At 43.8% G+C, this 71,487-nt stretch overlaps 1 protein-coding gene and 1 long non-coding RNA gene across 3 annotated transcripts; one reads left to right on the top strand and one right to left on the bottom strand.

Moving 5' to 3' along the window:
• Positions 1-10,585: 10,585 nt before the first annotated feature.
• Positions 10,586-60,413, bottom strand: LOC130254357 (uncharacterized). The gene is made up of 3 exons (XR_008840689.1): positions 60,336-60,413; positions 49,820-49,931; positions 10,586-10,818 (listed from the first exon to the last, which is right to left on the bottom strand). It is a non-coding gene; the product is annotated as an uncharacterized LOC130254357 (long non-coding RNA).
• Positions 19,831-60,342, top strand: ESRRB (estrogen related receptor beta). Of its 2 annotated transcripts, XM_056493792.1 has the most exons (7): positions 20,008-20,181; positions 20,266-20,672; positions 29,536-29,652; positions 43,575-43,685; positions 44,302-44,463; positions 50,297-50,566; positions 56,607-60,342. In XM_056493792.1, the coding sequence occupies exons 2-7, from the start codon at positions 20,279-20,281 to the stop codon at positions 56,849-56,851; spliced, it is 1,299 nt and encodes a 432-aa protein (XP_056349767.1). In that variant the 5' UTR covers positions 20,008-20,181; positions 20,266-20,278; the 3' UTR covers positions 56,852-60,342. The 2 variants fall into 2 exon arrangements, with proteins under 2 accessions (XP_056349766.1, XP_056349767.1); XM_056493791.1 differs by having other exon boundaries at positions 19,831-20,672.
• Positions 60,414-71,487: the final 11,074 nt, after the last annotated feature.

The raw sequence follows: 71,487 nt of genomic DNA on the forward strand, positions 1-71,487 counted from the left end.
AGCCAATATTGATGGTTTAATTACTTCCCAGGTCAGTAAAGAGAGCAAAGCTACTACTTAGGTTTATCCAGTTCTGCAGTATCATCCTTTACTTGCCAAATTTAGGATCCCTATGACCAAAGGCTCTTTTAAAAAGAAGTTCTAATACGGAAACTTTCCTTGCTACCAGCACCAGAGGAGGTGGCCAGTGGATGACTGACACTGGAAGTCTGTACTGTGAGGCTTCAACAAATCTCTGTTCACTTCTATTTGCCTGATGTGCCCTGCAGCCCTGTGGCTCTGCTCAAACCCAAGCAACGTGTAATGCTCTCCACAACAGAAATGTTACTTCCTAGTTCTTTCCTTCCCCACCTAATGGCTGTGATTTAAGCACTAACCTTGCATCTTCACCTGCCTGGAGACTGCTGCCTCTGCAGCACTTACCTTCTTGTGACAGGGTGCTGTTCAGCAGCCTTCCCTCAATTTCCCAGGGAAATGGGAGCACACATCACTGACCCTGAAGTGCAGCAATGAGAGTATGATGCTTGTTTGGGATTGCAGGAGATCCTTTTCCTCATGTTTTCAGTTCAGTTTCTTTCTGTCCTAAAATATTCACTGGAGCTAAAATGTGACAGACTGTTTCTTTAATGAGAGGGGAAGAAATTGCTCTTAAAGAACTGAGACATCACTAAACGTGTCAGATACGAGAATTCTTCTTGTGCAGAAATCTAGGTGTCCTCAACTTGTCTTTCCTGCAGCCAGAAGTTCTTCCCCCCACCTCCCAAAAAAAAAAAAGAAAAAAAAAGAGATATCCAAAGACTGTCATCTTGTGTAATGTTAGGCTCCAGACTGATCTCCAGGTGAAGTAGGTATTACTGGATGTCATATAGAATGTGCATAGACCTACATTGGTAAAAATAATTAATTTTTTTCAAAATGTATTTCCATATGCGTGTTCTGTCTCCTGCACTGTTTTCTCTGCCTTTGAATACTGAGGTACTGTGGGAGGTTTATGCTGTTCCATGAGGTCTACACACAAAGCAAGAAAAGCTCCCCATGTAAGGTGCACATGGACAAGGCATCTCAAAGCTCCTGAGACCTGCTGGTCTGCAGTTCTGTCCTTTCTTTGTTTTCCAATGAGTGAGTGTACAAAATGGAACTAGAGCTTCATGTAGGACATGAAGCCAAGTCCTGAATATATCCTTCCTATATGTTTATCATACTAGAACATTATAAAATACATTGGGTATCTGGAAAAAAATACAGCAACTATTTGTAAAAACTGAGGGAGGTGTATGAAAAGAATTATTGTTTTTTTTCTTAATGCAAATTTTTTCCCTCAGGATAAGAAGGAAGTTTGTTATCACCATTTGAGAGCATGAAACAGACATAGAAGACTTTTTTTTTTAATTTGCAGAATTTTCTGAGTTTAATGCTATTTTAATAATTTTAAGGGTATAATTTAGATTCTAATATTTTTGGTGCTTAAATTTGGTGACACCCCTGTGGCAGGTTTGAAATTAATGAAGTATGGTGAGCTGGGCACTGCAGGGTAAATCTCAATAGACAAAGTCATGTAAATGTGGATCTGATCTGTAGTTCACTGGAACTCCAAGACTGAAATGTCCATGGGCTGTGTTGGCAGGATGGCTGGATGTGGGACTCAAAGGTACCCATTTCTCTCTCCCTCCCTCCACATGTGGTGTGTTTTTGTGGCTGTATCCCATAAAAACCTGGTTTTGCATCCCACCCCTTTTCTCCCCTCAGCACTTGTCAAAGTTCAACAGCCAGAAAGGAAGGAAGGGACTCCCAGGGGTCAGCCCTTAGGGTACAGCAGTGTCACCCACCCTTGGGAGCACTGTTATGCCTGCCTTTTACCAGGTGGAGAAAAAAACCAGCAAAAAGCAAAAAAAGCAAAAAAGCTTGAGGCTCCATGCCAGACCTGGTTCCAAGTCACAAGGTAGTAGCAGCCCTAGAGTGGTCCCTGTGTTTTCCCATCTGAGGAGCTTTCCTCTTCCTCCCAGTTGTGCTTCTGCTGCCCAGGGTGTGTTCCTGGAAGAACTGCCTGTGACACAGCAGATCAATGGGCACAGACCCAAGCCCCTGCTCCCAAGGATCAATATGATGTTGGAGTACAGCTCTGGGGCTGGCATTGCCTACTCCTTTCAGGTCTGGCATCAATTAGCTGCAGCCTGCAAATAGAAGTGGAGCAGTAACACTCTGCAACCTTGATAACCTGTCCTGAGGAGCCTGCCAGAGTCAAGGGGCTCCTTGCTGCCACTGCAGCCAACAGACACATTTCATTAGGCTGGAAAGGTTAATTGCATTGAAAACTGCTGTCATCCTCAGCACATGATCATTGTAGAACTCCACAGTGGTGTGAGTCCTGAAGCTGTCTCAGGGAAGCCCCTCTGAGCTCTGAGAAAATTTTCTCAGCAAGGCTTCTCTGCAGAGAAGTCAGACCCCTGTCTGTCACAGTTCTCTTGCTGAGGTCCCTTTACTTTGCTTAGAGAAAGCAGATGCATTTCAGTTTTTGCAGTGATTTTTTTTTAAATACAGATTTCATTAACTTAGCAAGCATCCTCTTGTCCTTTTGTTAGAAACAGCATCCTAGAAAGCAAGTAAAGACTAATGTTGGGGTCTAAGATTTGGCTTTCTAATTTGTTTGAAATGTTTCAAGGTATTTTTACTGAAAATATTAAAACAAAGCAGAAGATTATTCCATTATCTGACACAAAAAGCCTGGCATAACCAGAGTATTCAGAAATACCCTTATTCTCTGGTTATTGGTGACTGAGCAATAGCTGGTCTATTAAATATTTAGTTGCAGCTTCTTTTACAAACCCTTCTGTCTCCCTTTCATCATCACCTTCTGTGGACCATCTTATGCAACATTATTTTTCATGTCAGAATATTGGTTTCAGAGAAGGAAGCCTGCTGCCATAGATGAGAGCTTCCACTGCCAAACAGAGAGAGGAGGACAGAAAGATGTGAAGATGCTGAGCATGTAGAGCAGCTGCTCTCTGAAAGGAGTCCCTTAGCATACTCTGAGTCACATCTTTCTCAGGGTGTGGCTGTTGTGGCATCCCAGGTGTGCATGCCCAGCCTGGCATCTTGTGTATAACTGCAGGGCACCTGTGTTGAAGTAGGAACTCTCCTTGAATCTGGTCAGCTGACTTTTCACCTTGCCCATTTCTTATAAATTCTTGTGACAGGCCTAAAAGGGTTCATGTGTTCTCATTATGTGTAATTCTTGACATCTCTCATGGCTCTGTAGCTCCCCTGTCTCATCTGCCCTCTGTGCAGGGACCTTCTGCAGCCATTTGTCAGGAAGTGAATGAAAGAAGGGATTTAAAGGCCTGAAGTAGGAAGGGGAGAGGATGTGAGGGAACATATCAGATTTGGGAGAGCTGTTTTGTATTTTGAGGTGCTCTTCCAATGTGCACAGGGTTCTGGGTGGGAAGGGCACAGTGGAGAGCTTTCTCTTTAATACAGTGTGTGCTTTATCTCCGCAGACTTCTTGCAGACTTAGTTTAAAGATCTTAGCTCAATACCATTAGTGTATCTCTGCTGAAGGCCCTTTATAAAATTGATTAGAAAGTGGGCTTTTGCATGTGTGTGTGTGGGCTCTAATCTGATTTGAGTCCGAGATGGTATCTTTAATTCAGTGCATCGCGGCAACTAACTCACGAACTTCACCGAGAGTCAGAGCCCCTAATTTGGTTTGAGAATACATTAGCCAAACGAGCTCAGAAGGCCCCTTTTGGGGGAGAGGAGGAGGGGGTGTCTTGAGGGGGGCTTTGGGGGAGGATTGGGAGAATTGGCTTGACAGAGAGGAGTCGTGGATTTAAACAAGATCCTGGGCGTGATATTCCTGCAGTGGGTCCCAGGAAAAAAAAAAAAAAAAAAAAAAAAAGGAGGAAAGAGAGAAGATTGATTGATTGATGGCCTTGCACAAACCATGGAGAACAAAGTGAACCTCAAAGCAGGCTTAACCCCTTCTTCCCATGTAAACAGATAGAACTTGATATGCTCTTTATCCAGAACTGTCTTTTCCTCTTCTCATTCCTTCATCCTGCTCTGTGGGCTGCTGCTTTAAGCTGCTGCTTAAAACACTGCAGAAGTAATACTGTACTTTTGCTCTGGCAGATGATCCACACTGTCAAAACTTTTCAGAACTGATCCAACTTGAAGTAAATATTAAACCACACTTCTTCCTTCCTCCTTACTTCCTGAAATAGAGAAAAAAAAGGTTAGAAGGAAATAAATAGACCAGCACAGCTGGTCTTTGCAGTGGGACAGGGAAAGTGGTGCTTTGCTCCAGGTGATATGTAAAAGCCAGCCTTGGGAATTGTTAGACTAAGTGGAGTAGATATGTACATTCACTTACAGTTTTATATCTAACCTTCATTCTTCAAATCCCATATTCCTGTATGATATGTAGTGGGGGTTGTGGAGCAACTAGTTGGAGGGAGGATAGGGAAGAGAAGAAACTCTCCATATTCTCCACAACCCTTTTAAAATAAAGAATTATTTTAATTTAAGAAGTTGTTAAAATAAATGGAGGAGTAACTCATCCTAGATTCTGTTGGGTGCTATAGAAATACTCAAGATATGAGTAAATATTTAATTTGAAAATGTAATTAGTAAGATGTTAAACACTAAATGTTTGCTGTGTTAATTTGGTTTTATGGCTGAAATCTTGCACACACAGATGTCAGAAAACTCCCAAGTTCTGTCTCCTTTGGTAGCAGAATTGTAATCCTCCTGCACCTGGATCTTATTTCTTCTTGCCAGGGTTATAGTGTTCCAGGAGTTACTGCCTTAAGATTTTTAACTGGTACAATTTCATTTATTGCAAGGGAGCTTTACTGGGTTATACCTAGTCTGGCCATTGATATCATGTCTGCCTTATAATTTCAGTGGAGGCTCTTAAATTGTGTTTGCACAGCATTTACAAGATGTCCATTTGATTGCATGGGCAAGGCACTCCTGGGCATAAATGACTAATATACTTGCACCTATGTGCTTGTGAGTGGAGTTGACTGAGCCATTGTTTTTGCAGTAAAAGTGTGTGTTTTGTAGTAAGAATTCAGCATTTGTGTTTGTGACCCTCTCTGTGCAATAGCATGTTAAGGTTGGTTTAGGCAGAGTAACACCAGATCTCCTGATTTCAGTATATGGCAAAATGTTCAGTAGAGAGGTCCTTTGTGATTCATGTTTAAATTGCATTGCTTGAGTATAAAATCAGCCTCAACCACAGCTACACAGAGGACACAACATTCTCAGAGATGGTTTGAGACCCTTCCTCTAGAGAAGTGCATTTTTGGAGAGGGATCTGACAGTGCTTTCAGGAATGAGGAATCACAAACCAGGTACCCCAGAAATGGAAGACTTTGGCAGTAGATCTTGCTGCTCTTTTTTGGGTGTACAACTGGATTGATTCAATGCCTGAGCTCAGCTGTTGAGCTACCTTGAAGTAATTATTTTAGCCAGTCTTCATGCTCTATAGATAGTTTACCATATGCATATTTGAGATCCCTTTTTCCACCTTCTTTGATGAACTGCTGAGGTCAGCAATTTTATTTCAGTAGCATGCTCTGATGAACTTTATTTCTATACCAGCCTTCCCATCCAGACAACACTGCAGCAAAATAATCCAATTTTACTTGATTATTAATAATTACTCTCAGCTACTGTTTTTTCAGTTGATTGATTAGAATAAACACTGCTCTGGTGGGAAATACCAGAATCCATAACTCCTCTTCCTTTTTTACTGCTACTTTAGCTCAGGCTTCTTCAGGCACAATGTGAAGCAGGGGATTGTAATGCAAAGTGGCATTTTAAAATGTGCCTTCTTGCTGTTTTTTAACTAGGTGTGACAAAAATTCATTTATCTGGATTGGTGGAAGATTACAGGCCCTTAATAATGACTCTGGTTTGCAAGCCAGTGCTTTTGCTAAACACGTTTTCTCCTGTTCAGTGTTGAAGGTGGACAAAACAACAACTATTTCTGTTTTACCCTTTTAAACTGATCAAAGACTATAGGTTTGCAGGAATGTGCTTCCTGCTTATGATCTGGTCCCTTATCCAACTGGTTGTGTATCCCTCCAGGAAGGTTTCAGGCCATGAGTCTCTTTGGAGGGATCTCACCTTGTAGTTGAGTGAGGTTTTTGACGGTTTATCATTGTTTTTTATTTGAAAGGAGCATTTTACAAGGCACTCTCTCAGCAACTCATGGCTTGAAACCCTATCCAGCAGTTCTGCAGGGACGGAGGAACTTAAAAGTGTGTGCAGATTTGTCAGGAACTTAAACACCTCAGCTAAATTATGCACAAAAAATAGGAAGACTAACATTGAGGTTCATGTTTTCACCAGCTTAGTGCACAGTCAGGAACAACTTCTCCTAGCACTGCAATCCAGTCTCTGTAGCTCCCTTGCTGATTCAGCCTGTTTTGTACCATATGCTGTGAATGCCAAGGGGTGAACAGCACTGCAGCCAGTACCTCAGAAAGTCAGAACAGCAGCTCAGGTGTAGCTAGGAGCAGTGACTTTCTTACAGAGTAACTGCTGTTAACCCTGTGGACTGGCATTTTCTCTGTGAAGGTGGTTGGTACAGCAGGGGAGACAGTTTAGCTACTTGTAGCTGTTTTGATTTGCATCTTGGGTTCCTTAAATTCATTGTGGTTTGAGAATAGTGCTATTTCCAGGTTGGGAAACTGGGAAGTGAGAAGTTTGCTTTAACATGAGCAGAATGCTCATGCAGAATTGCTCTTTGCAAGCAGGAAAGTTTTCAGAGGCATTTTAGAGTATTAGATGTTTTTAAGAAGCATGTTGTTGTTGAATTTCCTCTCTGAGTGAACTGAACAGAGTGGAGAAGCCTGTTAGAGCTGGCAGCACATGACTTCCAAGAGATGCTCAGGCCAATGGCTGTCACCTGGAGATGGAGATGTATGAATGGATGCACTGTACCCTGTGATTTGTAATGTGTGGGCAGGGCCATCAATCTGTGCAGTGTGACTGGCAGGAGAAGAGTGTTTGTTAGTGTAAGTGGGAATTTCTGAGAAAGTCCTCTACTGGGAAAAGTTTGCCTTCCTTTCCTTTTCAGGAACCTTTGAAATAAAAGTGTGTTTGGAGAAGGAGTAGTTAAACACTGGAAGACAAGTCTCCAGAAATCCAGCAGAGGTCATGGGGTAGCTGCAGTGTTTGACATTCAGGTGATCTTTCAGATCCTGAGGTCCAGTCTGTGTTCAGATGAATAGGAATCACAGTTTTATTTCGATAGGAGTTGGGGCAAGGCTTAAATGAAGAGCCAGGATACTGTAATAACTACTGATTTATTTCCCCTGTAGCTAGAAAATTCTGGGTAAGGTTTAGGTGTCAGGTAAGATGCTTATACTCAATTCCAACATTTTTTTCCTTAGTGAGATGTAAAATAAAGCATTTTTTGTGGGTCACAGAGATGCTAAGAAGTAGCACTCCTTACCATGAGTGAATGAGAAAGAAGTTTCATTCAGACTCTCATCGAAGTGGATAGAATGTCCAGGTCAATTTTTGTAAACTGATAGGCAGCCAGGGTTTCAGAGTTTCTGATCACATGCCAGCAGTGATTTCATTGTGATGCAGAAGGAATGGGGTAACACTTAAATGGCACCAGATGGAAAAGTGGAACTGTGTTTCTCCAACAGCACTCAGCTTTCAAATCAAGGGGACTGATTTTTGGCTGCAGGATGCTCCTTGACACACGGTTAATCTCTGAGTAATATAGGATAACCATTTTGTATGAATTGAATGGCACAGATTCTGTAGTATTCTTGAATTTCCAGAACTTTTATGAAGAATTCCACCTTTTCAGATGATTTAGATGCAGTTCATTTCCCAGTCCCAATCTCCCTATATTGCCTGGCTGAAGAAGATAGCATGAAGTGTCAAAACATTTCTGTGTACATTAGGACACAGACATTTATTAATGCATATGAGTAAAGAGACCTACTGAGTGAAGCACAAACAGGACTGTGTAGAAAACAGGGAGGGGAGCTGCAAGGAAATTAAAATCTTGGTTCACAGAACATTTGTTGTTTGATGGTGTTATTTCATTGCAAATCTGGCTGCAACCTGAAATTTTAGGCAAAGTTGAAATTCCAATAAAATTCATTTTGAAGAAAGTTCCAATATTTTGTTTCATTTAGTTCTTGAAGTAGTGTGTGATTAGTTCACCAAATAACATGAGGCACCACATGAGAGGCTAAACACAGTGCTAGGAGCAAAGCAAAGTTAAACATCTAATTTTTTAAGGTTGTTTTCAAAATTCTACAGTAAAAAAATATTGCCAAAATTGACTTAGTTCTGTAATGAAACAGAATAGCATTTTTAAACAAAAATGAATTTTTGATTAAAAGTTTATAGCGAATTGCAAAGGAGAATAGAAAAATGGGTTGTATGGAGGTGTGATCAGGAGGCAGCTGGTGTGTGAAATAGCATGTGGGGAGATGGAGATAGGATTAGGCAGTATTAGAGATTAGGTTATTGTGCAGACTGGGTCACAGGGGACTGGGCTCAAAGTACAGTGAGGTGTAGGAGGAGGTCAGAATTGGTGTGTATTACTGAAACAGATTTGCAAAGCCAGTGTTTTCTCTCTCTGGCTAGCTTGCTTGCAGGAAAACACTAGCTACTCATACAACTTACACAGGCAAACTGGAGAGTGCTGCAGAAAGAGGTTCAAATTCTGCTGAAGATCAGGAGCTGAGGACATCATGTGAGCATAGAATCTGTCTGCCCATCATTCCTTTTGTGACCACCATGTGTGGTTACCACACTCACCTGCACGCTCCAGTCTTCCAGTCATAGTTGCTGTTTGACTCTCAGGGTGTTCCTGAGAGGCAGATCCTTGAGGACCACGTCAGCACAGGGAAGCAGTGTCCTGGAGAGCTGCAGTGGCTTGCTGAAGTCTTTAAGAAGATCGCATTGAGGTTGGAATTGGACTTTGAGATATTTTGGCTGCATTTTAAGGGCTGAGTACACTGTACTTCACTGCCCCACGTTGTCAGCACAGAGCCAGTGACTAAGAGTCACAACATGTACAGGGGTCCTTGGGCTGGGTTTGGGGCACGGTTACCTAGTGTGATCAACACAGAATGATTCCCACAACTCTGCTCCTAAGTGGGCACAGAGAAAGGCTGGGCACAGAGGCAGATCTGGGAGGTAAGATCTGCAGTATAGACTGGTTAGAGAGAGAGGGGTGTGGGACACTGACTTAGCTTGCCAAGGGCAGAGGGAACTGGAAGGCTGGGCACACAGAGCAGATGAAGTGTGAGTGTGTGGAGTTATAGATCCTGTCTTTATGCATCACATTGATTTCATTCAGTGTGTTATACTTAGCATTTCGTTTATATAATCTCAGGGTGTTACAGAGGTTTGTCTATTTTTAACTCTTGGACGACTGGAAGTTTCAGTCTGAAATCTGTCTCTTTATAAATGGGAGAAATTTGTCCAGGCCTGGCAAAAGATCTTTGCCAAACGCTTTCTAGAAATAGAAATAAATCATTTACTTGACTTACATTATCTTGTCAACTGGGAGCAAAATCCAGATAGTCAATTTGTGCATGGGGTGGTGAAAACACTGACCACTATTTGCATGCAATGGTAAATGATTGTGTCACTTTGTTATATTTCCTTTAGGAGTTTAGGAAAGAGGAGTCAAGTGCAAAACCAGCCACTTGGTGAAGTATGCCATGTGGCTAGAAGAGTTTGGGACTAGAAACTGTCTCATAACCACGTGGTCATGCCTGGCCTCACGTCTGGTGGCTGCTCATTGACAGTATTTGTGTTGTATTTCTTATTGTAGACAGGAATTGAGTGAAACCAGTCTGTGGATTCCCTGATGTAAACAGAGTGCTGAATTAATAGAGATCAACACCTACCAGAGATTTTAGCAACACCTCTGGATGCCCCTTTCTTCCTGTATCACCACCAGATTCTCCAGAGGCAGTCATATTTCCCAGAAGAATCCAGCAAGGATTAATAGGGTTTCTGCCCTGCAGGTTTAGATACAGAATGCTGTGTGTATCTTTAGGGCCTACTGAACCCTGGTGGAGCTGGGCTTCAGAACTCGCTTTAGAATTGACCCTGTTTGCCCTGATGGGTTGCAGTGCTCACTGCTGGCTTGTCACCAGACATTGATTTCTATTTCCCATTGCTCTGAACTCTTGCATGGCTCACACAGAGAGCTCAGTCTGTCTGCTATGAGCTGTTGGGGTTGTTCACTGGGGGGAAAGTCTTTGGCTTTCAAGATCTCTCACCATTAAAACATCTGGTAAAGCTGTCTTGCTGCCTCTCCCTGCCCCTTGTCCAGGTTGCTCACACCTTCTGTCCTGCACGCCTGTTCCCCTTCGGCCCACTGCTGCCTGTCCATGCTCCTCTCTCCGTGTATCTAATGGAGGTTGGTAATCCCGTTAGGTGCTCGCAGCGGGTGCTGCCGGATTTGCTTGCACACGCCTGTGCCAGGTCGAGTGTCATTGCCAGCAGCACTCTTGGCGGGATGAAGGTTGCATTAGCGAACAGTAATTGAAATGCAAAATAACATTTTGATCGAGCGAGCAGGCTGTTTATTTATCAGATCAATAGCCAAAATGCCCCATCTGGAGAAGTCAGCGTGATAACAAGTGATAGCATTCCAAGGGCAAAGGGAACAAGCACAGCAGGGAGGACATGCCGGCAGGGTGGGCTGGTTTCACTTGGGTCACACCAGGCCGTCAGCTGCTGAAATCTGCTCCTTTTTGGGTCCTTACTTTGAAGAGGGTGAGTCCCCTGCTTGTTGCATCAGCAAAGGTTTCCAAACCTCTGGAGGGAGAACAAGCTTAAATATGGGCTAGGACAGATTGCAGACATATGTAAAACCATGTGAGGTCTTCTTCCTCCCATGCTCTGAGAGAGACAGGAGTGCGCCCCAAGGTGCAGGCTGTGGATGATGTGGCTCAGTTATGCAGTGGGTTTTGATTGTTTCTGCTTTACTGCATTATGTTTGCTATAAAGGTCTGACCACTCACAGTGATGATCAGGAAGTATGAAGTCATAGTTTGGCTCCTATAGCAAAGCTACTGGCATCTAGGTGCATGCACATGATGAGGAAAGGAGAGATGTGAGAGAAGGGGGTTGTGTGTATTGGCACAATAAATTTATGCCTACAGAGAAACCCTACAGAATGAAGCTATGTAACATTTAGAGCTATCTCAGAAAGGAACCATATGAAAGTGTAGAATCAGGTGTATAGCTTCTTTGCTGGTGTCTACTGTCTGTCTGCTTTGCTATGTCTGTCAGCTTCTGCTTAGCTATTGGCAGGGATGCTAAAGAATGGAAGAGGAAGAGAAACTGAGGTTAAAGAGCTTACATGCTTGCATTCCTTTCTTTCATATCCAGAAACAGTAACAGAGAAAAATTAAAACTTCATGGGATAAGAAAATAATCTATTCATGATGACGAAAGGATTATTTTTGTGGGATTTTTATAATCACATTTAAACTTTCCTAGAGTGATGCCAATTTGTGAGGAAAATCGCAGTAATTAAAAAGTATTTTGCTTCAGAATTTGTTTTTGTCTGAACTGAGATTTTTAGGGGGGTTTTGTTTGGTTGGGGTGGGTTTTTTTTAAATCTAGAGAAAGGAACATGCAAGTTTTGCACAGTATTGGGGGAAAATATGAGTTTGTTCTGCTATACAGTTTCTGTCTAATGTTGATCTCATCTCTTGGTTCAGGCAAGTAAGAATACAGGATACTGTGGGACCTCAAGTAATGTTGAACTTGAGTGGACAGGAAGTTGCTTTGTCAGTCAAAGGAAAATAGGGGCAGTCAGAAAGATGGATGAATGAAATGGATTTACAATAAGTTAGGGGGGTTAGAAGCTGGAATTTGGGTCAGATACAGCTGCCTGCTTAATATATGCTGTGTGTGCTAAGAGATCTGCTAAATACTTATCAAAGGTGGGAGTTAGGAGACTCAGCAAAACTGAACCTTGAGGTTATTCTGAATAGATAGCTAAAGATAATCCTGTATGTTACAGCAGTGTAAGGTGTGCAGAAGAAAACCACTGTTTCCATATATGACCTATTCTCCTTTACACCTGTGGTGTTCATTAGCAGAAAAGGAGCCTGGTCTACAGTTACTCACAGTCACTTTGCTTTGTCACTGTATCATCTTAGAAATCTTTTCTGGAGAGTCAGGGTTTTAAAAAAAAAATCAAATTAAAAAGCACTAATTGCCTTTTATTATTTCCCCCGCTGTAATTTATGTGGAACTAATTTCAGTCAGTTTTTCAAGATCTGTCAGGTTTTGAGCAATGTTCTAATGATGAAGCATTTAGTTATAGATTTCTCTAAGAGCTACAGGTGGAATCTAGGCAAAGCCCATCTAATCTGTCTGGATTGTCTTGGCCAGGGTGGGAGAAGGAGACAGAATCCCACTACAGCTGTGTTGTTGAAGCATAAGAAACAGAAACCTTCTCAAAAAGTATTACCGGGTCAAACCCAGAGAATTTCTAAATGCATCCAGGTTGAATAACATCCAATTTCGTATTTCATCTCAATATACCTGAAGTCCTCCTTTTCAGTAAGCAAGAATTCCTACAGAAATGTCAGTTATCAAGTCGCTTTGCACATTGTTTCTAGGGTGATGTCTTTGATATGTATCTCCCATCCTAACTCCTTCCTCAAACGCTTAGAAAAATTAATCAATACCTCTGTGTCTCTCTTTTTTCATGCCACTGTTCACCAGGAATTGTAGGCAAGATTGAAGGGGGATGTCTTCAATGAAATGCAAGGAAGTGTGGGCTGAATAATTTGTACTGGTGGCAGTTTTCTCTCAGAAATGCTGAGAGGAAACTGAGTCAAAGGTCTCTGAGAGATGAGATGTTGAATCAGGCTGCCATGCAAAAGTAAATGTGATATGAATGGCAGTGCTAGAAGTTCTCCTTTCCTTGCTCATCTGAGAAGGTGGAAGCAAAATTCTGATGTGTAAGTGTTTGAAATGTGCTCTCCTGATCCTCCTGTGCATGGGTCTCATTCACAAGTGTCTGAAGGACACTGAAGGTGCTTAGAGAGATATAGATTATAAGTGCTCTAGATAGGCAGAGTATAAAGAAAGACACTCAAGAAGAAATGAAGGTCTGGCTGAGCATTTCAACAGGGATTGAGTTGCAGCTTTGCTGTGTGCAGGCAAAGTTGTTGAACTGCTGTGAATGTAGAAGTAGTGGAGTAAGTGAAACACAGAATGATAATGTTGGGGGGAAAGGGGGGTGGTAGAACTTGGATAAATAGTGAACAGCAAGTCAGCCCTGTCCTTGTTTTGCTGTGGTATCAACAATAAGTATAAGCAAGAGGCATTAGCTCAAGTGCTAAAGCAATTCACTCTGGAGGAAGTGTCATTTGGTACACCAGAGGGCAAGGTACCTTCAAAAGGCAGTGTGTTAATAAGAGAGTGAACTGATAATGTGTGTCACACCCCCAGATTAATTGTCACTTCATCTGTGTAATACTTTTTACCATTTACTAACAAGACCATTGTCGTAAGGGTGAAGAGAAATTATAGTAATGAGGAGAGGGATAAAGGCTAGTAGGAAATCCATAATGTCTTCTGCCCATGAGAGACTTTTTTATTTATTAAGTAACCTCCAGACAGTTTGCTGTGGCAGCTTTTTTCAGCATGAGCTAACTTGGGCTAGAGAAGATCTACTGATATGCAGCTGGGCTCTGGTTATGCAATGGGTCAAAGGGATAAAATATCTGCTGGGCATTAGACAAGCAAGTACTGTTTGTGTAAGAGCCAGAATGTGAGCACTAGCTTGTCCAAAGACAAGTGTGTAGTACTGGGGAGGGGAGGGGGGTATAGTATAGACAAATGCCTTGAAAACTGGCTGCCTGGGGTTTGCCACACTCTACAGAATAGGAGCACAACCCATGCAAGCCAGAGGGAGCCATCACTAGGAAACACGACAAAACTCTGAGAAATCAGATCTGCACTCCAGAGAAAAATAGTTATATCAAGCTGAGTTCTGACTCCTGTGCTTTATAGCAATGCAAATTACTGTGATTGAAACAAAAAGTCTCTAAAGCCCATGCACTGCTGTGTTTATATTTATGATCATGCCCATCATGCTGGTACTACCCAAACTCTTGCCTATTCTCAGAAAGAAATTAAGTTTGTCCTGGGAACAGAATGTGTTCCTGTATGATAGAATAAGCCCAGAAAAGATTCCTGATATGACTGAGTTACCCACAGTTGTCCACTGTACAGGAATAAAGTGGCACTTGGCAGATCCCATTATTCTTGGACTGTTGAATGGAGAAAAGCTGTCAGTGTAGATAAAGTCTCTAAATGATGGCTCTCTCATCTGAAGTCCATATGGGGTAGAGGAGCATGAGAAACCAGTGTGGGTGCTGATCCTTTTCCTCCCTGCTAGCACTTTAGTGGATGTTCTGGGTGGGGCAAGGGTGGGAGTGTGTTTGTGAGCTGTCCATGGTAAAGGCAGGTCGACCAACAGGTGTGGCTCAGCTCTATGACATTAACTCTTTGCATAAGCGACCTAAAATTACACTGGCTGTTACTGCAGCTGTCACATCTAGCCTGACACTTGGAAAACATTATTTCTGTCTTCTGTATCTAAAAAAAAACCTGACAGAATTGGCCTGTTGGAGTTGCAGCCAGTGTTTGAGAAGCTGACCTACATTGTTTGTCAGTCCACTGTGGACTGCAGAGCTCTCTCCTGTGGCCCACAAAAGACACAGAATCTATGTTGCCTATGATGTGCACATCCCATTTACACATGCAGTGCAAGTTTGTACCATATGGACTGACAAATACTGATAGCAGAAATAGGTGTGTAACACAGAAGAGAATGGATGTTTTATCTCTCTTACCATTGATGTTTCTGCAGATTGAAGCAACATTCATCGTCCATGATTGGTTTAAAATTTTCTGTGTAATCCAAACTGTGCTTTTGTCACCAGCTGGTGCCTGAAGTGAGCAGCTTCATACTGGCAGACTTCTCAGGTTTTGTCAGTATAACTTAAATCTACTGTGAGGACTTCAGGACTGAAGTGCAGTTGGTGACTTTATGACTAAACCAGAAAATACTGGTGAAGTAACTGAACTACATGGCAGAAGGTATGCTTATTCCTTACCTTTCTTCAGGAAACTGGGGTATAGAACTGATCTATCCTTGCATTTCTTATTGAAGATGAGGTTTCAGCCACTAAGGAGGTTCAGCAGTGTTGTCACTAAACTTTTTTTTGGTCCAGTTTTGGAATAGCAAGTGCCACTTGGAGAGTGTAGAAGGTCAAATACTTAGGTTTGCATGAGCACTTCAGTGCTCAGAAGGTATTAAGTTACTGAATTGTGTATACCTTTAGCTGATAAAAAGTTCCTCTGGGGGGAGAAGTTACCTTCTGGCTGTCCTGCTAAGCAGATGTGAGTGGTGGACATTTTTTTTCTCACTTATACATAAAGACTACTGAATTATTGTAAAGAGTTGAATGTAGCTAGAAATTACAGTTTCAGGCAAAAATAATCCTGAAGGATGTGCAATAAAATAGCCTCACCTTCCTCAGTCCCAAAGTAGTAATCCTTGATATGTAAATGAATGAAAATCGGAGGCACTACTGCCTTAAATTTCTGTTCCTCCCCACCTAGCAGTCTTTCGCTCTCTTACTATTGCAGTTGTTCTCAAAAGATCATTAATCTCATAAGCCTTTAATGGCTAAATACCAGCCATTGCAGAGAAATAGCAAAAGATGTAAGGCTGGAGAAGAATTGAGGAAACTTGTAACATTAACCAACATTGCTGCCCAAAGGAGAGAACACTTATGGATAAAAACCTAAAGCACAGTCTTGACTTGGTCTAAACCTGTGTATTTACATCCAGTGTCACTGAGGTCAGAGCACGCTTGTCTGGGAGCAGTTACAAGCACATAAAGGCTAACAACATTGTTAGTGATAAACAGCAGTGGGTTTATGAAACAGGAGCACAGCAGACAATAACCTTTCTTGATGCAATTAGATAATTAGTGGGCAAAAGGAATGCAGTGAATAGACTGACTCTGGACCATGCATGGGCTTTTGACACAAAGCTGTGCAAAATCTTATTAGGGAAATTAGATCAAATTGGTTTTGATACAAATCCTGTGAAATGAATCATGGATTAAATGGCAGAGTAGAAACAGAATGGCTAGAGATATTCTTGATCCTTCTGCAAAGATGGTGTCCAAAAGGACAGTGCTTTGACTGTAGGTACTTATTAGTGACCTGGAAGAAACGTAAAAGTGATCACTCAAATTTACAGTTGACAGAACCAAAAGATACTAAAAAAATATCAGCGTTGAAAAAAGAAGAGCTAGGCTGAAAAAATGAGCATTGTGAACAGGCTTTGGTAAAACAAGCAATAATGAGCACTGTGTAGTTCAAAGATGATACTGGATCTACTTTGGAACAAGGAGAATCTCGAAATTTCATGTTGTGCAGAGCACGGTGGCAAAAGCAGCTTATGTTCAGAGAGGTCCCAAAGAGACAGGCTATCAAATTGTGTGAGCTGATGTGCAGTCTGATGTCTGGCAAAGCTGCCCAGTTGGTCCATATGTCCTCCTGGCTGTGTGCTTTCCAGAGTGACTCTCCCCTGTAGTGCTGCAGCATTGCACTGTGCAGTTCAGGGCACCTTGCTGCAACAGAGACCCAGAGGAGTTGGAACAAGTCCAGAGAAGGACCACAAAGATGCTAAAGGGATTAGAAGGAATGACCTATGATGAGGAAAGGTGAAAAGAACGAAATGTTTAGAACCTCTAAGCCTGTTACATGGGCACAGAAATAGTAACGGAGTTTCCTGTGCCAGCACGGAGGAGAGTTGGATCAAGTCTCTCTCCTTTTACATTCCTATTAAGGTAACTGGAGCCAAGCAAAATGGCTGTTCATCACTTTGAACTCCTTGCAAAAAACATTTAGCTGTTCTTCTTAAAGTTCAAGATGTTGTATCTCATTGCCAGGGGACACTCTGACTGTTTAAAAATCAGCACGGGATCTCCATGAGACTTGCAGAAAGTCAGAGGCCAGAAAAGAAAAGCTCTTGCTCTGGAATGGCTGGAGTCACCTTGGCTGTAATCTTTGATCCATCTTGGTGTTCAGGGCTTTTACTCTCAAGCATGCATTCACATCCAACCAGAACTCACTATGTGCTGCTGCCTGCTGGAAGGGAGCAGGAGAGTCCTCAGCTGTAAGGATGTAGGGGGCTTGTTTCTTGATTCACCATCAAACATTCACTGTTTGCATGCCTTGGGGAAGGAAGGCTCCTTATTTCCCCAGGCTCTTTCATTTTCCTTTATTCCTCCTTTGTAAACTTTTTTTTCATTATTATTTTGGTTTTTATTTTTTGTTTTTATCTTTTGTTTTTATTTTTTGTGTTCTCTCCACTGAAGGAAAGCTCTCTTGAGGTCATCCATGAATGCTGGGTTATTCAAGAAACAGAAGCTGAGGTTTGGGCTCCACTGACAGAATCTGCCAGTACAGCTCATTTCCCTGTCATTCCTGTTTCATAGTGTTTTCCTCTGTCTGCCTTGAAAATTAGAGCTCCAGCTGCCTTACTATGGAGTTCCACAGTGCAGAACAGTGTTTTATGGTGGTTTTGCCTTCCATTTGAATCTTAATCTCAGGTTGCTGTATCCAGTGATCTTCATTTCTTTACCACAGATGCACTTCTCAGGTAGGGAGAGGTTCCAGAGCCCACACAGCAGGTTTCAGCTTTGCTGTGAGATGCTAAGATCTAGTCTTAGCTAGGAAAGTTTCATCTTCCTTCACACAGTCAGCTGTCATTGCACCAGATCTGCAATATGTCTAAGTGCCCTGTGGGAATAGAGATGAATGCACCTGCAGCAATTTCTGAAACTGCTCCATGACCTCTAGTTCATTGTGGCCCTCCGGGCAAAGCATGGGCATTTATCAACTCATCACACTGTCTCTGAGAGGGCCCAAACCCTGGATTCCTCTCAGGTAACACCAGGCAAAGCAGCTGAGGAACGTGAGATGCCTGCCCATATTCTCAAGGTCAACAGTCTTGCCAAAAAACAAACTTGGCTGATCGATCCCAGAGATAGGAGATGAGGTCAAACTTTGAGGATGAAACAGAGAAGGGAAAATTAGGAGATACGTAGGTCAAATGAGATCATACGGATGCAGGACTGTGAATTTGCTGCATATCAAACATCTATATTCCTATCAACACACACACAGATGTGATATATAAAAGTGTGTGCTCCAGCCTTGCTGATTCACAGAATGTTTTGTCCTGTCCCCTGGCAGATTTGACCTCTTGGCAGAAGGAGCTGCCACAAATACCAGGTAAATAGGCTGAAACTGAAATAGAAATAGAAATTGCCCACATGACCATGGTGTGGTAACTTTAAACAGGCAGAGCTTCCAAGAGGAAAAGTCAAGCATCTCCAGTCAGTCAGAATTCTTTGGCCATGTCATCAGGAAAATGCATGTTTAGTTTTTCGTAAAACCTTTGACAAATTGTCTTGCTGAAGGGAAAACTTAACCTCTCAGGTTAATACTATTATCAATTAAAAGGTGTCAGAGACCCTACTCAGAAAAGAAAGAGAAGTCAATTTTCAGCATGATAAAGGTTAACATGCATCACCCACAAAGATCGGTATTGTGGAGTTTGATCCATGTGTTAATGATCTGGGAAGTGGGTGAACAATGAGACTGCAGGTGAAATCAAATTACCAAGGAAGGCTGAAGAGCTCCAGAGGATCCTAATAAAGCTGGGTGTGTGGACTGCACAGCGTAGTGGCAGATGAAATACACTGTTGACTATTTCAAAATATTGCACACCAGAAGGATTAATTTGATTTTTCATACATCTTAATGGATTCTAAATTAACTGTGGCAACTCAGGAATAAGATCAAGTGTTGCAGTAAGTAACTTCTGATACTGTTTGTTGAAGAAATGTTAACAATTTAGATTTTCGTTTAAAGAGGGAAAAAAAAGCAAACAGTGTAAGGAGTTATATAATACGGAGACTGAAAATAATATTGAAAATATTGTAACGTCACTAGGTAATTGATGTTGTGCCTTTGTCTTGACTACTGTCCAGACCTTCAGCTGGAGAAGTGATGGAGCAGTGCCAGCTTCATGCTGCTGAGGAGCTGGCTCAGTGAACTCTGTTCTGGACTGAACAGAAATAGCCAGACTAGAGGAAGTTCAGAGATGGATGATGAAGCAGATAAGAGATCTGCAAAAACTTCTATATGAATTATCTATATTGATAATGAAAAGCTGAATGAGGAGAACATGGCAAAACTACATTTCCTGAGAAGGAGAGTGAGGAGATGTTCAGGGAGCCTGGCAGGCTGCAAATACATTATAGGCAAATAAAACTGGGATTTGTTTGTTCATACACTGCACAAGTAATCCCATTGCTGTAAATATCATAAAATAAACATAAGTGAGTAAACTCATTGCTGCAAATATCATAAAATTTAGCAGTCTTCCAAAAAAGGACTGAACACTTTTATAAGGAATAAGATTATCTGTGACTAAAATAAATATGAAGAGCTTGAAAAGCTGGTAAATATTCTTTCCATAAATTTGAGAGTGTAACCTCTCTTTAAGAAATGGGAATCTGTGTGTCCATGCAAAAGCTCAGTACTAGTAAATTGAAGAAATATTAAGGTTTAAGATTGAGACAAAATAAACTTTTGATCAGATAATTTTCCTTCTGTTTCTAAGCTCATCTTTCAGTGATGATAGTGCAGCGGGGTGAGGTAAAGGGTGAGGTGGGGTAAGAGAAGGAGGCAAACTTGAAAATTAATCAAAAACTTCTGTATTACAAATGAAAAAATGAAAATCCAATTTGTGCAGGTCCTTTCTGCAGAGTCTGCTACTGAACCTTTTGCATAAAGCCAGGACAGCCCGTTCTTTATTAACCAAACATCTTTTTCACCTGGTCTGCCACGGGCAAGCTTGTTTCTGTCTGCTGTCTTGGGGTAGATGGTGCCCTGGGTAGATTGAGATTCAAACAGCCCAAAGTTATGATCTACACGAAGAGCTTTGTCTTTACTCTAGCGTGAGTCTGTGGGGAGCAGGTGGGCTGGTCTTGGTGAAGATATTCCAGAAGAAGAAACTGCACGAGTTGAACTGCCCGAGCCCACTGGGGTTGGACAGAGGTGGCAAAAGGAGGGCTCCCTTCTGACTAAAGCTGTTCCCTGTTTGCCCGGCGGTGTCTGAGTGCCTGTGCTCTGTCCCTGCAGGCTGCTCGGCAGAATGGCCACGGAGGAGCGGCACCTCTCCTCCAGCTGCGGCTCCTTCATCAAGACCGAGCCCTCCAGCCCGTCCTCCGGCATCGACGCCATCAGCCACCACAGCCCGAGCGGCTCCTCCGACGCCAGCGGCGGCTACGGCATGGCCATGGGCGGCCACGCCAACGGCCTGGACTCGCCGCCCATGTTCAACGGCGCGGGCCTCGGCGGCTCCTGCCGCAAGCGCTACGACGACTGCGCCAGCGCCATCATGGAGGACTCGCCCACCAAGTGCGAGTACATGCTCAACGCCATCCCCAAGCGGCTGTGCCTCGTCTGTGGGGACATTGCTTCTGGCTACCACTACGGCGTGGCTTCCTGTGAGGCCTGCAAAGCCTTCTTCAAGAGGACTATTCAAGGTATGGTGGGAGGGATGGAAACTGAGGCATTCGCTCCGTAGAAATAAAGGGACGAGGCCCCAGACATCGCTGAGACTGCGGTGTCATATGAAAGGGGGAAAGGGAGAATGGATGTAAAGCACCTAACTCTCCATCCTTTTGTATGTTTCCTCTCTCCTCCTGCCCAGTTCTGGTCCTTCCAAATCAACATGGACATGGAGTTAGGCTATGTGATGGTAGCCACCTTTGCCAAATTCCTTGCCTGACTGGCTACCAGATCTGGGTATCTGGACTAGTGGGTCTTCCTGCCTCTGCTAGTGGCACTGATACTGTAAGAATGTGGCAGCTAGTGGTGTAAGGCCTGGAAGGGAAATGCTTTGCCTTCTAATGGTGTTTTAAGGCCCATTTGAAGAGTAGATGCTTCTGCCAGGAGATGGAATTTACGTAGACATATCTGCACCTTGAGGTGAAAGCTCCAGCCTTATGGGAGTAGAGAAATTCTTTGTCCTACCCGTCCCTGATATGTAGCCATGAACTCCAAACCTCAGCACAAATCTGGACAGAGAACTTTTGTGAAAGTCAGTCTTTTTCTCCTTTTCCCGTTTCACCAACCTTTTTCATTAAGGTGCAGATTCTTTGAAGATAAAAAAACTAGGCACCAAAGATGATGAAGTTTTTGTCAGCCTCACTAAGGATGAGCAATTCCTTAGGCTGTTTTGAAAGCCTCAGTGCATGCATGTGTAGGTGAATTGCAGTGTGTTGCTCCTTCATGTACAATTCATATATGAGGAGTATGCTGTGTCCTGCCTGCCAGAAATGTACTTGCAGATGTGCACATGTTCAGCTACAATGTGATCAAAAGCAGCAGTGCATCCAAACAATCTCCAGTATGCATGGATGTTTGGGTATACTTATATACACATGCCCCATGTGAGCAAACATGCCTGGACGTACAGATATTCCCATATTTCCTCCACTAACTGGAAGGACAGGATCTTTCATCTTCCAGTGAAGGTGTAGTGGGTTTGCCCGAGTGTGGTGTGCTGACTGAAGGCAGGTCTACAGTCCAGGCAGCTGGGCATGGACTTGGCTGCTGGCTGGGGTTAGTCCACCACATCAGTACTTCCTTGCTTCCTGTGAAATGAAAGAAATGCATGTGTGGAGAGACCACTCACTTTGTTAATTGGATGGATCTGATTACACTCTGGCTGGGGATGTTCAACTCCTGAACAGTACAGGGTGCAGTTTATCCCAGCTCTCTGCAGAAGTCATTATATCTATCTTATTTTCATAGATTTTAGATATCTCTCCTTAATGTGGAAATACAGCTGTGGAAATAATTACTCTCCTCCACTGATACTTCCTTCTTTATTATGCCATGGCCATCTCTGGGGCATTGGCCTGATCCCTGGCAGGGTTTCTGTGAGTTGTCATTGCTGAATCTCTGTGATTGAATGTGAACTTTTACTTGCACTTCTGTCAGCACTGACTACATCCCTTCTCCAGCCCTTGGACCCTTCCTAGTGTTTCTTTTAGGCACATTCAGGTGCTAAAACAGGGACAGGGCAGCACTCTGAAGCAAAGTTCTGGAGTCTCCTAATAGAGGAAGGGACCAGATAATTAACTCTTCTTGGGAATGATTCTGAGAGATCTCTGTGGCAGAGCAGAAGAGACCTCAAGAAGGAGAAAAAGACATAGGAACTTTTGAAAAGTTTTCAGAGAGAATCAAAATAGAATCATGCACATGTAGCCCTACATGGAACCTGTATCAGCCAGGTGATATGTCAGCTGACTGAATCCCAAGAGGGGAGAGTTTTTCCCTCCACCTTCCTTTCCCTGGCTCAGCCATATTCTTTCTCCCTGTGGTTCCCTAATTGATTGCCTGTTAACATGCAACAGACGAGGGGAAAGGAGTAAGTGGAAATTTCTCTCACCCTGTCATCAGCTTGGGCTGGCAACTGAGGTACCAAAATGCTTTTATTCTTAAGAGTCGAGTGTGCTGTGCCTGAGGGAGAGCAATTTCAGCTATGCAGCTAAAGGCTGAACCCAGGGGAGCAGGCAGCAAATAAGTCTGCAGAGTTTGGTTGAGTCAAGAAAATGCACTGCTCCTAGGGCTCTGCTGCTGTGGGTGTGAATCTGAGTACAGCCCTGGGTGTGCAGGGGAAAAGGATTTAAGGATCTCATAAAAGAGAAGACGAGTGGCAAGAGCATTTCCAAAAGGTGTTTATCCTCTGTTATATTCAATAGCTGTTTTAAGCATCTAACAGACAAAGTGAAAACATCTTCATCCAGGTTACCCAACATCTAAGTAGGCTTTGCAGAAAGCATACAGATGTGTATGCTACATAACTGCTTTCCTGGCATCCTAGTACCAAAATGATTTGTACTAGGATATTAGTACCTTGCCATGATTCAGGTGTGGGAACGGCATTGACTCAGTGGTTTGAGCACCGAGATGGAGCAATAACCCCAGGATTTCCCAGATGCTCAAGAGATGAAATAGATACATTCATCATCAGGCTTTTGTGGTCTTGGACAAGCCACTTTTTGACACTTATTGACAGGTGAAAAAATAATGAATACTATGACAGTATTTACTCTGCTGGCCTTACATGTGCATGCTGCCATAAAATGGGTCTAAATCTGTGCTGAGTTACTAAACTACTGCAGTCCTATCTAGATACCCCTGGTCATGCATTAGAACTTCACATGAAGTCCCCCTTCCAACTAGCCTCCCCTCCCCTGCTACAAATTATCCTGTGCCTATTAGGGGCTTTTAGCTGCATTAACTCACGTGAATCCTGCGTATCTTGAGGCAAGAGTATCTTGCAACAGCCTTTTGATTCACTCTGCTGCTGTAGCAGCAGCAGGAGGAATGGACATCCAAGGTGCAGATCTTCTTTAAGCACTTTTTTGCAGCTCACTTTCTCACTTGGCCAGGTGAGGCCAGGCTGTCATGGACAATGTAAGGGCTGCTGCTTTTCAAGTGATGGGGAGAAGATAGACTGAGAGCCAGCATGGACATGACTGATTATCTCTGAGGTCACTAATATTGCTGTGTGGGAGTTCTCTTGTCAGTAGGATTTTTCCAAAGAAAAGTAGAATTTTTACCAAGTCAGATTTCCCCAAGAAAAATGTTGATGATAGGAGAAAAAAAAAAGAAGGCAGGAAAATGTAAACAGTTGATTCCCTTCTAGCTGAAGTGGAGTGTTTTGTTTTGCTGAACTAGGACAGGAAGACAGGATCACCCAACACACCTTAACCTGTCCCACAGGTTATGGGGGAGTGTCACACCTCTGTCCTTTCTTTTGCTGTGTTACATGGCCCAAGGATCAAGGCCTGGAAAGCTGTGTGTCATTTCCACTTTGCAGTGTTGGCAGTGCTTGAGACAGAAAAGTGAAAACCTGAGGTGAGATGAGAGAACACATTCTGGGCTGCAGGTCTTTCTCTCTGAACGTGATATTTTGAACCCCAGCATTGGACTTCCCAAGCTTTGAGGCAGTCAGAAATCCTAAACTGACCTGAAACATTTTCAGTCAGCTAGGTTGTCTGACAAAATTTTAATCCTGTTTCTCTGTCATTGTACTGTTTCATGGGATTATATTCTAGTGGCAGTTTACATTTACCTCACCTGACTGTGAATGTTGTGGAATGTGCAGTCTAGTGCAGATAGGAGAGAATCTGAATTTCAGACACACTTAAATGTGCTATTGGTGCTCAGGAGAGGTCTTATTTTTAACAAATGATTTCATATTAGCTGAATGTAAAGGAATGGGTCTGTTACATAAAAGATAGTTGGGTATGTTTATAAATAAAAGCTCTTTTAATTTCTGTTCCATGGAAAACCAAACTAATCCTTTCATTCAAATTTAGACAAAGGCAAATACTGGACTTTTCACAGGATAGAAATTCTCAGTCAAAGTCTATTCCTTCTCTTAATAGTTTGCTCAGTAGGTAGAGCACTATGTATCAGTCAAATACATATTTTCTTTTGTTCATTAATTGTTGCAACTGGTAGGTAGTTTTGCCTACTTTGAATATTAACTAATAACAGTGCTGTGTAACGATATGAGTCCTTTGTTATTCGATATACTCATGACTATGAGTACCTTGCATCTATTTTTCATCTTCAAACAGTGAAAATAAAGGCTATTTCTAAATTAACCCATTATTATAAAGTAAAAGCTAAAAGCTCAGTAAAACATTGGAGATTCAGAGAAAAGAGACACATTTGCCATCATCTTCTGGATAGGAAAGTTGTGTGTTATGCAAAGTGCCTGCGTCTGTGGATTCCCAGCTTGAGTCTTGCAAGCTTCAAACTCGGTCAGTGTAGCACCAGAACTGCTGTGTTGGGATGCCTTTGCACCAATAAGGGGCTTAAAAGCTGGATAATGCAGCTCAGAAGACTTGTAGGGATTTGTAACAGGCTTGTGATAAAGTCTTCTAGGGCTTTCTGGTTGTTGTGGTGCTTAGGGAGGCTCCCAGGAAGAGGAATGGTTGACAGAGTTTTTCCCGAGCAGAAGAGTGTTACAATCCACAGGCACACAGAAGGTTTTGTGTCCCTACAGCTGCAGCCACATCAGCTGGGCACTGTCCCATCCTTCTGTCCTCCTCAGAAAAATGCCTGCTAATTTTCAGGTGGGAGTTCACAACCTTCCAAAAGCTTCTAAAGCTTACCCAGGGAAAGCGCAGTATTTAATGATCTAGTGCTTGACTGCTGCTTACCATTCACAGATCTATCACTTGAATTTAAAAACCCATCTTCAGTGCAACCTCAGCTCTATTAGTCTAGGTATTTTGTTTGCCTCAGTACATCAGTACAGTGAGCTCTGTGTAGAAGGATCTTTTCTGTGGAAGTTCTGTAAAATATTTAGACAAACTTGCTGCCAACAGGGAGCCCCAGAACCCCTATCCTGCATGCTTGTGCAAACAGGAGGCTGATTTGAGTGAGGTTTTGTGAAATGTCCAAGCCCTCTTTTGTGAACAGGAGCCAGATGTGCCACCCTGAGGAGGCAAACAATGCTGGTGTTACAGCTATGTGTATCCTATTTTCCTCGTAGCATCATTTGAATCCTTTTCTTTGAAAGCTGAGGCTTAAAAAATAACCCTTCTTACCTCATGCAGATCACTGAGAGATTTTCCTCTGATTTTCATGAAGTACCTCTCCTCACACCAGGAGTTGAACTATGATGCCTTGGTTAGAAGGACTAATTAAAGTGAGTAGCAATGAAGAAGAAATGAGAAAAAGCAAGATGGACTTTTTTAGCAATCAGAAGCTGAAAATTATTTAAGGACTTTCTTAGCTATTTTTACATAGCCTTTCCTGAGTTTCCTTGCAGAAAGGCTTTCTAGGAAGGTAGAATCAGTAATCAGAGAGTAGCCTGTGTCCTCAGTGCTGTACTGATTTCAAGCTCAGCTTCGCTGAGGACTCTATCCCTAATTTAAGCAGGAGATGGGTGGGACTTTACTGTGCTCCCCAAGCTCAGGGAGGCATTCTTGTCTTCCCAGTCCATCCTGTTCCAGAGAGGTTGGGTGAATATAGGGTCTCTTGAATGACCAAGTTTTGATGTACAATTTTCAGGTGCTGCTATTATATGTGCACTAGAAATTAAGTTCCAAATTGTTTAATGGTCAGAGGTCTAATTTTGCAGAAAATAGGGTAGTTTTGCAGTTCTCCAGCATAAACAACCATGATCTGTCACTTTAATAGTCCTCTGCTATTTTGTAGCATGTCTCATCTAAAGGCTTTAAAGTACAGTCACACCCTAATGAATAAAGATTCCCAGTCTCTCCAGAAGGTAGGTTTGGTGCTCATTTCATTTTGCAGATGAGCAAACTAGGACATGGAGAGGAAGTGATTTGCTCTCCAAGGTGATATATGAAGGCTTAGGAGAAATCCAAACTCTGATCTGTTCACCTACCACTTGATTTTTGAAGCAGTTTTTTAGGAAATCTTGTGCCACGGCATCGGTGAGGTTCTACCATTTTTTTTCAGCTCAAATGTAAATATTTTCTTAGTAAAGGAAATCTCTCTAATAAGCAACAGCTCAAAGCAAGGCCTTGTCTTTTGAACTATCCCTTTTTTTGCCTCTTCCATTGGGAGCACATAATCTACAGTTTGTGACACACAGAGACTTCACTCACATTCTGTTGTTGCATGCAGAGGTGTGTGCACCTTTGTGTGCTAACACTCTTCTGCAGGACTTTGCAGCATCCCCAGCTGCTGCAGTGAAGGGAAGCTCTCTCCAAGGCCCCTGTGCTGGCAGCTGGGCTGGTGGTGTGACTGCCAGCCACTGGGAGGCTGTTGGAATTTCGATGAGTTAATCTCATCACTTTATCACAGGGCACTTACAGAAATTACAGGGAGCTGTGAGCAACTCACTGTGCTGGCAGGCAGCCCCAGGGCCCATAAAAGAAATTGAGACGCAGACACACATAAAAAAAAAAAAAAATCTGAGAACTCTGGTAAACTTTTGGAAACAACATTTTTTTCTGGTCAAGTTCTGCTCGGGTAATGCTGATTGTGCCTTCCCTGGTGATGCCCCTGCTTTCTGCAGTAATGGCAGGCATTGCCCCCAGCTGTGGCTCTCAATCTCTGCAGTGCACAGCATGAGTTTGGGCCTCTTATAAAGAACTGATATAAGGGGCCTGACAGAGAACTGCTTATTCAAGCTGCACACAGAGTGTGTATGCAGTAACTGGTACCTTCACATACTCTGACACTCTCCCATTTAGTTCTGCTGTAGGTTTTGTAGACTCTTTCCAGTACTACGCTTGTCAAAGGATCCAGGGAGCAGAGGCATGGGGAAGCCTGGGGATCTGCTTGATGCTGTGGAGGGACCTTGATCTTCCAGATCAGAGCTGTCACTTCCTCCCACAGCTGTAAAGGCTCAGTGCCCTTACTGTAGTGTCTCTGTGTTAGGGGACAAATTTTTGGGTTTTGGACCATAAAACAAGAAATCTTGCATTTCTCCAGAGCTCTGATCCTGGCGTTGGTGAGACAGGTTGGCATTCAAACAAAGACAAAACCTCCCAAAGTGAGACTGTGTCTGAGTTTTTTCCTAGGTTTGCTCTTGCTCTGTTCCTTCCTGTGTGGGGCACAAGAAGTATCTGATCATGAGATCAGGGCCACCATACTCACGGGTCTGTGATGTGCTGGAGCCCTGTGTCTAGAACAGGAATTGCTTTATTACCTTGAGATCTAGCTTGAATCTCAATTTCCAACTCTCTGAGAATGTTGATACATGACTTGCTATTGAAATTCAGATGTTGCACAATGACGAAATACATCCTGAATGGAAGCAACTTGTGCAGCACACTCTGCTCTTGCTGACAAACTGTATTTAGGGGCAGATGAGCAATGGGGAGAGGAATGGAGTGGCTGGGCTGAAGCTTAGGGGGAAGTTGCAAGTTTTGTGACAAAACAAGAAGCAAGAGGTGGAATGTTTATAGCTAGTGGGCTGACCACCTTTAGGCTTTGGGGGTTGTGTGTTCCTGGGGTTTCACTCAGCATGGACCAAGAATAATGAGATGAATCAAGTGGTGCTTTCTTTCTTTTGATTCTGTGCTCTGTTTTTCCACTCAGAGATCCAGTAGCTTTGCAATAGCTTAGTGAACCCCAAGGTCTACTTACCACCTCAGAGACTGATATGTATCAGATTGTTTATCTTTATTTAGAGGAGGGAATGGTCTTGCAAAAAACACAAAAATCCATTACAAAAGTAGGAATAAAAATCAATTCCTTTCCCAGCATTTCTAAACTGTAAACTCTACTTCTAATCTGATGCTATAGAAAGTCCGTACTGTGTGTTCTCTCAGTTCTTACCTACACTTCTCCCTACAGCTCTCATTGAACACTCAAACCTCAGTTTCCTACTCTAAACCATTAAACCAGCCTTTTCATTGTTCCACAGACTGTAGAGCTTAGGTAACTTTTTCAGTGCTGCCTGATTTACCAGTAACTAGACTGCCTTAAATGTATTGTCATTGTCAATGCATCAGTGCCAAGCTTCGATTTCCAGCCCAGCTCCAGAGCAAACATTGAATAGCCCTCTTCAGAAACATCAGCTCAAAGTGAATGGCAGGATGGAGACAGCTATTTCTGTCTCCTTTCTTCTAGTACCTAAAACTGTGATCCAGCATAATTCCACTTACATTCTCTTATCAGACACTTGCATCCATGTTTTGGTTATATTCTTGACTTATAATAAAATGTGATTAGAAATAAATTTAGGATGCTTCCTTCTCTTTTTATCTTATAGACAGTGTTGAGGTGTGATCATAAATAAAAGAGAATGAGGAAAGAAAAGATAATTCTCCGTGCAGAGGATGAGAGCAGGTGCACGAGGACTAATAAAGTAAAAATGTAAAGATTTGCCCAGAGAACCCATGTTCATTTTACAGGGCATCTTACCCACCTTTTTCAATGCAGATGTATTGCTTCCCTGCTACCTGTAGTATGCCAGGCAGGAGGAAACAAAGGAGGAAATGCTGTCTGAGCTCCCTGGTTCCCCAAGCAGGACAAGAAAAGGCAGGTGACATCCACCCCACAGACATGGAGCAAGACTGGCAGCAAAGGAAATTCTAGTAATGTGTGAACTGCTCCCACTCTCATCCCTGGACCTCAGGGAACAGGACAAGTTGCAAGGGGTGCAGCACAAGGGATGCTGACATGCCTGGAGGACACGTGCCTGGAAGCCCAGCACTGCAGTCATCCCCTTGGCTAGGTCAGCAGGGTAAAGTCTCAGGGAATGTGTGTGTAGGTGAATGAGCAAACACGCCACATTTACAAACTGATGGTGGAGGGAGTATCTGGGCACTGCAGCCTGTCCTGGCTCCATGGTGAGAATGATTCCTGGGTGACCATCTCTGTGTTTGATTGCAGGGAACATTGAATACAGCTGCCCGGCCACCAATGAGTGTGAGATCACGAAACGGAGGCGCAAGTCCTGTCAGGCCTGTCGCTTCATGAAATGCCTCAAAGTGGGGATGCTAAAAGAAGGTAAGACAGAGTCAGAATGAGCATTTTTCTCTGTCCCCACAGTGCCTGGGATTGCAGAATCTCCCAGGCTAGCTACATGTTTGCCCTCTTTGTGTTTCTGAGTGTATCTTTCTGCAGGCTTTGTAAGAAAGCCAGGATGGGCAGTGACTAAGAGGGCAGCCCAGAGAAGAGAGGGGTTCTAGGCAGTGCTCTCATGCTTGGGTATTATTTCTAGTACTTGCAAATTTGCCAAATAACTGGAAATTGGTGGTGCCAGACTCTTTCCTTTCCCAAAGAAGCCCTGGGTTGGAGAGTGTTTTTCTTCTTGCCCCCCAGTAATTTTTTAGTGTTGAGGAGAAGAGGCTCTTTTGTGATCATGACTGGGTTGGCAGCTCTTCATAAGGGAAGGATGGAGTTAATGCAGGGTTTAATGAAGGTCTGCCTGTATTATCACTCAGGAGACTTTCTGAAGATGGTTGGTAGCTTAGGTTTGTCTGGGAGCTGAGGGTCCCCTGCCCTGCATACTCAGCCTGTGTTTTGCTCAGCCTATTGATCTGTTCAGTGCTCTTTGAGCAGTGTTCAGCTTCTCTCCTGTGCTGTTTTTCCTCCCACACCCCCCTTTTCAGTCCTTGTCCATTCAAGAGGAACCACAGGGAATTCAGTGGCAATTAAACACATTCTTATGGATTGACTTTAAAGGTTTGTTTCCCTTGGGTCCCTCTGGGAAAGGCAGTGAGGGGAGGAGGGGAAGGAAGGAGAGGCACTGCACATAACCCTCTGTGTTGCTACACCAGCAGAGCGAGGTCCTCTCAGCTTAACCACAAGAAACAGCCACTGGCTGTGGTTATGCACGAGTCCTGTATGCTGGAGCCAAGATGCCATCATACAACTTTCCTCCAGGTCACAACATCACAGCAGCTGATAATAAATTGTACAGTATCAGTTGAGTGTGTATTGCTTCTCACTAGAGCTCTCTCATTTCTTGAAAAGCAGGTTTGATCGCAGCCAATAAGAATGGAGATTAGACATTAAACCCATTTTGTTCTTTAATGGATGTGGAGTTTCTGTGGTTAAATATCTTCCTTCCAGAGCATACCAGCTACCAAGGGGAGGGGGTGCAAGCTTCTTTAGTTTGGCCCTTCCCGACTTAGGTGTAGAGGTGATAGAGGATTTTGGTCTCCTGCTGGGAGGGAGGCACCTACTTTGTAGTTAGAGACCACTAGAAACCTGCTTCTCTTCATGTGGTAGTTCAGGGAGGGGATGTATCCCCTTACCTACTAAAGCAAATATACACTCGTGACACTGGCTTCAGTGGGATTGCAGGTTGTTAATGTATTGTAGCCTATTCATATGAATCCCATAAAACAACCTTAAATGCCTGTAGTGGCTCCAGTCATTTTGCATAGCAGCAGCACAGGTTCAGGCTTGCTGGCTGCCAGTGTCTCTGCTGTCCTGCTTCTGAGCAGTTGAGCCTCTTGGAGCTGGCAGCTGGGGGAACAGTCCCAGGAGCTCGTGCTGGTGTGCTGACTGTGTCAGGGCACCTCTGCTTCCAGTTATGGGAGTTCTGCACTTTTCAGAGCAGCATCCTGTGAAGGGTTTTATGTCTTAGCCTCCAAGTCCTGTGAAAGCAGTTAACTCCTTCCAGACCAGAGTTAGTCAGTCACACCATGCTGTGCCTGAACTCCCAAACCCTGTGGGATACTACTCATGGCAAACTGAAATTTGACTCTGTGTCTGCTTTTGTGCTGAAGTGTATTTAGTTATTCTTATAGAGATTGATCAGGCTTCATTAAAGACACTGGGGAAGGGTGGTTTGCTATTGATGTTAGTATATCTGTGATCCTGCCCATAATATTTAGAGCTGTGGAAAATACAGCATAAAGATTTATTGATAGCAATGGGATACAAGAGCACATGAAAATATCAAGAAGAGCAGAGGAGACTACCCTAGCAATCTGCAAATAGGGGTCCTGTGTCCTAACAGAGAGTGGGCAAGTGATGTTGGGCGGGCATCTTTTTTTCTTTCTTTTGCTCAGTATCCCAAGCAGAGAAATAAGGGTCATACTGCATTGCTTTGCAAAAGAATTGTGAGGACCAGTTAGTTAACTTTATGTGCAGTTTGGTGGAAGCACAAAGTATTAGTATACAGAATTCAGTCAATATGCATCTTTAAAAGCCAAATCCAAGAAGGGAGAAAAATGGTGTCACACTATTTGGTCTCCACAGAGCCAAGAGTTGCTAGAAAGAACAAATCCATAATTGTTTGAATTGCTCAAAATGCAGAATTGACAAGGGATTTCAGATTAGAAAAGGTTCATTGGTCTTTTCCATCTCTGATTTGTCATCCTATTAGCTCATCCATCCCTTTCTCTGCCAAGACATGAGAATTCCCAACTGTTCCATTCTAGTAGTTTAACTGTTTTTAAAAATCCCTGATGACAGGGTTTCCCCAGAGAGCCTATTCTGCAGTCTCCAAACTCTCATTAGGACAAGATATCTCTCGATATTTGGGCTATGATTATTTTCCCTTTTAATAGATCCCCTTCCTGCTTTACCTTGGTGTACCTCTCTCATCATCCCTGGGTTCATGCATGGCAGGAGGTTGCTAAGCCATGTTCTTAGTCCTGATTGATTATCAAAAGTTTGGAGAGAAGCAGTCTTTTGGTTAAAGGCAAGATTTGAAAATCAGTTTTTCTCTTCACAGTTTTATGCTTGATGTCCTTGGGCAAGCCACTGGGTTTGTAACTTAATGGGGATGTTTCTGGGTAAAGAAACTATCCTTTTTCTCAAGAAGAATATGATATTTCATTAAGGGCTTCATGATTTCTTCTCATTTTCCATTTTTGTTGCCATACATGATGTACATGCCACCTCCTTCCTGCTGGGCATGTGGCCTTACCTTGTTCTTCGAGCAGAAGGCATCAGTACTCAAAGATGGCAAAAACAAACAATCACAGCTTCAAGGTCTGCTTTACACTTGAAATGCTCAGCTTGGTGCTGCAGGAGACTGCATTATAAGGGTCACCAGACACCCCTTCTCCCCACACAGGCTGCAGCTGGGCAAAAAACTGTGAATGTAGCCCTTTAAGATCTGGGGAGACTGGCCCTAACACAGACGTGCAGGTTATTCAGGCAGTGCCGAGTGAATGAGGATCAGGGCAGGAAGAGAGCCAATGGAGCAATCAATAGGTGTCTCAGATATCCAGGCCACTTTCTTTAAGAGAGCTCTGATCAATGTATTGCAACCAGGGAACTGCACAGACACCAGAGCTTTGCTGTCTCAGGTTCTCCAAGCGTGATGCTGCAGAGCAGGCAGGATTCACTGGGGAAAGTGGCAAGCAGAAAGCTCTGCCCAGGGAGCCAAACTGGCTCAGATATCTGAAGTGTTGGCCTGTCTGGCTGTCTGTGTCTCACTGTCCCCTTCCATCTGTATGTGCCCCCAGGGAGCATTAATTAGCCCTAGCAGGCTTGTGTAGGAACCTGCTGAATCTGAAGTCCAGCATTCCAGCAGACTCCAGTCCCAGTGTTCACGGAAAACGCTGTCCCTGGAAAATCTGTGCTCTGCTGCTCTTTGCCTTGCTGAGCCACCAGCCTGCAGGCAGTGGAGATGGGCATCTTCATGGCTTTGTCCAGTAGAACTGCATGCCCCTCTGCTCTGCAAAAATCAGGGGAATCTGAGCAACCAGTGATACTGCTCACCCCAAATGGAGAAGATGGTATGTCTGGTGTGGGGGGATGGCCAGTGCAGGGAAAGTGTGCCCTGCACCTTACAGTAGAGGGGCATTGTTCAGAGGTGGGAATCCCAGGGTTTGTCCACCCCATTGCCTCTCTTTGTTCCCATCGCTGTCTGTCTTGTCCCTACAAGTGTACTACTAAGTGTAGGTCTTTAACTCTGGGCTCCACAGAGTAGATCTAGATCTTCCTAGATTTCTGGAATAATAGTCAGAAAAATTTCAGCAGTTTGGCTGCTCAAAACTCCTTTAAAAACTCAGTATACCTTGTCAGTTTTAGGAAGAATATACTCTTGCCATTCACGCTCTAGCCACCCATAACCTTTCTGTTCTACTGCCTTTTGTTTGTCTTCAAGAGGCAGATATAATTTCAGATTATATGAAGCTTGTGCATATAGGCTCAGAGGTTTCATTTTGAACATTGGTTTGCTGGTTAAACATGACCTCACAACTTTGCCCTCCACACCTTTGCTGCCTCTCTGAAGCTGGGGCACCCCAGGTCCTCCAGAACCTGGGATACCTCCTCTTCACTGACCTTGATATCTGTAGGGCTGTTTCTTCTGTATTTTCTTATGCCTCTCTCTCAACTGCTGAGCTTTGGGCAGTGGTGGGTCCATTTTGGAGATGTCTGGAGTTGACATGGGGCAGTTTCTGATGTCTTCTCACAGAAACCACCCCTGCAGTCTCCTGCCGCCCAAACCTTGTCCCATAAATGCAGGACTACCCATGAAAGGGAAATGATCTGAGATCATCAGAAGAGGGATGGGGATAACAGGTGAATTGCAATGAAACATCAAGGCCTCTCATTACAGACCTCATCTTTGGCTGGAGAGGCAGTATCACACATTTCAAACCATACCACACCAAAGAGAAGAGACTGGCTGGGTCATGAAATGCTTTTCATGAAGTGCATGCACAGGCAATTGTGCCACATCACAGCAGAAAACCACGCAGCAAAGAAAATATCTGAAAAAAAAAAAAATCTCATCCAGGCATTGAAATGCCATTGATTATTCCCCCAGCCTTTGAGTCCTGTTTTCCTTCTTAGTACCAGTAATGTATATTATGTTGCTGAAGTTGTCCTCTGCTCCCTGCCGGTGCTGAGATTTGTCTCCTCAGAGACCTGCTCATGACTGAGTCCTAAATACAACTTTCTGGGATGTATGAGTGGCTTCTGCCCAGTTTCTTGCAGACTTCACTGGTTGGCTTCCAAGAAAGAGGGCAAGGTCTGAAAGGACCCTGTGGATGTGTCCTGTGATAGACCAGGCATACCTTATTTCAGAAAGCAGAAGATAGGAGTTTGCAGGACTACATGCACTGTGTGTGCTAAAAGCAGGAGTGGAAAATCCTGGGATAGGAAACTGCCCTGTATGAGGTGTTTTACCCCACTCTGAACATCTCTGAGGGTAAGTTGTCCTCAGGCCCAGCCTCCTGGCTCTCAAGAATCACCCTTGTATAGCGAGGCTGAAGTCTACAAATAAAAGGAAGGGAGGCAGAAGAGTATATTGTATTGATCTGGATGCAGACAAGGGAGGCTTTTTAACAGCAAGAGAGAAGCTAGGGAATTGTCCAGTAAAGATATGTGGTTTCTCTCACCTGCATGACTCTTTCTTCCCCAAACTGTTATGCTGTAGTAAGCCCAGGTACAACCATTCCTTTCCCAGGCTTTGTTCCTTTGGTCCTAATGCATTTCGATCAGAAATGCTAGAGAATATATTAAAATTTAGCAGGGAACCCAAATTCTTTGCTACAAATCTCCCAAGCTCTTGGACTCCTATCTGTCTAATACTATTTCTGATGTAAAGTTTGCTGGAATGAGTGGATACTGACACTGCAGCACCAACCAGTGAACAGGCAAGAGAAGTCTACAGAAGAGAGTCACAGAGTTCATTCAGCTTATCTTTCTGTTAATTGTTCCCCTTTCCTTCCTCTCCCTGGTGTCTTTGGGAATACCCTCCCTCCCAGAAACTTGCAATAACCTGGTAACCCTTGTATTGCCTAAGTGCCTGCATCTCTGTGAATGCTGGAGGTAGTCCCCACTTCCAAGATGGTGAGACTGTAATCTCCAAATTTCAGAAGCAGCTATCTCTTAAATCCATCTCCTCTTCAAGACCCAGGCTGATTAGGAAACCCTGTACTCAGTGGAACTGCCCTATGTTTATTCCTAACTCTTTGGTTTCCCTTACCAGCTGCTGATGTCATAAATTTTTCACAAGGAGTCAAATCTGTCATCCTGGACAGACTTGGCTGTGTGATGTTGTAAATTTGATGCCATCACCTGGTATCTGAGCAAGGGATTCCAAGCACTGGTGATTTCAAACCACTTCCACTTACAACTTTTTCTTCATCTTCTACTAAAATCCAGATAACTGAATCAACAGCAGAGCTCATTTTCAGCAATGTAACCGAAGGGAGGGTGTTTAATTTCTGTTTTCAAGTGAAAGAATCTCTCAATGGAGCAAAGTGCTTCCAGCAGCCTCTCCCTCCTGCCCCCTTCCCTGCTTCCAGACCATGTGTTCTCAAAAAGATATTTGATTTCAGTGAAAGCTCAGCTGACATCCCTGCAATATGCTTGGGTTCTTGCTTTGTGCTTCCTGGGAAGGATGAGGGCTCCTCCGGGGACCCTGGGTAATTGGGTTAGTGGCCAGCTCATGTCAGGAAATTAAAAGGTAGCCCCGATCAGGTTGCTGCTGTGTGCAATTTAATGGCTTTGTATTTATAGAGTATTCTGCCTCCAGCCGCTGCCAGAAATATCACTATTGGAGGTATCCAAATCAAAAAAGAGAATGAAAAAATTATTTTTCTTTCTCTAAAATATCCTTGTGTTAAAGACAGACAGGCAACCCCCAGTTCTTTGAAATAGGATCTCTAGGAGCAGTGAGTGGCATCTTGATGACTCTATCTTCCACACCCAACTATTTTCCAAGGCATAAATTGAGCATTTTCAGTGTGGCTGGAGCTGAGTTGTGACAGAGAGCGTGTGCTGCCTTTGGCAGGTTGATGGTAATACTCCAAAGAGGAGGCTTCCAGCAGATGGACTGTTCACTAACTACACATTGGCTGAGTGAACTTGGTATCTGTTTTCTGGACACAAGAATGGCACATCCAGGACCATCCCTACACCTTCTCCCTTATCTAATGGATTATGAATCTATTTAATTTGGTTCCTCTCATTCATTTTTCATTTTGTGGTTCTTATCGCACCTAACTAGATCTCCATTCTCTCAAACGTTGAAGTCCAGGTTCCATCAATATACATCTAGGTGAGTTCAGAAAGGCATCACCTCTACTATTATAATTATTATTATAAGTATTCTTATACATTCTATTTATGTATTCTGTCACCAAAACAGTACTTAGTGCTCTTATAACACATACAGGAAAGAGGAAGCAGATAAAAACTGCAACAACCATCCTGGGAGATTTAGAACCCAACCATTGTCCTAGAAGCTTTTAGGCAGTTTTGACAATAGTAGGTAAGACCTTCAAGGTGAGCAAGAATGGGATGGGACTGAATATATGCCCCCACTGCTCTACATTAACTTTAGGCATGTGCACAATCACCAGTGTGCACAATCACCTGTGTGCACCAGTGACTCAGCTCTGCTGAGATTCTCAATCCCTTTCCCTGATTCACCTTTGAAGACTGTGCCTGCAGGGTATCCTGAGAGGATCTGTATTGAGAACTTCCTGGCACAGCTGTTCCAATTTAAGAATTCAGTAAGAAGTGGACAGTAGCTCTTAGCATTAGAAAAGCCACTGCTGAGGTGAGGATTTGAGGAGATGCTTCAAGGCTCAAGCAGAGTTGCTGTTAGAGGCTGGACAAAGCAGAGCATGGTGGGTCTTATTCCCTCACCTCTGTGGATCTCTGTCACAAGTAGACCTCTTTCCATATGATGGTGGGGGCCTCTCCATTGTGTCACATATCAAAAATTGTTGTTCTTGATCCATGCTTATGCTCCTCTACTTGTTCCAAAATCTGCTCCACTGAAATATACTGAGACAGAGAACTGGACTAGAGATAGCCCTGGCTTTACCCCAGAGGGTTTCTCGTGGTAGTCAGTGAAGAGAAGTATCTGCCATGATGCCTCCTCAGGTGAGTGTCTGGCAGTGAACTGAATGTGGAGGTGCCTTTTTCTCTGTTGCCTGTCAAGGGAGCCCAATGCACAGCAGGGAGCTATCAAAGTTAAATCACACCTGGGGCTGCAGATTCCTCTAGGCAGCAAACACTACTTTGGGGCTTTATTTCTAAATTCTACCTCTTGGAAAGTCAGTGGGGCTGAGGCTTTATCATCTTTTAGGTCCTGTTGTGAAAGGCAACCTTGGTCTTTTCTGAACAGGCATGTTCCTGTGTCTGTTCCTTTGGCACAGTGCCCCTCAGCCTTCTGCTGTGCAGGCATTGTGGCCCTGGGTAGCAGAACCAATAGAGCTGCTGACCTGCCTCAGATTGTTTGGATGGCTGGGAGGGGAAGCAGTCAAAGGAGAAAGTTTGCATGGACCATGGGCACAGGGTGAATATGTGCATGTGGGGCTTATTACAGAGTCATTGCAGAGAACAAGGTATGAGATATTCTTTATACCCATTTGCCCTTGAAGTCCTTGTTAATTCCTGAGTTTCCAGAGGGAGCAAAGTGAGAGGGGCTCAGCTTGGGGAGAAAGATGTACATTTGAGAGACAGCAGTGGCCAGCACTGCAGACAGCCCTGCAGAGCTGGCAGCCATGCAGCTGGCACTGGCAGAGGAGAAGGACTGGTTTGCAAGCTGTGAAGGTTTCACCTGACTCTGTATGCTTTGGACCAACCGTTTGGGACATGCTGTTTGTGTTTCTGTGTGTGAGGAGCTGGCACCTTGGGTCACCTGAGAGCCCCTGGGACCAGGTGTCATCAGGTACCACAGTGCTAACCTGTCTCTCTGAGTCCAGGGACTCTTCAGTCAGCCCAACAGCGAAGAAACTTTCCTACCTGACTAGCATAACCCTGAAACCATCAAAGGTGGAAGACACTGCAGCATCCTACTTGAACTGATCTGATTTCTCTGTAGGCTGTTTTAACACAGGAGATGGATTTCCATCTCTACTTCCCCTCATCCCCAGGATAGTTCTCCACCCTCTCTTTCCAAGTATAATTTCCAGGCTTGTTCACCTGCAGCAGCCTAGTCACTGGGTTCTTCTGGCAGTGCTGATCTGTGACCCTCAAGTTGCTTTCCTTTATTTCAGATGAGTTGGGTAATAGCATCAGTAACCTACCAGAAAGCTCTCTAGGGGCTGGCCTCTTTTGGCTACGGTGTTAGAGCCTAATAGTATAAAGGGATCTTTTCTCATTCCCAAGCTGGAATCTGAGTAACAAACAAGAGCCTAGCCAGTTTGCAGCCTCTCCATTCCTGTTAGGCAGAGCTTCTTTTTCCTACAGTTTATTTCTTTCTCCATCTTGGCAGGCCTGACTTTTAATGGTCATCTCTGCTTTCTGTTTCCTTGATAGGTTTCCTCCTGGCTCACTCATCCCATTACCACATGCTGTTGTCTCTCCTAGAGTTCAGAACAGAAAGGAAGAGGGAAATTTTGTAGGAGACACTTTGGATACAACCCTTCTTCCTTCCTTTTTTCTTTGCTCTTGGCCTATACATTCCAGCTTCCTTGGGCAGTGCCAATCCATATACTTTAGACTGCAGCTCCCAAAGATAGGTGCTCTGCTAGCAACAGAGCACCACGGCAGCTCAGACCCTGGGAGAGCAAGCAGTGTGGGAACTGCAGCCCAAGGATTAGGTGGGCAGTGGAACACAGGACCTGGCTAGTGTATCAGGGAAGCTCAGCAAAAGCAGCCCTGGTCAGCACTTGTCCTGTGCTCCCTTTGGTTGTGGCCTTCTTGGTCTAGACACATACTGTACCATGCAAACCCTGCAGCTTGGCTCCTCTGTTGGCTCTTTTGGCAAGATAGATCTTTCTGTTCCTATCAATCCCTGGGCATGTGATAGGACTCGATGGAAAGTGAGGTGAGGCTGGTAATTTGACACGACAGCTGATATTGGGCCTTGACTGCATTTCCCACTGGCCAGGGCTTAGCTTCACAGAGCTTTTAAAAGTATTTTTAGTTCCCAGAAAATAAAAGAGAAACTAAACCTGACTCTGTGTGCTGTCGCCTCTGCATACTCGGCTATTTTTACTTCCGACAGTCTCGGCCTGGGTCCAGCTTTTAAAAAAAGATGGAATTATTTTACTTCCATTAAGAAAAAAACCCCAAGGCCTGATGTTATCAAGTCGGTAAGGGGACATCTGATCCCAAAGTTGTCGGGCAGACGTCTCTCCAAGGGGCATGTCAGAGAAATGCAGGGAGCTTGAACGATCAGCAGATCAGCTCTCCCACTGCAGGGGCTTGGTGCTGGCACAGACCTCTCTGCAAGAGTGCCTGGAACACGAGTGGCACCCACAGGACGCTTAGAAAACTGACATCCATGCCCCAGGCAGGATGCTGAGCTGAGAAGTCCTGCACAAGTCCTGGCCCTGCCCTCCTCCCTGCAAGGTCAGAGGGTCTTGGACAGGCAAGGGAGCTGAGAACCACCTGCCAGGAGCTGGAACTCAGTTCCTGTGGTGTACACCAGGGTCAGCTCCATAGCTGGGTCAGATGAGGAGGATTTTTATTCAGGGTCTCTCAAAAGGTAACAAAATTGAATGAATAGCTGTACTTTCTTGCCATATGGGGAATGGGAGGAGAGGGCATGTTTCCAGAATAGATAGCCTTAATTTGAAGGAGCTGCCAGCAAGATAAGTTATCAAGGGGTGGTGCTTTCCAAACTTTGTCCTATACTGTTGATCTCAACTCCTTGCTAACACAAAGGGGGGTCCAGTGGTGGTGACACTTTTGTAGCATGTCTTCTGTCCTTTGAACTGGCCAGTTGTTATTCATATGAGCATAGTGTTTGTGCAGGAGCTTTATTTTGCTGCTGTCTTGTGAGGCTGCAGTACCAAATCCTATATAAGTCTTCAGTATGGACAGCTGCATCTCATGCATGGCTGCTGCACTTTGCAGTTAACACTCAGGTGGCTGCACATGTGGTGTGAAGCCTGCCCTTGTGATCACAGTGTGTGTGCCCCTCAGCTTTGCTCCAGCCCTCTCTCTTTCATCTCCCTTCTCCTTGCACTCTCTCACTTCCATTCATATCCCAGTTTACATTCCCCTCCAGTTCTCTGCTCAGTGTTTTCCTTCGTGCTGCTTCTTTGGGCTCACCCACCACACCTCCCCACTCCATTTTAATGTCTGTCCTTTAGTGTCCCTCTCAGAGCTGCACTGTAACCAGCCTGCTTGTCTTAAAATCAACCATGGAGCAAATCAAGCAGAGCAGCAGACATTAACCTGAGTACCTGAGTACTGATTTTTGGCCATGCCATTCCCTTCCATCTAGATATGATCCATTAAGCTGTCAGATCTTTAGAAAAAGGTTTTTACCATGATGCTTATGTCTGGAATGTCACAGTCAGGGACTTGGAGGGTTGAAATGCTTTTGTTTATTGCAGTACCTGTGGGTCTCTGCACTCAGCACTGGAGCTGGGATGTGCTCTGTGGGGCTCAGCCTGTTCACCAGCTCTGCAGCTGGAGTGATGATGACAGGGTGGAACCGTGGCTCTGCAAGTGCTGATTGAAAACGTTTGCCTCAAGGAGTGTCACACAGGAAGGGATACAAGAGGAGGACAAACAGTTGTTCAAAATTAACAAGCTGAAGTCCTTGGGCAAACAGACCTCTATCGGCTCAGTGGGGGAAGGAGGGATGGAGGGTAAATCTCTCTGCATCTTTCTTATCTTTTTTTAATGCACTTAAGTCCCTTGTGTCCTTATAATCTGATTGAGGGTCCCTAATACTTCTGCAACCTGTGCAGCCATCCCTCTGCCAAGCACTGAGGATGGCATTCTCCTTGGGAGGAGGAAACAGGCTCCTTCCCCCGTTCCCTCCCTATTCCTCCTAGTTCCCCCTCCCCACTGCTTAGCAAACTGCACAGCAAAACCATCCTGGAGGGCTGTGTGTTGGTTTCTGCCAGGCAAGAAAGGCATCTCCCTCTTTCCCTCCCCCTGACCACAAGTGTGAGGGAATGCACCCACCTGTGATCCTTATCTGGGACAGTCCTGGGAAGATGTGATTCAGTCCTGAATTCTTGGCAGCCTGTTCTGGATTCCTCTGTAATCTTCCAACAGTGTAGTCCTGACCCTTTTAATTTTCACACCTGGTTGTTTGGTTTACTGTCAGTTCCAGTAATTTGTGTCACTCCCTTCTCTCTTGGCTTATAGGTAGGTGTCATTCATTCAGCAAAGCATGGAATAGAGGCTTGTTTCTTAAGAAACCAAGGCACATTTATAGAGGGAAAGAAACCATGGATGGAAATGAAAATTTCCTGCTTCATCCAGGATTTTATTACTGCTGTTCCTCAGGGATCTCCCTCGATAACCTCAGGTTTGGGATTCCCTGCTGTCCTTTTTGAAATTGCTCTCTGAAGCATGTTTGGGCTCCCAGGAAGGAGTATTGTCCACAGGCTACCTGCCACTGGAAATGGAAATAAATGCAGCAATAGGCAACATTTTCAGGAACAATAACAAGTAATGGAAGAGAAAGGTGGGACTTAGGGATGTCAGTGAATTCTCCATACAGAGTAAGGAAATAGAAGATGTGGCAGGGTAAAGAAATTACTCAGTGTGATCTGAGTTCACCTATATCAGCTTCATACCTTTCTCTCCATCTTCACCATCTGCTGTCCTCCCACAGCAGCCACCTACAGCAGAGTCCCCTTGCTCTGCTCATTCCTGCTTCTCCTGCTCAGTGGGAGATACTGCTGCCAGACTGAGTGTGTTTGGCCTGCTAGCCTTGCTGCTTAGGGGGCAGTTGGTAGTCAAATTATTTTGGTGCTCTAGCCTTGAAGAGTATCAGGATCTAGATGTTGTTGCAAGTAGTGGTTTCAGGTGGTGCAGGTGTGGCTGGTGTGAGCATCACAGTAAAAGCTTTCTCTTTTCCCTGACAGAGTAAGCAAACATAGCGTTGAAATGCAGTGTGACAGACGTGCCCCCTTCCAGGGTAGAATATTTGCCAGCTGACTGCAGAGTTTTTTCAGGTGTACAGGTTGTTCAAAAAGTGTCACTTCAAAACTGATGAGTGTTTGCTTTTAGTTGTTTGTGTTTATGTAGCACTATGATTGCAAAATATTAATGGCTTAATGTGATTAGTAAGTATATCACATAATTGGTTCCCATGATCATACTAGATAAACTCCTGTGTGTTTCTAAGGAAGTACTTGTGTACTGTAAATTCAAATGCTCCTACATTTACCTTGAAAGATTTTTTCCTAAAGCTGTTTCTCTCAGCAAGACTAAGTAACCCAAATTTCACAGACTGATTATCAGAGTCCATATGGCTGCTCAGAAATAACAGGAAACTGCACAAATATCTGTAGGGTTTTTTTTCACAGTTTCTGTTTAACATCATTTTGTACTAATAGGACAACTTAGTTGCTGTTTCTGGTCTATTGATGATGTTATGGTTTTTTGCATGGTGACAATCACTGGTACTTCCCAGTCACTGGGAATTTTTTTCAGAGTGCAGTTTCCAATTTGGTTCACTGTACTTTGAAAGAGCTGCAAAAAATTCTTCAGTGTCTCCCTATTTCATCTTTATCATTGCTTCATTGTAGCCAAGGTTCTTTCTATTTATTTGGATTCTACCTTTATTACAGTTGCCTTACTTGATCAAGGCTGAAACATCTTTGTTGAATTCATAGTTCATTATCTGTTGGCTGTAGGTCACTTTTTTCAAATGTAAACAGTGAGAGGTCACAGAACATTTAACTTCTCATTTTTAAGAACAATCTAAAAGCTTATTTTTATAACTGCAAGTTTGATTGACATTTAAAGTCTTTATTTTTAAAAGCAGGGTCAAGTAGAGGGCATTGAGGTCTGAAGCTTTTCATTTGCCCATCAGATTTATAGTGATTCAAGAGTTTGAATGGGTTAATTTCTGTCTTCATTAATGTTTTGAATAAAAGTAAAGCTCAGAGCAGCATACTTAGAGGTGGAGGCAGTCTAGATGGTATTGAGATTGATGTGTTCAGCTGAGATCTTGAGTATTTGGGAGAGGGAAGCTCCCTGGAGTGTGGGGAATATCTTACTTAGCAGATTTTAGTATTTGCAAGGTTCTGTAAGGCACTAAGGAATCATGAAGACTTTTTTGGTTGTACCTGCAGGTGTTCGTCTGGATCGAGTCCGTGGAGGCCGTCAGAAATACAAAAGGAGACTGGATTCTGAGAGCAGCACTTACCTGAGCTTACAGATCCCTCCCCCAGCTAAAAAGCCTTGTACGTATTGGTCTTGAATTGTGGTCCTCTGAGCTGCCACTATATTTCTTTTCACTTTCTCCCAAAAGTACGGTGTAGCAATTGTCACTTAATGATTTCTGTATCAGTCAACAGCACTTGAATTTTTTCTTACAATCATAGTGTAGAATAATTAGACAGGCCTAGGTAGAGCTCAGGTACTGTATTAATTGTCCCTAGGTTAAATACCAGACCTTTCCTAGGAGATTATGTAAATCCATTTAGTGACATTCTGATCTTTTCCTTTACCCAAGCCATGTTAACAAAACCCGTCCCATGCTGATTTTTCTCTTCAATACTACCCATAACTCTAAACTTTTCCATCTCCCATCAACTTTTTCCTGATACCTCCTTCTCCCCTTACTGGACCTACCTGGGTCAATGACTGACAACATTATAGCAGCTTCCTGCTTTTGTCATCCCTGTGCAGAGCTGGTTTGGCATAGGCAGATCACTACAGCTTGTGTAGCTGCAGGGTGGTTTTCTGTTGTGACCTAAACCATTACTGAGGTCCAGGTGCTCCACAGTCATGTCTTATCCCAGGAGGGTTCACCTTCTGTCACAAGAGATACAACAGCTTCTCCTTTGAAATGTGCAGTGACTAAGATCGTCTCCCACTTGCTGGTGGCTGAGCCAGAGAAGATTTATGCCATGCCTGATCCAACCATGCCGGAGAGCGACATCAAAGCCCTGACAACCCTCTGTGACCTGGCAGACAGGGAACTGGTGGTGATCATTGGCTGGGCAAAGCACATCCCAGGTAAATGGGGAATTTCAAGGGTGAAACATGAACAGCAAAGCGAGCTATTATTGATCTCTGTGCTTATCAGTTTTGGCCTCAACCAGGACTTTTTCCTGTAGTGATGGGTGAAAAGTACTGTTACAAAAAACTGCTAGTGATGGGCAGTCATTGGTAACAAGCTCCAATGCAGCCTGTGATGGAGGTGCATAAATGGATCTCTGTACGTGTGTGTGCCCTGGGATTACACAGAAGGCTTTGATATGATAGAATGAAGTTCTCTGTCATATCTAGCATTGAGTGGCCCAGTGAAAGCACTTGGGAGACAGCCTTAGGCATGGTATGGTGGACTTTCATGGTTTTGCACCACATCAACATGACCTAGGTGTGCTGTGTTTACAGGTGAATAAGTATTATGGCAGTGACTGGACTTTATTGCTAATGACAAGGCAGATACACACCCTCTCAGCAGTGGGCATTCTTGTCCAGATTCAGGAAAGCTTGTCATAATGGATTTGTCACAGAACAAATCCCATTGCCATAGACATGCTATCCCCAGTGAATCTCAAGGCTTCTTTGTTAACAAATAATGAGGACAACTTATTGGCAGTGTGACTGTCTTTGGGAGGCTCACTCTATAGGCAGTGTGTGCCTGTGTGATTGAGTGACATAACAAGTGTCCCACACCTGCAGGTAGGGTGGATGAGGCTGAAGGAGCAGATATGGCCCTCAGTGTTGAGTTCTGGGTTCTTCCCAGATTTGGATTGGGAAGGGGAAATGCTCCCCTCTTTCTAGTCTCTCTCCAACCCCACCAGAAACATAGAGGTTGAATTTGTGTGTGGAGAAGGCTAGTCAGGGAACTTAGAGGATATCATTGGAGTTTACAAGGCTGCTTTCCAAAGATTGCTTCAGACATTCACTATGAACAGCTCACTAAAGCTATAAACAGCTCATTTCAGCTATCTCCTGCCTTCTGTCCCCCTTCCTTTTGTCAGGAGAATAAATGGGGCTCTGATACAGGATCACAGGATTTACTGCATGCGGTCTGTGTCTTCCATTGCATGGGTCTGTGTTGTTTTGCTTTGCTTCTTGGCTTTCAGTTCTTCATTTTTTGGTAAAGCATCTTAATATGAGTGATCATATAGTTTTCCCATATATTTTGTTTCTGTTGCTCCTCTTTTGGCTTTTTGGTAGCTGCTTCTCTTTTACTGTAGAGTGTTTTTCCTGGGACTGAAGAGTTAATGGTTTTCTGGGCTATATGGATTATAGATTGTTGTAAAATGGGACTATGAAGTCTGAAGAAACTTTTTCAGGACAGTGTTTCTGAGATGTTAATCTTGGTGGTGCCCTTCTTACATGAGATCTGCCATATCTGCAAGGATTATACCCGTCACTAGTGCTGGAATCCATCTGGGGCTGATTCATCACAAGTGGGGTTACAGTGGTGATTAGAGAACTCAGCCTGGATTGCTCTACTAACCCAATACTTTGTGTTTACAGGAGTGGTTTTAATGCAATGCAATTAGCTCCAGTGAGGTGCTGTTGTACATCCCTCTAACCTTGGCTATTTCTCTTCACATAGAGTGCCCTGCTGTAGTTTCCTGCATTGTAGCTGTGGGATGAGCTGAGTTCCTACAGAGTTTTCCATCCTGGCAATACTACCCCAGAACTTGAGTATAGTAGAGGTTGCTCCTGCACTGTGAAAGGGACTCTTCCTCTCCTTTCTGAAATCAGGGCATACCAGCCATCATCTCTTTCTCTGTGTATTTTCCTTTCCTATCAAAGGCCCTACAACACAGCAACAGCCACAGTAATCAGCCTGGCACAGTTCAGAGCAGCAGCAGTATTTTATAAGGGAGTGTGCACAGGCAAGAGCTCAAGAATTGTTATTTAAGAGAGCAGTACTGAGAAAAAAAAATAATAAAATATAGCTCATAATAATTATACAAAAACTCTGTAGTTCTGCAACAAGTATGAAACATACTGAGTTATGCAGCAAGGGGGCAGAGCAGGGCAGGGCCAGGAGCCTGCCAGGTGTCTAAATTATCTATGCCTTGTATTTCTGCCTTCCAAGAATTTTGAGCAAAACATTATATTGCTTTCTGTGTGCATAAACTCTTGGTCAGAGAAGGATGGAGAAAGGAGAAAAAGTCACATATTCCTGCCTTGTAGTTACACTGGAATTAGTAAAAAAAGATGTGACATTAAAGTCATACCAACCCTGAAGGATCCTAGTTATCAACACAAACTTCTACCCCACAGGATTAGCAAATAAAATCAGTAAAACTTAAGCACACTTTCCTGTGATAACAATAAAACATGATTTAATCATGTTTAGCAAATGTTATTCACTCAACAACCTTATTGGCCATGAGCTCAAAAGCTACACCTATCCAATGTGGGGTTGTTCCCTTCTGTATGAGACCCCTCCCCACATTGCTGCCCTACTCACTCTCCCCCCATGGAAATTGTCTTGGAACAACATCCACCTTTTCTTGCTTTGGTGCAGGGTGACAAGACTTCTCTTGAGGGGCCATGATGAAGGCTCTCCCAGGGTAGCTGTTGTGCTGTTCTCACCAGGAAGACATTAGTACTAGCACAGAATGAAATATGGCAAGTGGAGTGACAGCAGCTGTGTCTGGAGTGGCCTCAGATCCTATAATTACATCTCCTTTTATTACCTCTGCTAATGGCCCTCCAGGATGACAGAAATGATAATAAATTAACAGATTATGAACTCCACTTGCCACAAATTATGTGATTTTCTTTTTTTTTTTTTTTTTTTTTTTTTATTCTGGGAGCTCCCACTGCCAAACCACTGAAATAATAATAAAAAAAAAATAAAATTAAGAAAACACCAACCTGAATGTCACATCAGCTATTGCAAATAAAGCACCTTTTCTCAAGGTGCACCTGGGAAGGAGGGAAATATGTACGCAGCTCTGTGCTAGAGCCAGGGGCTTCTCTTTTGGGGCAGTGGTAGATTAAGCACCTTTCAGGGTCAGACTTGAGAAAAGCAGCAAGAAATGGATCACTAAGGGCATTTTCTGGATGCTGGGCCATTAACAGCTCAAGAATGCAAAACAGTTGAATTCTAGCAATTCCTGAGAGCTGTAAGATGACAGAAAATTTCACAGCTAGAGGTTCCCCAGTGTTAAAATTTTATAATAAATAGCAAACCTGTGATTTTGACAGGTGAAATTAACATTTACTTTCCCTGATCTCAACCCTTATAGCATGAGAGTTATATGATTTCCCCTGTGCTGCAGTGATTCAGGGACAGTCCATTAGCCCTTGCACTCCACATGTGTGAAGCTGGAGGAAAAGGCTCCCAGTTCTGTCAGACACTTCAAGCCCAGGCTTGACACCATAGTGCTCTGTCTTCCCACTCGCCTGCTGGAGCTGCTGGCTGCCTGGGAATGCTTCTGGCCAGGGGCTTTCCCAGGTGGGTGGGGTAATTACAGCTGGCTCTTCTGTTCTTGGCAAAAGGTAAAATATGGTATCTCCTGTTCTCACCTGCCACAACAGCCTCTGGGAAAGGGCAATTAATAGAGATGCTGTGTGTGCAGGCTACTACTAGCATTAAATCAATTTTTCTTCTTAATTCTGTAGCAGAAAAGTACAAGCCATGCTTGTCCTGGATCCCCTTACTCTATTATGTGACTCAGTCTTTATGAAATGTTGTTCACAGGCAACATGGCAATGGCCTAAAACACCTTTTGTAATCCATGGGGAATGAAGATGCAGAAAGGCCAAGTGTCTGATCCAGAAAATGGATTTAAGGCATCAGCCCAAATGCTGGACTTATCTCCATGGTCAGAGCTAGGAGAGGGGTGACCAGAGGAGAGATCTCAGGTTCTAAAGAGTGGAACAGTGGCTGTGCACCTTTATTCTGATCTCAGGGCTAATCTCATGAGTTCCCTGTGCAGCAGGCAGACCTGTGGAGACAGGATCCCAAGCATTGGACCTGCAGCAGCCTGCACTTGGACTGAGTCAGGAGAGCTGCATTCCAGAGCAGCACAGTTGTGAGTGCAGGGCAGAAGGGTGAGATAAAGGACAAGGCACCCACCTCCCAGCCTGAGCAAGAGGTGGGATTCTTCAGGGCTGTGTGGAGCACAGGCTGTGCTGTACAGGAATCAGTCTTACAGTCATGGAGCTGGATTTGCAGCTCTTCTCCCCAGTAGCCTGAACTCTTTAGCTGTTCCCTCTGGCACTCCTCCCCAATGGTTTATTGATTCTTCCCTCCCACCCACTGCTCCCCTCAGACCTTGCACACACAGCACGTGACAGCTGATTGGTATCTGTTAATTAATGTGGCCTGGGGCCTCTTTTCTATTCAGTGGCCTGATAAGGGAAATTGGATGTCCAAGGGCTGCCAGGCCATTATCACCCTTTGCTTCCCCTGGCAACACAAACACAAAACATGGCGTAGAGATAAATAAATACCACTAACCTGCCCTTCTGCCTTCCCTTCCCCAGCTGAGATAGTGCAGATAGAAAAGGAGATCCCACAGTCAGTCAATATAGCAATCATCAGCTCTTTTGTTAATTGCCAACTTGATAACAAGAGAAATCAAATGATCATCATGGTGGCTGTCTACATGAGCCCCGATGTGGGGCCAAGAGCTATGAGCAGGGTGGGGTGTGGGATAGAGAAGTCCAGCTGAGCCTTGCATGCAGCCAGCAGAGCTGGGAGTCTTCTGCATAGAGGCTCATGAGTTCAGAGGTCTGTTGGTGATCACCAAGGCTTCATAAGCATCTGGGGGGAAAACTGCCTGGGGAGGCTGGTGGAGCATCACCCTCCCAGCTGAGGCATGCCTGGGTGTCCCATTCTTTCACAGCCCTCGGAACCTTTAGAAGCAAGGGGCTCCCAAAAAGGTACAATTTCTGCCTGTCCATGCTGGGCAAAATCTGCCTAGAGAGGACCAACACATTGTGTTTGACATTCCTGTTTGTAATGACTGTTACATCTCCCAGGATCCCATGGTCTGGCCTTCAAGGGTACCAGGTATGGAAGGCACAACAGACAATTTCCTTCCCATTCACTTATTTCCCCACCTTGAGGTGGACATTGCCTCTGTTTTTTGTCCTCTTCACTTTCTCAAGTGAATTCTGAGGCTGTCAGGGTCTATCTTTGCTCTTTTTGTATTTTGCGAGAATATTTGATTTGCTGTGGGGGCTGGTTCCATTGCTACCAGGTTTGGCTATGATTTAGGTACTTTATGACACAAAGGAATTCTGTCTCTGGGTAGGGTTGTAGGCAGAGCTGCTTGTATGGAGATTGGAGTGTGATGAGGAATAGAAGAGGATTTTGTTCACAAATGTATTCATTTTTGAACACATTTCGGTATTTTGTTGTGGCAGGACCTTTTCTTACCTTTGCCAAAATGTGAGATTGTAGTATACTCGTAATTCAGACCTCTTTTCTGCCATCTGGAGCTCTTTGCTCATTTTTCAGCTGGGACAGGCTAAATGGCTGCGATACAGACCTGCAGAGGAAGAGAGGGAAGGCAATGTGGTACAAAAGAGTACTGGTTCAAAAGAGTTGCTGCTGTGAAATAAGCAGTGGTCATTGAAAAGAGGTCATCACCAACCTTGGCTTCCCATAAATGCAATCAGAGGATCAGGACTCCTGTTTGAGGCTGTGGGTGGGCATGAGAGCAAAGAGAAGGGTAAGGTCCATGTGTGCTACATGTGTGCTGATTGCTACAGAGACAGGGTCACTTTAGTGAGTTGTTTGGGGTTTTTTAAAGCAGCAGGTCAGTAGGGAAGAGTGCCTGGTTTGAATCTCATGGAAACTAAGGTCCCTAGTACTGCACACCCATTTGACCCTGCTTGTCTTTTTCCCTGCTAGGGTTCTCCAACCTCTCCCTTGGAGACCAGATGAGCCTTCTGCAGAGTGCCTGGATGGAGATTCTCATCCTGGGCATTGTGTACCGCTCCCTGCCATATGAGGACAAGCTGGTCTATGCTGAGGACTACATCATGGATGAAGAGCACTCTCGTCTGACAGGGCTGCTGGAGCTCTACCTGGCCATCCTACAGCTGGTGCGCCGCTACAAGAAGCTCAAGGTGGAAAAGGAGGAGTTTGTCACGCTCAAAGCTCTGGCCCTTGCCAACTCAGGTACAGCCTGGCCCAGCCACTCTTCCAACCAGGCAGTCAAGGCTCATGCTGTTATTTGACCTGGGGAGAGACTAGAGCCTATTGCCCAGGAATCTCTGCCTGTGTCATGCAACATTCTCAAAGCTCCACTCTAAGCTGGAAAGCAGGGACAAATGAGGCTTCCTGCTGCCAGAGCCCTAGCTGTGCTCTGACCCTGTAGTCGGGAGTGGAACACACAGGGATGGACTGGTTGCTGGTTTCAGGCAGTAAAAGGGTCTGTGGAGGCCTTTTCCTCTAGCAAGCTAACTCCAGTACCATGAGCTCAGAAAAGGGATGTGAGCCACACCTGCATCACCTCAGCAGTGTTGGTAAGATACAGCAAATGGGGAAACTCATCCCAATTTCAAAATGCTGCGGGGTTGGAGCTGCCTGGCCCTGTCCTGGAGACGTTGAGGTACCAGAGACATTGAATCCCCCTTTATCTGGGGGACAGTGTGGATGTAGATTGCAGCCCTCAGTCCAGCAGGCTGCATTGTATCAAAGCCAGCCAGACACGGATTTGCTGAGGAGTCCCATCTGAAAGGGAAACTGCTAAAGCTACTGTGTGACAAGGGCTCCCTCTACATCCCCTGAGTCTCATCGACTCACATCAGATCTCTTTGCCAAATTTGCATCATGCAGGTCACAGAATTCACCCTTGCAGCCCAGCACTGAAACCAGTATCTATGCCTGGCTAAAGTCACTTTACAGAAAAACACCCAGTGTGAAGCTGGAAGATTAAAAGAGGGGGAATCTTCATCTTGCTTGGCAGCTGACTCTAATAATTAATTATTCTCTCAGTTAAAAAAAAAAAAAAAAAAAAAAAAAAAAAGAGTCTGGTTGCATGAGTTCAGCCTCAAAAGGATGATCTTTGTTGAGCTGGGTCCTATGACTTTGGGTCTTTTTATACCTGACATTACAAACTTCCTCTTCCATAGTTGTGTTCCTTGGCTATGGATACATTACTTCAAGTCTAAGAATCCAGGTCCAGGATTCTGTGAGGCTGCGTCACCATTTTACATCATTCTGTCCCTGTTTGCCATCCATCCACTCCTTAGCAGTAGCAATTTAAAATAAAATAAAAAAAATCCTTACAGCTCATTGATACAAATGTTGAGTAGCAGCTTGTTTTTATACTGATCCCTGTGGATTTCCATGAGAAAACTCCTTCTTCAGGGATGATTCACCACTGATAGCTACTGTGAGATCTGTCATCTAGCCAGTTACTAATCAATTGAAAGTGTTCTTTATTGATATTGCATAGTGCTAATTTTTTAATGAGAATGTCCTGTGGTCCTAAGCCAAGTGTCTTATAAAAACCTTAGTCTATTATATCTGTGCAGTTAACTTTATCAACCAAACTTGTAATCTCATCAGAGAATGAAATCAAGTTTGTTTGACAAGGCCTCTCTTCCCAAATATCATGTTGACTGGCAGTAAAATCACAGAATCATTTATGATGGAAAAAAACCTTTAAGATCACCACTTCCAACTGTTAGCCCAGCACTGCCAAGTCCAACACAAAACCATGTCCCTAAGTACCATATTTACATGTCTTATAAATGCCATCTTATTAGTCTTAATTGAATGTCACCTTTATTTTTTCCCTTTTTTTTTTTTTTTTGCTTGGCTCACATCAGTCTATCGTAGAAATTATCAGATAAGACCTAGGAAAATATGTGCATCATTAGAACATTTTCAGTCATCTTGAATTTCTTAAAAATACCAAGACTTCTTAATCTACCCTGGATGACCCTCAGCCAGTAATTTTAGAACTCTTAAAGCCAAGTTATCCAGCTCTGCTGAATTCTGTGAAGTTTGTCCTAATACCTTCTTGCATAAACAACAGACTATGAAGTCTTCATCATCTTCATTTAACACAGATAATAGCTTCTCTTTTCCAAATAAGAGAGAAATACTCATGCAGGACTTCTATCTACTCTGCACTACTATTAATAGGTTAATAATCTCCAGTTGAAAAGGACCCCCTATAAATGATCATTTTTCTTCTATTCCTTAAATATTTATAAAACTTCTTTACTGTCCTTAGCCCTTCTAGCCATGGCTTTTCCTTCTATGTCCTTCATTTCCCCTATTGTTTTTCTGCACTTCATAACTCTGTTCCCTTTTTCAATTTCTCTTATATTGCTTTTTTAATTTTAATTGCTGCCTTCACTTTGCCAGTGAACCAGGATGGGCAGATGGCCAAGGCTAGCCTCTCTTGTCTGTGCAGTGGTGGCTGTGGGTGATGTAATCACCCTGTTAAGGCCCTGTCTACCAGGAGGGTCACAGGATTAAACAGGGAGAGGCTGAAGTGCTAGGGTAGCAGTTGTGACAGAAGTGCCACACTGGGGCATTTAGCTGGCCCATGCTGTGGACACTGCTGTCAAGTTCTTCACAGTGCAACAGAAGCAGTCTGCTGTTGTTGCTCACTGTGCTTTCAGGACTAAGCCCAGAGTAAGGCTTATGAGACAGTCTCCACAGGAGAGGAGTAAAACTAAACAAAGACAGAACAGAACAACCAACACTCATCAGATGCTTTGGGGTTCCATTTCCAGTGCTGTAAAGTAAAGAAACCAAGGTAAGGGTCAGGAAGCACAGACCAAAGCATGTTCTCAGCTGGATAGAAAGAGTCACTCTGACTTCACTGGTTTGTCCAACTGCAGCTGGAAGTGTAGCTATGTAGAAGCATAATCCACAAAAGTCCTGCTTTGATATCTGTATTGAAACATAGGAAAGCAAAGAATGGGATTTTGTTTTTCATGTAATTAAAGCTTCTTGCAACATACAGGTAAGAAAGCTGGAATATGGCAAGTGTATTTTTCTGTTGTAACTTAACTTTGAACCTTCACATTCTTTTAATGCCATTTAGTTTTCTTAGTATATTTTTGACAGTGATAAACTTACAGAGCCTACATGTGTATGCTTGCCATGCAAACAGCCAATTCCTAAAATGGGAGGAGAGCAGTCTGGGCCAGGCTTCAGCTTCCTTGGATCAGAGATAGGGCTCAAAGATGAACACCTTGATTAGCACCTGTGCTGCCTAAAACTGCTTTCTGCCTTCCCTTCCACGTAGATAAATTCTGGGTGTAATTGCTCATGCAACCCAAGTTCTAGGGACTTATGCAGCCCTGTGTGAGCCCTTGGTTCTAAGAGTTCAGACAAATGAAAATAGAAGTGGGAGCTCACTCACTCTTTACTAGAGAAGAAGCTGACAGTAGGCTGATCTCTGATTCCTTGGTGTGACGCACCAACACCACACCTGCTGGGATTGGCAAAGATAATTCAAGGGATCTCTGTCTAGTAAGTGCATTTAGAGAGCTGAGGGATGAATTCTTAATTCTCAGAGCAGCAGTCCCAGACAGTCCCAGACAATATGATCACCCTTTTTTGATGGAGTAGAGGTGATGTAGACCTAATCTGTTACCCTTCAGAGTCAGCAGTCCAGTTTTAAGCATTCCTAAGTCCTCTTTCCTTAGGAATAAAAATTGATCAGCCTATGTATTGAGGAGTCCTCTAGGTTAGCATACAGCACACATTCATTTTAGGACATCCCTGAGTGGCCAAAATTTATTTCCCCTTTTCTTTCTGCAATGCATTTTAATGCTAAGATGGAGTGAGCAATGTCTGGGTCTGGCAAAGGGATGCATAGCAAATTCTAATGGGTACTAATGGGTCCTATGGGGTTCTGATTCCTGTGAGAAGCTGCAATAACAGAGTTAGGTGAGGAAGCAGTGGGCCTCATCCATTCTCACACCTGCCCTGTGCCCGTGCCAGCAGTGCTGGAGAAGGGCTCCTGGTATGCAGCCCAGCTCCTAGGCCAGCTGACCCTCAGGGACATGGTCAGGCAGCCTGCCCCCAACCTCAGTGCTCTGGTAGCTGGAAAAATTCATAGCTATTGATTTCGTAATTAACAGTTTATCAATGCCATCGACACCAGTTCACTGATGGATTGCAAGGAAATTAATCCTGCAATGTTCGTTTATTTTTTGCTGTCAGATGCCAATTCTGAGCTTCTTTCAGCAGAGTGTGGTGGGGGTGGGTAGGCTTTGATCTTTATTTCCCCAGTTTCTCTCTCTGTATACACTTAGTTATTTAGTGCTGTTAAGTCTTGCCACCTTTACAGAGGCCAGGTGGCAGAAGGGAAGTTTTGGGATTCTGTCTAGTGTACAGCAGCATCAGTACCCAAAAGCAGAGCACCCACTTTACCCTGAATCATGGCTCATTGCACAGTAATTCTACCACCTGCTGGGATCTGCAAACTCTGACAGTCTGTGATTACTTCTCCCCCTTGTGCCCCTAGCCAGAAGGACATTCAACAGAAAGGAGAGAGGACATTCCAGCTTTTGATACTTCCAGTCTTCAAAATGACCTCTGAGACTTGGCAGGAAACAAATCCCACTTACTTCTCTTGGATTGTGTATGGAAATTTTTCAGAGGTGCTACCTGGCTGGGACAAGTTGCCCAGCTGACTTGGCAACATGCTTCTTTCTCCCTCCTTTTCAGAATCAACCTCTGTGTCTAGCTCAGGTCGCTGTGATGACCTAGCAGCCCTCTTCTGAGCTTCTTGGCCAGGTCTCTTGAATAAAAATGTATAATGAATGTATCAGGAATCATTCTTTGGTAGGCTTCTTGGGGATATTTCCCTTTAATATCTTCTTAATTAGTGCATTCCTTCTAAACAGCTTCTTAAACAGCTTTCTTGCTAGACATAATATTTTCCCAACTGTTGTAATACTTTATAAATCATGCATCATAAATAGCATTTTCACCACAAATGTATCTTAAAAAATTCACAGTCTCTAATTTGTGTTGTGCTCTCCACAAAGATGACACATATTTCTAGAGATATTTTAGCACTTCAGTCAGCTTTCCTCCCCTTCACTGCTGTCACTCTGGGGAGCCCATGTCCTCACATTTGTGTTTGTGTGTAGGCTGAGCCAGAGCACTGGCACACTGCAAAGCTCAGGCTGTGATGGCAGGGGGTGCAACTACACGTGTGCATGTGTGCTTGCCATACTGTCTCTTCACTATTGCTTCTGTATTTGTTGCCTTGTGGCAGGAATCTTTATCAATAGGTTCAGTATTGATTAAAAGTCTCTGAACAATGAAGACAAGGCACAGCATCTCCAGCTGTGTCATGGTTGTAAGAAAGAAGCATGTATCAGCAAGATGAAAAGGGAGAAAACCTTTGGTGATGCTGTGCCTTTCTGCTCTTTGGTGCTTCCCTCTGACACCATGACTTACCCACAGTTTAGCAGTCTCAACCCTTACCAGCTAGCTACCTTCACTTCACAGACACACCAAGGAGCCTTGCAAGCCCTGCTAGCGCCTCCAGCAGCTCATAGAAATCCAGCTGGAGGCGTGGGTTTCCTTTATTTCAGCAGGAAGCTGCTGGCAGTCTCTGAAAGCAGGGGCATATGCACAAAGGTGGGTCTGGCAGCACCCCTGGGCACACTGGTTGTGACCTACTGGGGCTTTTCTGTCTTGCTGACACCCTTAGCAGCTGCACGGCAATTAGGCAGTTTAGACAGATGAAGCGCTAGAGCAGCGTTAATTATTCTTAATGAGATTGCTCCCAAGCGGCAGCGCAGCAGCTGCTGCCCCTTGCGGGGTGACTCTCCCCATAGGAGCACGGAGGGCAAGTGAAAGTGCAAATCACAAAGGCCCCTGCCTGACCCCTGCCTGCACTGGGGCGGCTGGGCAGCACACAGGGACGTGTGTCACCCACCCACCCCTGGGAGCCTTCCTGTCCCTGCACTGCTGGGCCAGCACACTGGGCTGCTGCCCAGCTTCGTGCAGCAGCACCACCCCTGCAGCAAGCTGGATTTTTCCGCTTAAGAAACAAACCAAAAAACACCCCTCACCCCCTGCCCTGGGGAGGGGGGAACAAAAACAACCCGAAAAAACTCCACAAGAACAGATAAGAAGGAAAGAAAACATCATTAGCTTCAGAGCCATAAAGGATTTCTTTTCTCATGTCTGACTTTTCTGTTTTGCTGTGTTTTCTCGCTCACCGCAGACTCCATGCACATAGAGGACATGGATGCAGTGCAGAAACTCCAGGACCTTCTCCACGAAGCCCTGCAGGACTACGAGCTGAGTCAGCGCAACGAGGAGCCCCGGCGAGCGGGCAAGCTGCTCCTGACCTTGCCCCTCCTGCGGCAGACGGCTGCTAAAGCTGTGCAGCACTTCTACAGCATCAAACTGCAGGGCAAGGTTCCCATGCATAAACTCTTCCTAGAAATGCTAGAGGCAAAGGTCTGACAGCCCCAGCACCAGCCGACAGTGGCCGGGGAACAAACTAGAAACAAAGATGCAGACAACGGAGCAATCCAAACAGCAGCAGCAGCCACCGCCGGCTTTTATCTCCAATCATTTATTATGGAAGAATTATTTAATGTCTATCTGTCGGCGTGACTGCAGAATCTTGTGTACAGGAGGGGGGAAACTTTTAATCAGTCACCTGTTTCTCTTTTTTTCATTGTTTTCTCTGTGGGAAATACCAGATTATGCTCTTGCACTTGTTGAGGCATCATCGGGGCTCAGCCCCTCTGCTCAGTGATGCTCTCAGCGCTGTCCAGGCTGCCTGCTTCCCAGCTCCCTCTGCCACTTCTGGAGGGGGAGTAGGGACAGAAGCAGGAGGAGAGGAAGAATAGAGTCAATATAAACTTTATCTGCTGGTGTTACAAGGGGTCAGTTAGAAAGGGAAGCAGCCACGGCCCTTCTTTTTGTCACCTTTCTGCCTCTTACCATAGAGTAGATGCTCCTTTGGAGAACAATGCTGCTGTACCTCTCCTGAACAAAAAGGCTGCCTCCCAGACTCCTCTAACACTTGTACATACAGGCCCCACTTCTTACTGGGAAAGATGCTCCTAACTGTGTAAGATATTCTGCCACCTTGTACAGTGTGTCATTACGCCTGGCTAGTCCCTCCCATGTACAACCCTGCAGGCCCCTGAAGAGGTAGGAGGTATGTCCTGAGAAAATGCAAGTCTTTCCCAAATGGCAAGAGAAAAGAGCTTGATGTTAAGCTTCAGTGCTGGATGGACTTGGTAATCTCTGCATCCTCTCCTATGTGGTGCTAACTACAATTCTTCCACACTCTTCACCCCATAGTGTATCACACCTGCCTCTTCAGCTCAGCTGAGTGCCATTCCCTACCTGTTCCTTGTGGCAGAGAACACAAGGCTTTGTCTGCATGGTTACTGCCCAAGTATAAATACACCCCACACCAGATCTTTCCTAGACTTCATTAGAGCTCCTTGACTCCACAGAGACTTTAGGCTTATTGCCAAATTCTAGTTAGGAATCAAGAGCAGTGCTTTTCAGAGGAGGCAGCTCTAGAGCCTGAGAGATTGCTTTCTTGTGGCAGCCTAGGGAAATAAATTAGAGGATGGCATGAAACCCCTGATAGTCCAACTGCTGTCTTCCCCTGCCTCATCCCATTATCCTCAACAGCAGGAAAAAAGCTAGCATAGGTTAAACCTGGGGCTGGTAAGAGGTTCTCTTGCTAATCAGAAAGCAAATACCTGACCTTGAGGTGGTGAGAGAAGAATGGGGGAACATTTATTTACTCCTCTTATGTAACCAGGTTCCTGCTGTCTCCAAGACCTGGTTTAGATCTGCTGCCTAAGCCATAACTGCTGCATTCCCAGAGGGGAATGTAGATGACTGACAAAACTGACTGTTGGTGTTCTCTGAAACTTTGTTTTCTAGGTCACTTAGTTTTAAGCCATCCTGAGCTGAGGAAACCTGAGTATATTGTCTTTTTTTGTGGTCAGCAGCATGACACTAGAGGTGAGAAAAAACCTCTGATCTACATTTGAGACACCACTAACTCTATTGCCTCTGTTCTCCTCAAGCTTCCACCACTTCCTGGCTTCCTCAGGAGAAAGGTGGTGTATCAGAGGAGTAACCTGCCCTCAGGAGGAAGTCTTCCAAACCAGGGTTGAGGTGTGTGATCAGAGACACTGGGTGCTTGTTTTCTGCTGGAGCAGAATGTGTCCCAGCAGGGCAGTAGTGCAGAGCCCTGCCCTGGCAGGCTCAGACACAGGGGTGCACATGGTGACCTCTCAGGTCTCATAGCCAGCCCACACCTTGTACTTAAGTTAGTTCCATTCCATCTCCTTTGAGTTTTTCCTGTGCTACACAGTCACTCATTTTGTACTCACTTGGTAAAGGAATTGTCTTGCTTCAGGCGTATTAGTAATCCATCAGAGACCTAAGGGGCAGAAGGCACATGGGAACTGGGACTCCTGTGCTCACAGCAGCAGCAATTACACAGTGGCCTCGTGCTTCGAGTAAATACTTGTGCTTCTCCCCCCCATTCCCTCCCAGAGGCATCTGGGGAGAAAATGAGAGGCTTTTGGTTGCACTCATGATCCCTGTACCCATCTGTGACTGAGGGACCAAAGTGAAATGCATGCCACCATTACAGAGCCAGCTTGCCATGTGCTGCACTCTGGCAGCTCTTTCTGGCTGTGGTATAATTGCTTTCACAGATGCTCTGGGTTGCACTGTCACCTGTAAGCTTGACTCACTTGACCACTGCTGCAGTGCTGCCAAGTGCCACCCAGCTGAGCTGCAGCACGTTGTGTCCCAGCCTGCTGTGCAAAGGTAGCTGCCCCAAAATGAGTTGAAAAGATCCTAAGAAGCAATTCCTACTCTGTTGGGCCCTGCTGGAAAGGTCACTTACTAACACACCAACACACCCATCCAATCCCCCCCACCCCACACCCAAAAAAAACCCCAAAACTACCCAAAAACAACCCAGAAGGCTCTTCTAGCTTTGTTGTATTTGAACTCAGGCCTGCTCTCCATAAAAGGAAACTATTTAAAAACATGATTCTGGAGAGCTGCTGAGTTAGCTTCTAGCTCACAGAGACTGCTGGCTGTTTAGATTAGGGCAATGGGAGGGAGGCAACTCCTGCCTTGGCACAGCAGTATGAAGATACCAAATACATTTTTTTTCCAGGAACTTCTTTCTCTGTTAAAGCTGCATAACGTTGGAGCCCACCTGAATATTCTCCATTGCTTGACAATAATATGCAGGGAAATGTTTGCATTTCTTCTGAAATGGGATGAGAAGTAAACCAGACAGGATATATTAAACTCTCTAACCAAGGAATGCAAACTCTTCTCCAGGAACTGGGACACAAACATCTGTCTAGATTTAACCCTTAAAAGGCTTGTACCATCCTAAATTGGGAAGCAGGTCAGGTCTCTTGAGCCCTGCAAGCAAGTGCAGGAGTCACAATCATCTCTTCCCAGTTACTCTGATCTGCTGTGCATCATTAGTACTATCCCACTGCCACAGCTGAGGAGCATTTCCAGCTACACAATGAGTGGGATTGCAGAGGAGTGTAACATAGTGTAGTCCCCCCAGTGCACTTTGAAGTAGGAAATGAAGCTTCAGCAACTGCTTAGGTCTTTGAATGCTCACAGTCTCTTTCAAAAAGGTCTGGAGATGTGGAAGGTGAGACATGAACTAGGAAATGGGTTCTGGGTCAGTGCCCTTTATGCTGCTCCTTTGTAATATAGGATGCCCAGAGTCAGTGTCATACAGCTGTCCTTCTTCATGGGGTAAACGTGATGGAGCTTGAGCCTTGGGACACTGATGGGCTCTATCTATCTAAAGAAAAGAGAAGCAGTAGAGGTATCAGTGACAGTGAATAAACCCACACCAGCAACTACGATAAAAGCAGCTCCAGCCCCTGATTTGCATGTGTGGATAACAAAAACCATGTACCTGTCAGCTACTACAAAAGGCAGTTCTTCCCAAGTGACCAGCACTTCTGTTTTGGGCACATTCTTCTCTGGGAACAGCAGTGTCTGACCTGTAATGCAAAACAAATTTCATGGGGATCAATTAAAAGGTAAATTACCACTCTGGATTTAGGTTTCTGGGGAAACTTGGGCATTACACCTCGCAGCAAAACTGTGAAGCTACAAGAAACGTCCCCACAACAATCAGAACCTTGCAGTATTGCTCATGCTAAGGGGGCATTATTTTTCTCTTTATAAGCTATGTCATCTTTTTTTTTTTTTTAACTATTATATAAAATAAAACATGCTTCACCAGAAACATGTAAGCAGCTATTAGAGGGGCAAGTAATTGAGAAAGACCCTAGAATGTACCTTGTGAGCTTTTATTACCAATTGGAGATAAGAAAACAGAGCTTCCACTTTGTATCCACAAGCTATAATCTATTGTATGGCCAAAGGCTGCTCTGTTGTTCTTGTGGCTAGGTTACCTGGAGAAGCCAGAGACAGAGGCTGTGAGTATGATGCAGGGAGTCATAGACAGTCAGTGAAATAAACAGTATCTACTTAACTATTATCTGCTCCTAAAAAAATAACAACCTGTTAAATAAACTGTATTCCTGTGGTACAGGTCATTTCAAACAAAACAAGAAATAAAACAAAGAAATGTAAAAACTAATGCAGACAGAGTAATGTTTATTGTGTTTAGGAACTGCTCTGTTCTGTCCCTTGGGATGCACATGGCTCCACAGAAAAGGTCAGTGGGGGGAAGACATGATCTGTCTGTATTTGCTGCAGAAGAGCAGGAAATCCCCAGCCCTCTCACTTAGAAATGCTCATTTAATGTTTTCCCATATGAAAAAAAATTCTCAGCAAGCTTCTAAGTTTTTGTGAGATGAGCTTTGCTGAAGACTTTTAAGACAGGTACTGTTGCCAGTCTTTGCCACAGACCAGTCTATTTCTCCCCCTTGCTCCTTTTCTTTCCATGTTCTGTATTTCATTGGTGAAAGGAATAAACAGGAGCTAGAGATGAAAAAATCTTGAAGTTGTTCCAGTGGGAAAAAAAAACCTCTAATCATAAAATAGACCACTGGCTTAAACCCAGCAGTGACATCATGAGTGTTGCAACCATTACAGCAGCTGCCCAGTGCTTATGAAGTGGATGCAAGTGCTAAAGTTGTGGCATTCACATTGATCTGGTGGTCAGGCAGTGCAAGAGGGAAAGCTCACAGCTGCTTAAGAAAGCAGAAGGAAATTCACTGTGCTAATTGGGGCAGAGATGTGAGAAACAAGGACCCCAGGTTTTTGTTCTGCCTCTGGTTCTGTCCCACCCTGTTTAAGCACCTCCATCTCCAGCACACCTCAGCCAGCACTGCTAATGTCCTTCTTTCAGGCAGTGGCACTCACTGGGATGATACATCAAGCCAGGCACTCCAGAGGCAACTCAGCCTGCCCTCTGAAGAGGAGGTGGTGGCTGAATTAGTGGTGGCCAGTGGGAAAGGCCTTGTGCTAAAAATGAGCCTGAATAAAAAAGTAAAATGAGCACAGAGCTGTAGTGGGACATGAAGTGTGACAAGCTTTTTGTACACTGGAAACAGTTACTCCCACAGTCAGCAGCACCCTGACTGTGGCAGAACAGCACAGTCGCTTCCAACTTCCCATACACAGCTCACAATCACACACAGCTCACCTATATTGCACCAGTCCTCTGAGTGTTGTATCCATTCACAGAAGGTTTTGATTTGGCCACTAATGGGTGCTACATCAGATTAAATATAGCAAAGGGATGTCAATTTGTGTCTTTTGGGGTTCTGAAAAGTTCATGGGGCACTGGGGCTGATGATGTCAAGAGATGGTAAGGATAGCCAGCAGACTACAGAGAGCTTGAGCCCCAACCTTCAAACACCTTTTAAGGGCTGCTAGCATTCCTTAGTCCTTTATTTTAAAGTTGTGGCTGCCTTACTGGCATTTCCTGGGCATCCTTCTTTGTCTAGGTGTGTTTGAGAGTTTCCTTGCTTTGGTTACTGCTGTTCACTCAACACTGGAATTAAAGAAAAAAAGAGAAGGGAATTGTCTTCATTGTAAGCGCATTAGCATTGAGATAAACTGAGGCAAGCCCTTATATTTCCTCTTACAGATGGGTTTCACAAGAAATACTAGGAAAATACTCTAATTTCTCTGATTAGCTGGAGATTAAAACATGTTTCTTTACATTTCTCAACATCAATGTTGAGTTCTCTAAACACATTTCTCTCACCAAAGTTAAGGGCATGCTTAACTGCTGGGGTATGTTCTTAAATTTCAAATATTAAAACATTAGTGCAGTAGTTTTTTGTGGCTACCTACACACAAAATAAAAGGAAAACCAGCAAGAGAACTGTCTCTACCAACTCAGGCTGTTCTATGATTCTGTGATGATTTTTCTCTTTCAGGCCAAGGCATTACACAGGAAATCAAAACAAACATTGGTTGAGGGACAGAAAACTTTACTGTTCAACTTCCAGTAATGAAAAGCTGGAGAGCCTGCACTGTGTGCCTTTCTTTCTTCAGAAACACATTTTCTCCCATTGCAGCATTTTTGAAATGACACCAGGGGAAAAGCAGAACACCTGCACTGGGGAGCAGGAGGACTAACCTAGCAGTGTGCTGAGAGTAGCAGCATCCAAATAATTGCAAGTAGAACTGAAGTTACAGGAAAGATCAGAACTGGCTAGAGGCTCAAAGCACCTTTTGCAAGATAAACAGAGGAAAGAAAACAGCTACCAATGACATATCACAGATTTGCTAAGGCTTCAGTGCTTCACAGAGTCCTTCATAAATATAACGAGTCACATGCCTACTGCAACCATCTCAATATTTGTGTTGGCTCAGACCACAGACCCATTTAGCCCCCTCTGATAAAATGGCCAGCAGCAGATGACCAGAGCAGAGTATACAATCATGGCAAGGAGGTATAATTAAGTCTCACACAAATTTAAGGATCAAAGGTCCTGCTCAATTTTCCTTGCCATTCACAATCTTCTAGGTGTCTTATTTCACCCACAGTCATTTCTTTTCGGGGAGGAAGCACGGCTGCAGCCTTACCCCTTCCCTGGGTACACTCAGCACCAATTAAGTCAGGAAAATGTGACAGTGAGAAAGGCAAATAGCAGCCTTCCACCACTTGATCTTGATGCTTTAAAGACAAAAATCTAATCCCTGAGGTACACAGACATATAGAGATCCCTCTTTCTGTGTACAGACAAATGTACCCACCCATTGCATTATTTATTTTTTTCATTCACAGCATTAATGGAGCTCACAATTGTTTTCTAAGTAACTTTGAAACAAGATTAGCCTATTTAAATCATGTTTTCCTAATAATAATAACAGTAACAGGTTTGAATACTTCCTCCTTTATATAGATGCAGTCTTTTCCTCAACTTTTTTTCTCTTTTTCATCCACCTGAAAAAGAGGAAGCTAATAAGGCACTTTTTCTGATGTAATCCTTTTATTATAATACAAAGGAATGTTTTAAACCCAGTATAATTTAATGTATTCCTTGACATATTGAAAAAAAATTAATATTTTCTTCCTATTGCACAGTAAGAAGTTGATTTCTGTTTAGAAGTCCCATTAAGCAAGAATTGGCATCCCATTAAGCAAGAATTGAGCTTGCTTTATTTAGAAATACCAGCCTCTTAATTTTAAGTGCTTAAAATCAGCACTTTAACCATTCTATACAAAAGCTCAGAAATAATTTCATTATTTTGATGAATGAAATTATTATACATTTTTTCTCTGATTTTAAGAAACTAATATTTTCAATAAGTTTGTTCATACATCCCTGACATAACTGGAATTTTTACATTTTAAAAAGCAGGGCAGTAATCAGATAAGGAGAAGCCAGGACAGTGTAAACTCAAGTCACTTTGCCTAAATTGGCAAGAAGCAATATAAAAAAAGCTGCATTTAATAGATCAGTTAGAAAAAAGCACATAAATCATGTTTTTGAGAAGGTTTAATTTATACCATATGCCAATTAATTCAAGTGCAATACATAAGTTATAAACAATCTCATTGGAGTGGAGAGTGTTATACTTGGAATGAAAATTATTTAACTGAAGCAAAAATTATAATCACCTTCAATAATTGCATTTCCAGCATTGCAAATCCCTTTCCATCACAACACTGGAAGCAGTTAATGCTGCAAATAATTTTCTATTACTATTTACATTATTAAACTCAAGCACATCAACCAAACTCTTGTTTATATTTTTGTCAGTAGTTAATGCTACCACAAATCAATGATCCTCTGGGTCAGTCTTAGGAAGTATGGTTTCATCAGGTATTTTTCAACCTAATGAACCTTTGTAACCACGGTTTGGTAATCACTTATGTCCCCTATTGGTTTTGTCATTACACCACAAAAATCCAGCAGTGTCCTAAGGGAGTGGTGCTTTCAGCATTGGCACAGACACCAGCTTTTAGGGGTGTATCCTCAGCTCTTCTGCTATCTTGAGCTCTTCTAGCCCAGATTCATTTTTTCTAGCAGCAGAAAACTCTAAATCACTCTTTCTGCACATTTTTTCTTTTCATCACAACTCTATGATTTCTCATTACAAGGTTCCTGCTCTGATCCAGCCTGTTTCCCTGGCTACCTTGGATATATTATTGTTTTTTACACTATTGGACAGTCTCTTTGTCTCCTGGGTTCCTCCTCCAGTCCTGTTTCTGGTACACTGCCAGAAACATGGGTGAGGAGGCCATATGTGAATAAACCATCCCCTGTGGCAGCCAGTCACACTGAACTTCTCCAGACCTCTGCTGGGATGGACTGTTCCAGCTTCCTTAAAAACAAGGTCCCTGTGACTGGCAGCCCCCTCACTGTTCTGACACCCTCCACTTGGAAGGAAAGTCACCCCAGCTAACAGTGTTTATTGTTCCCCACTGCTGAAGCTTTGCTCAGATGTCTTGGCTTTCCAGTGCTGCAAGAAATGCAGTGTGACCCAGATTACATTCTCCAAACCAAAGGAAGGGCTACAGGAGGATATTTGTAAAATTATACCACTGATGCCCTTTAGGTCAGGTTATCCTTTCCTATCATTCTCAAACTTATGTCCACAGCCAGATTAGATCACAGCAGCTGCTGCAGCAGCACTAGTTAACTGGACAAAACATGCCAAACCAGAGGAATACCACATTCATCTCAGGTTCCTCAGCACAACTCAAGAGAACCTCAAAATCCTGCCAGCACAAGCCAGTGAGGCCATGCAGCAGGACAGCACACAGCCACATGTGGTGCTGCCAGTGCTTTAACTACAACAGGTGCATTCCCATGACACTGTGTTTGCTTTGCAAATAGTTATTAATCCAAACTGAGTTACAGCTATTTATAGAAACACTATGAAGTTCACAATAAATGATCACAGGAAATAAAAACCTTCTGTAAATAAATCATAGATGCCTCCTAAATGTGCCTAGAAATGTAAACATGAGAGAAACAACCAGTAAAAAAGAACAAAGCCTGCCTGGATATATATTAGGCTCTGTTTCTCTATTTGCTTGAATCAAGAGACCAATCCCACCTTTTTAACAGAAAAGGAAAATGCCTGGATTACCTTAGGACTGAGTACTGGCATCTGCAAATGAGCAAGGGATAACCAAAACCTCAGTGGACAGGCAAATAAAATGTTTTGAGTTTAACAAATGGTAATGTTATTATCATAGCTATAAAAATACTATGTGAAATTTTAATTGATAGATAAGCAAATGTGAGACCATTTTGCAGTCTCCTCTGAGCCCACCACCCTGTGCTGCAAGCAGAGTAGAACTGTGTGAGAGGAATACACCCTGAGTGCATTCTGAACTGTGTAAACCAGATTGCAGCTGGATAACACATCTGCTCAGCACATGGAGCCATTCACTCAGCACTTCCTTCTGCCACCCATTGCCTATTGCAAGCATTTGGGCTTTTCATTCCATGGCTGCTCACTGCACACACAGCAGGCCCCTGGTTCACCTCTCCTTCCCCAGGGAATGGGGCTTGCAAATAAGTAAAAAGTGACTGAAAACCTAATATAAAAGATGCCTGGGGCCTCTCAAATTCTGGGAGACCTAATCACTGCGTTGGCTGAATTAGCTTGGACTGGGACTTGACAACTCTCTTTGGCATTGTTTTCATGTGGAACACATTCAGAAAAGGTGCAGCAATGGCTCATTCTGGAGCTGGTGATTGCTGTGTGTCCTGGAGCATGTTGCTGAGCTGCTCCTGGACATTTTCACAAGCAAAGTTATCTCCATAAGCAGGCTACCTACAGCTGCCTACTGTGTGTATTTGTTCCAAAACAAGGAATAAATAACTTACCCCCAAGTTGTCAATGACATCATGCTAGGCACTGGTGCTGTCACCTCCTTAGTAGCAAGTCCCATGCTCTGCTGGTTACATTAATTCTCACACAGGTCATCATGCCCTTTTCACTGAATCTGGCTCTGCACCCTCCACAGCACAAATTGTTCATCTGGCAAACTCAAAAGAGTCAAAGAACAGATGCAACAGGAACTGTCTGGGCTGTGTCTATGAATAGTTGCAATTCACCTGTTAGATGCCAAGGGACTAATCTGCACCGGGACAGTGCTTCACAAGGTGAGCAGAGCTGGCTGGATGTCCTTCACAATAGTATCTGTGTGACCTCCCAGCCATGATGGAGAAATTAAATAATCATGTCTTCCATGAGCACTCATCAGGTAACTCGTACCTGGCAAGTCAAGAACACATTATATCTCTGAAACAAACAGGAAAGAAAAAATATAATAATAACACATAGGGAACATTAAGCAGTGCCACTGCATCTTTGTGCTTCAGACTTTGCTGAGGAATCAATCACCCTTTGCAGATAGCTTTATGCTTCACAGCTACTGCTGCTAAGCAGGTTAAATAAATAAATACTCTCTCTTCTGTTACTTCTCTCCTTCACAGTCCCCAACCTCCAATTCTTAATGGGAGTAGGGAGACATGGGCACAATATTATTTTCTGTTGGATCATAGAATCATAGAATGGTTTGAGTTGGAAGAGGACTGTGAAGATCATCTACTTCAAACCCCTCTGTCATGTGCAGGGACATCTTCTACCAGACCAAGTTGCTTAATGCCCCATCTAGCCTGGTCATGGGCACTTCCAGGGATGTGACAGCCACAGCTTCTCTGGGCAACCTGGCCCAGTGCTTCACCACCCTCACAGCAAAGAATTTCTTCTTAATATCTAATCTTCCAAATATTTAATAATCTCTCTGTCCGAAAAGCAGAATTTAACCTATTACCCCAAAACTGTGTTTTAAAAACCAGGAGCAAAGAATCCAAAAAAGAGGAAGTGAGGAGTGTTAGAAGTTCTGGGTCTGCAGAACTTCTCAGAATCTGCTGAAATGCAGCCCAGCTCGTGCACATTTGTGAGACACAGGGTGTCTCCTGCTTCCAATTCATGTGGTTCCTAGGGCTCTTCTTTGTGGAGAAGAGATTGCTGTGTCTCTGCAGCACACAAGAGAAGCAGGCCTTAAAGACAAGTACTTGCCTAGACATCAAAAGATGGAGCTTCTCTGTGCCACACTGCACCAGAGAGACCCACTGGAGAGACACCTCTCCTAGAATTACCCTTTCCAAGTAATGAAGATGAGACACCTTCTGAGTCCGAAGTGTCAGGAGAGAAGATGTTGGAACAAGCTGCCGAATAACAGATAAATCACCAGCACAGTGTACCTTGTACATCCAAGAGACCTGTAGGAATTTTGAATGGAAGTGGCTGAGCTGCTGAAGACATGAATTCTCTCATTAAAGGCAGCTGTTATACTGGAGTAATGAAGGGTAGCAAATGCTGTAAGTTGTTCTAAAAAAAGGCATTTGGGACAATCTGGAAAGTCACAGACCACTGAACTTTACTCTGAATCAGTTAAATTGGTTGAATTATCAAGTAAAATAAGAATCACAGGGAAGGACTATCACCAAGAATTTATTTAGTTTTGCTCCAGTGTCCTTGCCCTCTTTCCACTGCTTCTCAGTACTTTAAAAGTCCTGTTGATTCTTCTGAAGTCTGCTTAAGTTATTCCTTTTTACTTTTTGTGCATTTGGCTATGTCCTGCAGGAAGAAAAAAAAAAAAAAAGGCTTTTCATCTTCCTTCTTTCCACCTAATTCTGTCATGGGGAAAACTGCATAAGGAAATATTTGTATTTATTAATGTCATAACTCTATTTCCATTGTGGGTACTACAGAGAAAAGTGGCAATAGAAGAAATCCTACCCCATGTCCCAGTGATCCATTATAAGTCTCTCACTTGTCCCAGACTGAACCAACAAGAGCCATATATTCTGGGGGGACAACTGCTTGAACCACTGCAAACTGCGCTTTACTATGTTAAGACCATGCAACCACCTGTAAGAATATTTTAGCAAAGAGTTTTCTGTATTAACCCTTATATGATTCCTGATCCAGATGGAGTCTTAGGATGAAACAAAAGGCCAGATCACCTCTTCAGTTTGCTTGGTAAGATACACTGAAGAGAATGGTCCAGCAAGTGCCTCAGTTCTGTGCCTGACTCAGGATTTGCTTTTATATTGCAGCACAACACCTTTTTCTGAACAAGTCACGGGAGGGAGCAGCAACCTATGAGAAATGCTGGCCAAGCTGTGGCCAGGCTGCTGAAGGCACAGCCAGGAGGTGACAGTCAGGAGCAGAGCATGGGGTAGATGCAGAGAATGCTCCACTCAGGGAACTGGGAGCAGGGGAGCTTGAAGCAGAGGGTAGAAACCAGCATGGGTTTCTTCTGGGCAGCCAGGCAATATGCTAGGTTCTTACCCATGGGGAAACATCAGAGGCTAGAGGCAGAGTAATAGGAGATTCCAATTAAAAAACTCAGGAGCTCGTGTCCTACAAAAACCCAGCTTGGAGGCACACAGGTACCCAGCCTGCAGTTGACATGCCCTAAAAGAGCACAGATAGGCACTATTACAGCTTCACATCTTCTGTTCAGGTCTTTGCACCATGAGTATTTGCAAACCCACCCTATTTTGAGTAGTTGTTGACTTAGATTAATTTAAGGTTACACAGACCCTAATAAACACTCATTAATTAGCAGATTTGCTTCTGGTACTGCAATTGCTACATAAAATCACATTTACTTAAGTAGAAATGAAACAAGCTTCCAGTTGTAACAGCTTTAATTGGTAAAGCAGAGCAGACAGGATTTTCCCCAACACCTCTTCGTGCAGTTCCACGTTTGGAAATGCCACCCTGAAGAAGACATAAAGGAATCATGTTGATCCCACATCACTTTAGCTATTTTGCATATTCATGTTCTAATTACTTAATGTCTCTAACACCTAATTCTGTAAGCCCCAAATGTCACTAAGTAGTGGCATTAATGAACATGTTAGATTCTAATTCACACTAATAACCCATATTGGGTCAAGCTAACCTCAGTGTTTACTCGGACAGTACTGTAGTTAAATTGTTATTGTAATTTTACTTCACATTTTGAAAAGCATTCTGAGTGAGCAACTTTCATAACTATGATGACTTTGTTTTTATTTCTGACTAATAAACAAGGGTTCCATAATTTTTCTGACTAGATGTTAGCTTCCATGCATCCACATGATGACAATGCAATTCACTTTCAAACTCCTAAGGTCTAAATTTCTCTGTTTGGATTTCTGGAAAATTAGAATGTCTCTGTAAGGTCACTGCAATGCTTCCTTTTCACTGAAGTCCAAAGTCTAAGTGGATATATTTGGATTTCTAAAGATTATGGCCTTTATGGCTTGGGAACTGGAGCATCTCTGTTCTTGCCTCTCAGTCACCAAGCACCTGATGCCTCACTAATTCCCAAGAGGTTTGCTGTACCATGGCACTGAACAGCTGTAATTATTCCTGGAAGCCAGCTGCCACTCAAGTGACAAGAAATCTGCAGAGCCATTCCCCCAGCCCACGTGGCTGAGCACTTGGACCATTTGAATACAACATTAAATAGAACAAGACATGGGCAATATGTTATTTTTGCAAAGCTGAGCTTGTCACATTTGCAAAATTAATATGGTGTGGCAGGAGATGAAAGGGCCACCTTCACTGTGGAGCTCCCACATCTCCAGAGCCAGACAGTGTGAGCCCAATAGTGCAGTGCCTGAAGTGTTCAGACATGAAATGGGCAACTAGCAGTACATGGCAAATCCTTTAAGATAAGCACAAAGATGAGAAAGTAATGGCAGGAATGTGTGAAAACAGGTATTTCTTACTAAACCTCATCAAAACTCTTCTGGGCCTCACTGGAACACTGTGCCAGCACTGGCAGCCTCTAGAGGCATCAATTCTGGGACCACCAGACAGTGGGTATAAGTGACATTTATTTATTTATTTGATCTCCACGGTGATCCCTGCACCCCAGGGACACAGGGGAGGACTGAGTGCCTGCTCCCTTGCACTCACAGCCTCAGCTGCAGATAAATCCCTGCTGCTGTTCAAAGGGGGCTACTTTCTGGGCAAATTTCTTTTTGTCTTGAAAGAAAGAAAACACTTAGGATATAATAAAGAAGATAAAACAACTGACACTTTGCAAAGCAATCTGTGATTCTGGCAGTACCACCTCATATTTATTTTTTTCCTTTTGTCCTTCCTTGAAGCAGAAGTTAAACACATTTCCTCCCTTGTACACTTTCCTCTTCAGAGCCATGGCTTAGGACACCCTCGTCCAAATCAGAATTTCACTTGGACATACCCTGCTAAAAAATCCACAGTAGGTGTAATAAAATATGGCACCTTTTGCTTCTTTGGACAATTTGCAAGATGGATTTTTTTATATACATGTATATGGGGGGGAGTGGGGTACATGTATAATATATAAATATAATTCCTACATATAATATGAAAATTGCTTGTGGATAATATACACATATATTCAGTGCTCCATGGTGCAGTCAGCTCATGTATTCCCAAGACAGAGACAGTGGTGCATATGATGGGAGCCTACTCTGAGCCTGAAATCCGACAAGGAAAGACTGAAGGAAGCTCAGGGTGCTTCAGGCTGTGCACCCCACACGAGCTTGACCTTCTGGTGAAAGCCAGCTGTGTGACACTGCACACAGCCCAGAACTCTCCACAAGCCACTCACAAAACAG

The sequence above is a fragment of the Oenanthe melanoleuca genome, chromosome 5 (assembly GCF_029582105.1).
Source record: "Oenanthe melanoleuca isolate GR-GAL-2019-014 chromosome 5, OMel1.0, whole genome shotgun sequence".
In the NCBI taxonomy this organism is placed as follows: Eukaryota; Metazoa; Chordata; class Aves; order Passeriformes; family Muscicapidae; genus Oenanthe; species Oenanthe melanoleuca.

Bases quoted from the DNA above. Each gene is read 5' to 3' on its own strand.
- ESRRB (XM_056493791.1), top strand. From the start codon at position 20,279: ATGGCCACGGAGGAGCGGCACCTCTCCTCCAGCTGCGGCTCCTTCATC. The intron at 43,686-44,301 runs GTACGTATTGGT...TGAAATGTGCAG, and splicing joins TCCCCCAGCTAAAAAGCCTT to TGACTAAGATCGTCTCCCAC. The intron at 44,464-50,296 runs GTAAATGGGGAA...TTTCCCTGCTAG, and splicing joins CTGGGCAAAGCACATCCCAG to GGTTCTCCAACCTCTCCCTT.